Raw genomic sequence first — 66,299 nt, 5'->3', positions numbered from 1 at the left:
TGACTTGTTTCTTAACCAAAGAAATGAAAATTTTGATTCAAAACCAATTTGTAGCTTTATATTTATTGCTTGATTAACTTCCAAAGCATATCAAAATAAGATCAACTCAACATTATACACAAATTGGTACATCATTGAAACTCAAATGGACTGTTTGTTGGGCATTTTTTTATATACTTCTACCACTACTCTACTTACAATTGGAACACTTTTGAACTCTATTAACAATACGCAAAAAACACTGCCAAACAAAAAACAAATAAAAGAAAAGAAAACTCTTTATTATAGCTAGTCATAAAATATATTAAATTTGTGATATTATTTATGTTTCTGTCATCAAAACAAATTGATAATAATGATTGTAATTGATAAAGAAATTATTTACTTCTATTATTTGTAATTCGCTTTTTAAATTTAATTGATACTAGTCAATAGAATATATTTTTAAAAATTAAAATTTTGTATTTCGTATTCACCCATGATTATATTTCATTATTTTGAATCAAGTCAGTTAATATGAAAATAAAAATAGTAATATTCACAAATTCAATAGTAAAATAAAAATAATTAGTTAAAGCTCCTTATTTTGGAGAAGTTCCATTTAATAAAAGATTAACAATATAACTCAATAAGAGTACAATATGAAAATATGCTCCAATAAGGATATGAATGTTTTCTTGCAATTGGAATAAACACTTGAGAGATTCTCACTATTTTATATTTAATCATAAGTTATATTTTATTAGAATTCTGAAAATGATACGCATCCTTTATATTATGGAAAAAATTAAAAATAATTATCTAATATTAATACTCAAATAAATCAGTTATTCGGAAGCGACTTAATTTAAATTTTTCAACAATACTTTTAATTTATTAAAATTGAGGATATTTATTCTATATTATATTTATTTTTCTAAGTTTGGATTAGTATTTACGTGTTACTCATACGCTATTCATTTTAAATTTTATTGTGACCTCTAGTATATTATGATAAAAATCAAAAGTACGTGAATTAAAGTACAATCTCAAAATAAATTTTTACTTTTCATATTAAAAAAAAAATCAAGGAAAAACCGTATTTTTGGTCCATATGTTAGAGACTTTTTCAATATAGTCTCATTTGTTATGATCTTCTAAGAAAATTGCATCTCATAAATCGAAAAATTTCTCAATGTTAGTTCTCACGTACATTTGAGGGTTTTTCTACTTTTTTTTTTCCGGCCAAAATTTTAAATTTACCCGGAACTTGCCAACGTGTAAATTAGTTGGTCCAATTTTCGGCCAATTAACCACGTGTCATGCGACATGGAAGAGTACGTGGCTTGTATGCTGACTGGGCAAACCCTTCTCTCTACAAAACTAAATTCATTTAAAAAATCTAAAAAAATTAAAAAAAAATTGATTAGGAAAAAAAATGAGTTTATTACCTTGTAATCTTGACAGGAATGGAACCTCTTTCCTGGATTTTGATTATTCCAAGAGGTCCGAACCATTGTTTTCTTTCTAAAAAGTGGCCCTTCCATGGAAGAAGACATTGGAGCCGAGAGATAAGGGAGAAAAATGGGTTCGTGCAAAGCTTGGAGAGAAGAAAATATATTTTGTTGGTTAGAAAAAGTATTTTTTAGGGAAAAGTCACCTTTCCTCCCTCCAAAAGATGGTCAACTTGTCTTCCACCTCATGATTTTAGCCACATAGGATTATAAATCAACAAAAACGCATCTTGGTGTCCAGCCATGTCACTTTTTCAACGCAAATTATAAATCTAATCCATCGGAGGACTAAATGTAATCAATTGTACAAGTTACTGGAGTTAATAAAAAATGGGCATACTTATAGGAATAAAACTAAAATTGGGCATACTTAAAGAGCTAAAAAAATATTTTTTCCAGTAATAACATCTTCATCGTCCTCATTGTCGAGTATTTTGGGATGATTTTATAATTGATTGATGTTGAAAAAGTACTTAACAATAAATGAATAAAATAAAATAATATTTTGTTAATGGTCAAACTTTAGCGCATTGTAATTTGGGGAAATGAAGACAAACTAATAAGTGAAGAAAAGTTTTAAAAAAAATAAATATCTATATATATGTATATATATATATATATATTACCGAGGTGGGTCCTTTAGGATTTAGGACTCACTATGGACCTGGACAGATCCTAATTTTAAGACCCACTACTTGTTCCGTTCTCCATTTTTTGAACTTGAACCCGCCTGAGTTCTATCGAGTTTCAGTTCAATTGCCACCGCCTAAACATCACGTACCATTTTGAAAATGTGAGTGAAAAAGCATGGGTCTGAGGATAAATTGTGTATGAGAAGACAAACTTATAAATGAAGAATATATATATATATATATATCACCAGAGTGGGTTCTAAGGATTGGGACCTGCATGGATCCATGCGGATCCTAATTTTAAAAATCCACCCTTAGTTCCATTTTTTATTTTTTTAAATTCGAACCAGCTCCAAATTTTATCGGGTTCTGGTCCAATTATCACCCGGAAACATCCCGTACCAATTATGTAATATGAAAAGCTATAACCAAAGAAAAAATATGTGAAAAAGAATTTTGGTTAATTGGGTCTCATGGTTAAGTTTAGGCCTACAGAAGGAAAGTTAGAAAATAGAAGGAAACAAAAAAAGGACAATGATTCCTATGTTGGGCCTTACATTGTGTTACAGTGAGATTTAGAAAAAAAATATATCTGTTGGTTGGGCCTTATAACTTGTTTTCAATAAACACAATTAAATCATTGGACTCTTTCAGCGAGGTTCAAGAAAGGAATATGACCGTTGGGCCCAATTATATTATAAAAGTAAATCACAATGGATGAAACAGATTTAGCGTTTAATAAGTTGGGAGCGTGGAGGATGCGGCTTCATATAGGTGTTCCGACAGGATTGATCATGGTGGCGACGCAACACTCAATTGTTGTCTTTTGAGTGATGGAGGATGATCGAAGCGGAGGCACTGAAGTTTATGATATAATTGAAGTTATTGCGAGATGGTAGTGAACTTTATTCGTTTGTGTTTGTTTTTTCTTGAAGTGCATGTAGCGTTGCTTAATGATTTATTGAAATCTTGTTGTTTTCTTGAAATCTTGAATTGATCATCTGTGGTTAATCCATTTCAAGATTTGATGAGTTCTTTAACTAACCATCCGCTTAATTATAGCACCAGATGATTAGACACAAGGAATGAAATCAACAAATAAATTATGAGACCCTTCTTCCTTTTGTAGCCGTTGGTGTAAATACAGCTGGGATTCTGTTGCAGCTATCATAAGAGGAGCTCCAATATGGTTATGACATTAATATTGGGTTTTTGTATGCTTTATATTTGAGTTAAAAATATAAATAAATTCTCAAGTACAAACGATTTTTTTTTTAACAAAACAATCTAAACAATTCAAAATAATTATACATTGGCAATAACATCTTCATCATCCTCATTGTCGAGTATTTTGGGATGATTTTATAATTGATTGATGTTGAACAAATACTTAACAATAAATAAATAAAATAAAATAATATAATATTTTGTTAATGGTTAAACTTTAGCGCATTGTAATTTGGGGAAGTGAAGACAAACTAATAAGTGAAGAAAAGTTTTCAAAAAATTATATATATATTACCTGGGTGGGTCCTTAAGGATCTAGGAGTCACAATGGACCTAGACATATCCTAATTTTAAGAACCCGCTACTTGTTCTATTTTTAATATTTTGAACCTGAACCTGTCTGAGTTCTATCGAGTTCCGGTTCAATTGCCACCCCCTAAACATCACGTACGATTTTGAAAATGTGAGTGAAAAAGCACGGGCCTGAGGGTAAATTAGGTCTGAGAAGACAAACTTATAAATGAAGAAAAATTAATATGTATATATATATATATATATATTTCACCCAAGCGAGTTCTTAAGGATTGGGACCTGTATGAACCCATGCTGATCCTAATTTTAAAAACCCACCATTAGTTCCATTTTTTATTTTTTTGAATTCGAACCAGCTCCGAATTTTATCGGGTTCTGGTCCAATTACCACCCAAAAACATCCCGTACCAATTCTGTAATATGAAAAGCTATAACCAAAGAAGGTTCTGGTCCAATTACCACCCAAAAACATCCCGTACCAATTCTGTAATATGAAAAGCTATAACCAAAGAAAAAAGATGTGAAAAAGAATTTTGGTCAATTGGGTCTCAGGGTTAAATTTGGGCCTACAGAAGGAAAGTTTGAAAACATAAGGAAACAAAAAAGGGACAATGATCCTAGGGGTGGTAAATGAGTCGAGCCGGCTCCCCCCCCCCCCGCGCCGAGCTCAGAGGAGGTTGTCCAGCTCGCGAGCTGGTGAATATATATATATACAACATTATTAATTTCATCATTCAATTTCATATAATAATTATTTTTTCGTCAATAGCTTTCCCATTCAATTTTCTTCCACATCAATTATGATTGGGAAAGGGCAAAAGTATTGGTGAAATTTTTACGATATTTTTCTCACTTTGTGCATTTTTTATGTCTTGTATATACATCTAACCTTGTATTTCGTGAAATATGTGGAGTTGACTTGCTTGTCAGACATTGATTAAGTAGTAATGATGTTGAACTAAATGAGATGGCAATAAAAATTAAAGAAAAGTATGACAAATATTGGGGATCAATTGAAAAGATGAATATGATTTTATATTATGCTGTGATTCTTGATCCACGTCATAAATTGGAGTTCATTGAATTTACCTTTGATAAATTGTATGGTGGTACTGAAAAAAGCAATATGATGGCAGAACAAGTGATAGATGGACTTTATGAGTTGTTTAATGATTATAAATTGAGATATGGTCATACTCTTCAAGGAACGCCAAGAAGCTTGGGATCATCATATAGTTGTGTTTCTTCATCATCATCCTCTTCAGTAAGGACATCTATGCAATATATTGATAATGAGGCGACCCGTACATTTACCATAGAACAAGACTTCAATATGTACAAAATAGGTAGAAAAGCGGATCGTGTAAAATCAGAATTAGAAATATCTTGGTGAGGATGTTGAAATGCATAGAGACAAATTTGACAAACTAAATTGGTGGAAAGTAAACACTCAAAGGTTTCCCATTCTTTCAAAAATGGCTAGAGATGTATTGGTAGTTTCGGTCAACTGTTGCCTTAGAATCCGCATTTAGTACTATTGGTCGAGTTCTTGACGCTTTTAGGAGCTCTTTGTCTCCTAAAATAGTGCAAGCACTTATTTGTACTCAAGATTGGCTTTGAAACGACTCCAAACCAATTAGCATTGAGGAGGATTTGAGGGAATTTGAAGTAGTTAAAAAAGGTACTTATTTTTCTTTCTTTTCTTGTATTTTTTGATTATTATTTAATTCCATGTACTCTACTTATATATTCTACTTGTCTAACTATTTTCTATTTTATTATAGAGTTGACTAAGTTGGCGGTTGATTCAATAATTATTGACATTTAATGGTGCTAATTGCTACTTGTAAATTTTTAACAAGGTACTACAACCTCATTGTATAATGTTACATTTATAATTTGTTTGATTTTCTCTAATTGCTCTTCCACTTAGTATGTTTAATGCTTGTGACATGTTGAGGATGAAAATGTGATACAAGCTGGTTGCTTCCAGTCTGTAAGCATTAGGATTTAGGAAGCCCTTGGTTTTATTCTTATTGAAATGATTTACAGGACCTTCTGATAATTTATAGATATGATTGAACCCATTTTTTGGGTATTTATGTAAAGCCTTGAGTGTTTGTATTCATAAGTTACATGAATTTACTTTACTGAATGACTTTAATTTTGGGTATTGAAATTTCATGGACGTTTGCCTCTGCCCACCTCTTTCACGCAGTAAATTGCAACATTGGCAGGTACCCAAACCTAAATGTCGAGTACCCGATTAGTCGGGTATCCGATCTACTCAGGTTAGGATTCGGGTTCTTTTTTCACTACCCAACTTGAAAAACCTGAACCCGATGCCCACGCTTAGACATACACCTCCATGGATACTCCAATCAGCTCCTTGAACATTTTGTTCACCAGCCTTTGGTAGGTGGCACCTGCATTTTTTAAACCAAAAGGTATCAAATTGTAACAATAAATTCAATTCTCAGTTATAAAAGAGGTCTTATCTCTGTCTTCTTCGGCCATGAATATTTGATGGTATCCCTGATATGCATCCATCATAGTGAAAAACTCACATCTTGTTATGGAATCAATGAGATAGTCAATGCGAGGTAAGGGGCAGAGATCTTTCAGGCACGCCTTATTGAGCTTAGTGAAGTATGTGCACATACACCATTTTCCTGATGCCTTTAGAATGACCACCACATTTGATAGCCACTCTATATACTGGACCTCAGATCCGCATCCTGCCTAGAGAAGCTTACTCACCTCTCCTTTAATGATGCGATTGCGTTCTGCGTCAAATGACCTCCTTTTTTGCTTCCCTTGTCTTGCCATCGGGTCTACGTTTAACATGTGCACGATCACCTCGAGGTTAATTCCCTTGGAGTCAAAGGGGCTCCACGTGAACAAATCCACATTTTCTCTTAAGAATTCGATGATCATACTTTCTAGCAAAGCATTCATGCGTGACCCAATTCTCGTCATTTTATTAGGGTCTTCGAGCACCAATTCTATTGATTTGTGCTCTTTCGTTGGCTCGATTCGATCCATCTTACTCAACTTTTGATCCTCTAGATTAACATCCCTTTCCTCGATCATTTTCCTTTCTTCTTGATTGCCCTTTTTCAGGAATAGATTGTAGCACCTCCGAGCCTCTTTTTGACTGCACAAAACTTGTCCCACTCCATTTCTTGTTGGGAATTTCTTCTTCAAATGGTAAATGGACACTATCGCTTTGAACAAATTCAGTCCTAGTCGTCTTAATATAACATTGTAAGCAAAAGGAGTGTCTACCACCAAGAATTTGGCCATCATTGTTTTTCTTATTGGCTCCTCCCCTATTCACATCGGGAGTTCGATAGTCCCTAGGGAGGTCACTTCGCTACCCCCAAACCCTACTAAGGGAGTTTCTACTGGTTTAAGTTCACCACATCAAACCCCATTTTTCTCAACACATCCCTGAATATGATATCAGCTGAACTACCATTATCAACCAACACCTTGTGTATAGTGAAATTAGTTGTGTCCAGCCTTATCACCATGGGGTCATTCTGCGATCTCATCTCTATACTCAAGTCCTTACTTTCAACTGTTATCTCCGTTTCAAGCTCTATATTCAACACCAATTCTTTTATCGCCCTTGGCCTGGATTGTCGCTCGTATTTTTTCCTCATTCTTTTTTAATCTCCTCCGGTAGGTCCTCCCGCTATCGTGTGTATTACACCTCTCACAGGCGCATTCTCCCTAGTTCCAGTATCTCTTGTTGTTTCCTCCTTCCTATGTGTAAACCTCTCCCTACTTCTTAAACGATTTTTCATTGTTTTGATGGTTGCTCCTTCTCTTTCCCCTTTCTGGCCTCAAGCATGTATTCCCTGAAATAGACATATCTTACTAACTTCTCGATTTTGTCCTTTAACTGGTAATAGTCTTCAATATCATGCCCTCCTTCTCTATGGAACTTATAATATTTTCTAGAGTACTTCTTAGATAGCATAAACCTGGTGTGCTTGGGCCACTGAAACAAATTAGATTTCTCCACCATCATTAATGCTCTAGCCCTTGTGGTGTTAAGTGGGGTGTACTTGTGAAATTTCGGTTGATATGGCGGCTCTCGTTCCCTCTCGATCCGACCACGCTTGTCCTTATCCACCTCAATACTTTCTTGACCTCAATCACTTACCACTCTCCATCTTTCATAGTATTCATTTCCTCCTCATCAATATACTTTTGTGCCATTCTCATCAACTGCTCTATACTAACGGTGGATCGCGCGCTAGAGCTGATGGCAGGGATCCCTTTTTTAATCCATGAACCAAAATGCTCACCATCATATCGATCCTAAGATCTTGAACCTCAAGGATTTCATTGTTAAATCTTCCCAAAAAGCTCTTAAGTGATTCATCTACCCTCTACCTTATCGTAAATAAGTAGGTAGCTGACTGTTTTTGCTTTCTCTTGCTTGCAAAGTGAAAAGCAAATTTTTGCAGCAATTGCTCGTACGACTCTATGCTGCCACTAAGTAAGTTGGTAAATCATTCATGTGTCTTTCCTGCAATAGTAACAGACGATTTAGCTTAAATAGGTCCAGATTGTCAATATAGATTCATTACCAACTCGAAAGTCACCACGTGTTCTTGCAGGTCTTGGGTTCCGTCATATTTTGGTAAATTCGGCATCCTAAAACCTAGGTCCACCACCTCTCTTAATATCTTATTAGTGAGTTTCTACTCTGCGCCACCAATTCTCCTTGTCTCTTTAACTCATCGATTTGTTTGCCCAGCTGTTCTATTTTCTTTCCCACATTATCTACATCCACTCGCTCTTCCCCTGCCACTAGATCCTATTTCAGAGAATTTGGGCCCGCGGCCTTTTGCAGGCTCGTCTCTGCTTGCTTCTACTGAACGTTCTGTTTCCTTTTCCTTGAACAGTTGTAGTTTAGTTGTCTATTTGACAAATGAGAGTAGTTGTTATTCTCTCATAAGCCACCAATGCATTCCTACCCGCTTCCTTCATCAGTCTTTGCAGTTCTCCTTTAGTCAGCTGCACCATTGGTTCCACTTACCTAGGCTTATCTCCAATCCCATGCATATCTCCCCTCGACGTTCCTTCCATTGTCTCTTAATTACCGATCCTTAGTTTTTCCACAGACGACGCCAAATGATCTGACTCGAAATATGCAACCTCCTCACGAGAAAGCTGGCTCGCTATATCTCAGTCCAAATATTGAAGATGGGTCCCGAGGATGAAACAAAAACGTTAGTCTGGTCGGGTTCGTACCCTATTAAGACCCTCTGATGCTCAAGTTAGTTATGTTCAAGGTCGAAATATACGATCGGGAAATGTAATCAAGATAGAATGCACAAAGAAGTCACGCTTTGAATGCTTTAGATTGGAGGTATTTATAGAGCCCACCTGTACGAGTGGACTTGGCCACGTGACGTCATCTTAGGGTACTTTAGTCAGGATCGTGTGGTGGGGAGCTAGTTCACTTGCGTGGATGTGGATATCGGATATTGGAGGGGTTAGGGCCTTATGGACCCAACCAAAGCCTGACCCATGCGGGTTAATGCAATATTTGGGTATTTTTTACCCCAAATAAGGGTTTTTTTGTCCTTGTTATGAGAAAACGCACCAATACCCTTATCAATATTTATACCCGTATTACTTGTACACATCATAATTAAGCACAATCAATTTTATTTGTTATTTTTTTTTAAAGAAGAATAAATCCACATATAAATTAACTAGGGTAAAATATAAGTCAAAAAATTTAGATCCGAATGCATTTCATCCATCACTCAAGAAGAGTCATTGTTGAAGACATGAAACTCTTGACTTGACACAAGCATGAAAAGTTGTGAACGCATGTTATGGTCTGATGCATGAAGAAAACGAAGTGTCTACCAAATGCGCAGCTGAGAGATCACTAGTTTCGTGAAATGATGTGTGGCGCAATGGCAACATTCGAGGTGAATGGCTAAAGTGGTTGTGAGATGGGGAACACGATTAGGTTGTTTTCCTCATTTTCTATTTTTGTGTTTTAAAAATTAAAAAAAAATAAAAATTGGGCCAACCATTTTTATGGACATCATTTCCCCACCCTAATAGGTGGAGACTTCGTCCCTGAGTTTGAAAGCTAGTTGGGAATGTTTGGCCCTTTGGGTATTTCATTAGAATTGTAGCTAAAGCTGCAAGAGAGTGTGCACTTACTAGAGTAGGTGTCTTCATTTGCAGAGGCATGGAGCCATTTCTTTCTTTCTTTTTTTTTTTTTTTTCCTTTCTCTTTCCTATAAAAAAATGTTAGTAGTATAAAAGTATGCTTAGAAGGTGCATCTCTGCGCCGATTAGGGCATCTCTGAAGGTGCATGCTCAAAGCAGAGCTTATTCCAGTAACACCATAATGATCGCAAAATCTTTAGAAAAATTCTAAGATAAAGAAAGGATTAGCCTGCAAAATAGGGGTTAGCATTTTTATATTTAAGTTAATACTCTATTTTTAGAAAAATTATCAATACTATCTAATGTTTATAGCCGTCTAACAATAAAGTGAATTCATGAACTTCCGTTAGATTTTCATCTATTTTTTTTTTATAATAAACTGAAGAAAATACTCTCGTGGATTGAAAATTATAATTTAATTTATTTTTAATAGTTAAATCTTCTATACTTAAAACATTTATTGTCCAAATTAAATAAATTTGTTGAAATGCGTATGAATTAAGGCATTGGAGGGAGGAAAGGATGTGTCTAGTCTCGTACGCTAAATAGACCTCCACAATAATAATTTAAGATACAAAATAAATGTTGTGCAGCAAACAACTCAGAATGCATTTTTAATAAAATAGAGAAAAAAAAAAAACACAATATATTTAAAAATAAATTTTCATTAATTTGTAATTCCCAAAAACCCAATCCTAGTACTCACATTTGATTTATCATTAATTTTTGAAAATTTAATAATCTAAACTAAAGTCGCGTTTTGGAAGAAAGGGTTGTTGATTGAACTTTATAGTGTTTTCCATTCAAACACTGAAATGAAAATACAAGCAAGAAGAAGATGGGAAGAGGAATGGAAAATCTGATTGGGATCACCATTTTGCTGCTTCTACTCATTGTAATCCCATTCCCATCATCCTCATCGGCAATCTCTTCTTCTGGTAATAGCAGTAAGAGAGAAGTGATTGAGGTGGGGGGTGGTCCAGATGATCTGGTGTGGGTGGTGCAGCTCTCTGATCTTCATTTCAGCGTGCATCATCCTGAGAGGGCCCGGGAATTTCAGGAGATTGTGGGTTTCGCTCTCTCCTTCATCAAGCCTTCTTTAGTCTTACTCACCGGTGATCTCACTGGTTAGTAGTTGTCTACAGTTACTTACTCGATATTATTTCTTGATGCTGTGCCTCTCTCTCTCTGTTTTTCGTGGAATAACATTGTTTATGATATTTTAGGTTGTTTAAGTGATAAAGATCCTATCTTTTTGGTTTTGGGTTTCTGGTTTTCAGGTTTATTTCTTATTAACTCGCTGTTTTACAAGTTGGTACTAGGATTTACTGTCTTGTTTAGTTTATTACTTCATCCTAGGTTTCTTATTTATGTTTGAATTAGATGAGTATGTGGAAGTGTCCTGTTTCAGAATTCAGATTCTTTTTTTTCTCTTGTCCCAATTTGGGCTTATGTTTTCTAGTAGTTAACAAGTAAAGATGAAGAACGAATTAAATGTCCCTAATACATTTTGGGGTTTTCAATCTTTAAGGAGTTTTAAGGTTTAAAGTTTAGGATAGTTTGTTAGGAAAAGGAGTTAGATATTCCTTCTTGCTGAATTTGTTATAAGTCAAACCTTGATCTTAAAGATATGAATAACATCTTCAAGGAGCTTTTCGTGTTTCAGGTGATAACCATCATAGTGAGTATACCTCGTAGCTCGAATTAATTGATTTATAAGCTATGGTTACTCCATCAATTTGAGAAACCAATTGACATTTTAACATGGTCATACTTGCTTCTATTTTGGATATGGAAGAATAAATGAATTTCACTTGAGAAATAAGAATAAGCCCGTGTCTCTGTCTTGTTGATAACATATAGAACAACTTTTGTAATGGTTATATTCCATGAATGTGTAAATGTAATCATTATCTGATAAGTTTCTTGGGCTTACTTATCTTAAACTGCTCCTTATCTGATGCTCCAGGCTTTATACTGACATTATAGAGAATTTTTGCTTTTCTGTATCTTCAGATGGTAAAAGCAAGGACTTATTGATAATGAAACAAGATGAAGACGAGTGGATCGAATACCAGAAGGTCATGCAGGATGTTGTTCTGAGGAGTGGACTTGACAGGAGCACCTTTTATGATGTTCGAGGAAATCATGATAACTTTGGTGTTCCTGTAGTTGGTGGGTCCTTTGATTTTTATTCAAAGTACAGCATCAATGGGCAGCTAAAAAGAACTGGAAAGGTTAATAGCGTGACCATTCAGGTAGGTCACTTTCTTTAACTTTAGGTTGCCAGGCAAGAGTTATAAATATCCTCCCATGGGAATTGAGATTATTCTTTGGATTTATATTATTGTGGTTCCTTCCTTTCAGTGGATTGACTGTGTTGCACTATGCAGACCAGCAAAAGGAAACTTCTTTTTGTTGGGTTCGACAGCACAATGTCTTCTGGGTTCCGTGGCCCAACCAACCTGTTTGGACATCCAACTGATGAACTGCTAGCAGAAATAAATTCTGAGCTCTCTCAATGGGATTCTCAACCGACTCAATTAGTCACCAAGGTTTCCTTTGGGCATTTTCCCCTTTCATTTTCTGCAGCCTCAAAGTCTGGAAAGACCCTGCAGGATATATTCATCAAACACTCTTTAAATGCTTACTTATGTGGGCATTTGCACACAAAATTTGGAAAGAATTTAAAGCGGCACCATCACTCCAGTCATCATGCTTCATATTCCAAACAATTATTCCAGCTGAATGGTCATCGGACACCTTCAGTCAATGCCTCTAGTTGTTCCAAGGCTGCAACAAGTATTGGTGAGTTCTGGGAATGGGAAATGGGTGATTGGAGGAAGAGTAGAGCCATGCGTATTTTGGCTATTGATGGGGGTCATATTTCATTTATAGATATCAACTTCAAGTTAGGAGCTAAGGAAACTATTATATTGCCAACGTTTCCTTTAGACTCTCGCTTTACCTCAGCATCATCACAAAACTATAAATGTGGTTCAACTGACCCTTCTTCTTACGAGTTCATTAGAGCTCTTGTTTTCTCCGCTTCTCCAATTGCGTCAGTTTTGGCTAAGATATACGACTCCAGCCCTGGAAATCTCATTCTTGTGTTGGAGACACAAATGAAAAAGCTTGCAGGATCCCATGGTAACCTCTATGTTGCTCCATGGAATATTCAAGCTTTTGAGGATCCATCTCCTGACAGATTCCTACTTCAAATAGAGGTATCTGATATTATGGGCAGATCAACTGCTTCTGAACATAGGCCATTCTCAGTAAGTGGTATCCCTGCCAAGGTCCCGTGGGGTTGGAAAGAATTTTTTGTGATGGGTTGTCAATGGGATTCGTTGTACTACCCAATACTCTGGTGTTTTTATCTTTTAGTCCTTTTCATTCTTCTAATACCAAAAGCACTCCTTTCTTTTTCAAGGAGGCAGTATACATATAAAAATTTTAAAGCCGACAAAAGCCTCGTCAATGGACTTTCTTGGATATTTACAGAACTATATAATGTTCCAGTAGCATGGTGCTGTGTGGTAGCTTACTTGTTTTACCTTGTGTTATGCCCTTGGTTTTATGGCCAAGTTTTTACAGAAGGGAGAGAACGAGCATACATGACTTACAGAGGTTGGGTGTCGAGTTTTAATAATTTGGGAAGGCTAGAATTTCTTGGATCTGCGGACATAATGGTGGTGGTTCTTCCACATCTTTTTTTTGTGGTTTTGCCTGCAATAATGACAATTACAGTTTTGGCTGCTGAAAATGGAATGTATCGTGATTATCTTCTTTCTCTTTCAAGTAAGAAGAAAGATGATTATGATGGTCAAAATAAGGAATCTGCATTGCCTGATAGTTCCATCAGTAGAACGTCACAAATTATTTTGTGTGGGCGCTGGCTAAGGAAATTGCTCCTGGTGGTCTCTTTGGCTATCTCCTGGAAACATTGTAAGGTATGCTTCTGCTCATCAGCAAATACTGCTTTTTTTTCTTTTTATTATTTCAATTGGACTTGTGGGTGAATTATTTACTTTTAGAGATTTTGTGTGGTAGTTCACTTTTCCTCATACACACTAGAGCAATTATATATTCTTGAGGCCTCCGCACGATATTCCTGTCTAGTTATGTAAGCAATAAACAGCATCCATATGTATACCAATTCCTCTTTCTTGTGCCAAAGCCACCTTTGGAGATCTTCTCATCAAGAAGCTGAATAAACATCTCCAAAGTTGTTTGGTACACATATCAGTATCACTGTACTATGAGTTTCATTACACTAGAGGTTCATTTCCTGGAGAACTAAATACAACTTAATAGAGTTGGTGAATTTTTTTTTTTTTTGCATACTAATGGGGTATGTGCTGATGCAGAACTGTGTAGCTCTTATGAAAGCATACGAGATGAATCCGATCATTCACTTCCCTTTCTACAGCTTTGCAATTCCTCTAGTGTTGGCTTATACTATCTGGAAAACCGGGAAAAACTTTAAGAAGTAGGCCTTTTTCTCCCTCTTGGAGCTGCTGTCAATGGAATATTATATTTTGGGTGGACTCCATTCTGGATACACAGATGAGGATTTGTCACTTTAGAACCATTTATCTGTCAGCTTTTGCTAACATGTACTTCAAGAGAACCGGTAGGACAGCGCATTCTGTGTCGCTCTAAAAGGAACCATTCTTGGTCATTTCACTTTGGAAATAATAGTGCTTGTAGGTGAATCAGCAATAGGGGTTTTTCATCTTCAATGCATCTGGAAAAGTTAAATACTTTCTTGTACATGTACAGCAGTACTTCATTCATCCTGGATCTCCACAACCCTGTAGGTGACATAAATTGCTTCTGCATGAGCATATACATTTGTCCTATTGAGGAGCTGCATCTTGTATTTCACTTCATGCATACACGTTATGTGTAAAAGTTTCTTATAACGTGCAATATCATTTTATAAGATTTGAATTAAATGCACTCCACAAGATCAGTGAACAATACTTTGGAGCAACATGAGAGTTGTTCAATTGTAGTTGCATTGCTTGGTTTTGTTTCAGTCATAACCAGCGTGTTTTCTCCTATTGATTTGATTCAAAATATAGGTCTGTTGCAATATTTGAACAGAAAGGAGTTACACTTCCAATCAAGGGAAAAACTGCTATCCGGGCCAGCCTTTTGTACTACTTGCGTTGCATAGTGGGTACTGCTCACAGTTTCAGCACTTACCCAACATGAAATTGCAACATAACAAGATTACCCTACCGTCAAAAGAAGAGAGAGAGAGACTAGGGAAAACAATATTTTGCAGTCAAGGGGGGAAATAAATTCAATTATTTTTTCCCCAAGAAAAGAATCCAATATAGAACTCCAAGCTTTAATCAAATAACAGCTAAAAGAGAAAAGAAAATAGGAAAAAAAATGAAAATTAACTTTAACAATTTCTAGTTTTCTATAGTTTGGCAGGTTGGAGGCTTCGTAACATTGTAGGCAAGGTGAAATGGCTAACCAGTACATAGCAGAAGTTACATGTATCCTCCTAGTTTACAGGAAAACATGCGTTGAAATCAGTCACTGTCAACAACAATTAACTGGCCTAAGATGCCCACTTAAGTCGTGATTATCCCCTCCACCTAACAACAGATAGCTGAATAATATACAACATGAAATTATTTGTGGGAATTTCATGCACGTACATAACTGAATGTGTGTAGACAATGGCAACATAGACTTTGTACAAATCATTTCCTGGAGATGGGACTGACTGCTGTTTCGTCCGCACACCTGTTTTCACGTTACACCTTCATTTGTCAAGACTTCCACCAACACCAACTGAGAAGTTCTTCTGACATGCGGAAGGTTTGAGTCACCACAGGGGCCCAAGATGCCTGACTCCATTATCTCAGTCCAAGCAGCAGAAGAGGCTCACCTCCGCTGCTGGCACATCTCGCAAACAGTGGCCGATCTAACATTGGCATAGGTGCAGTATTCACAGGACCAGTGACCTGAATCATCTATGTTGCGCGAGCTGCTTGATCTGGACGTAGTTCCCTTGCCCTTACCACCTCTTCCTCGGCCACTGCCGCCTCCTAGATTTTTTGAGCTACCTGCCTTGCCACATGCATGAGAGTCTACATCTGATAGACCATTTTCTAAAGCCCGTACAAGGTTCTCAAAGTAATTCTTAGTCACACTGCACTCAACAGAATTACACAATTAAAATAGGATAACTAAATGCCTGATTTCAAACATTTAGCCGTAAGAGGAAAAATTGAACATTAAACAGCTGCATTAGTAGACAATGATACTGAAAAAGGCATGTCTTGAGTCAATTAACAAGAGGGCAAGAGTGGAAGCAGAGAAATCGCTACTGAAACTTCATTGTGATGAGGCGTCCCCAAGAAAAAAAAAATGTTTTCGTAAACTGATCATCAATGATGAAGTTAAATTATTTATCGATTGCACAAGAAGCACGAAATCAGAAGAACAACCACATTAAGTACAAGTTATAAATTTTATTCTCTATATATTGAACTTCAACTTATGGTTCGGATTTACCAGCAGCAGCAAATAAAACATTTACCCAGAAGATGCTGTATTAGAATGTAAAGTATGTATAACAGCACCTTCTTTGTGTATTGATACGTCTAGAAGAGCGATTTCATTCTAATTAGAAGTACTTTGCCCTGTAGGAAAACATCACCTTTCCATTATAAACTAACAGTAAAATACATCAAGAGCAGAGGATATAAACTGCACTGCATATTCTTCTTTTTCTGACAGGGTCAATCCAAGATAACACATAGATAATGCGACTCCATGGCAGCAAATATATGATATCATAAAATGCGACATCAATATAAAATTTCAAGGCAAAATGACATAGAAAAACCATCAAATAGAGTAGTTCCATTGAAGAATGTCAATTGGAGTCACCTAGTCAATCCTGCTAACTTTGTTCTGAATTCATTGAACTCTTTCGAAGGCCCTTCAGCATTGAGGTAAACCTGGAATTCCTTTTCTGCACATTGATGAAGCCGTTCCAACCCAGACTCCGCCTCCCCTAAAGAATACAGAAATAAATCAGTAGCAAAGACGGGAAAAGAAAATAATAAAACAGGTTACCTGATTTGAGAATTGCGTACCTTGTAAATACTCAAAGAACTGTTTTTTAGCATGTTCATGCTCAGGTAGATAAAATCCATATGCATATGTCCATTTCAGAACCCGTCTACATTCAACAATCTGCAAAACACCAATTTAAGCAGTAAAGAGAAAATTATACACTCGCCTTACTTGAACAGCTAAGAGAATCAAAATGCCATTACAATCCTAAATGACCACTTCATCAACCTGGTAAGCCTGACCTACCTGTAGGAACAAAAAAGACAGGTTCCTGCAGGCATAAATATATGGAGTGTTCCAGAATGAAACACTAACACATAAAAGTCAGAGAAAAGAATTCACAATGTTTGTTTCCATTCAAAGGTGGAGAAAAGTCACAAGTTTTGCAGTTAAATGGACAAAAGTTCTGATCTCTAATCTTAATTGCTGGGTGCTACAAGTCAAAGGTGCTTGTAGCGCTAATTTCTATGGGAAAATACAGGGTACCACCATATTGCTAGATATATGTGAAATTCACATCTTCAGGACCATTGCTTTTGACCTTTTGGACTTACGGGAAAATACAAGATACCACCATATTGCTAGATATATGTGACATTCACATCTTTCTGACCATAGCTTTTGGCCTTTTGGAATGGAGAAGCAAGTCAAGCATGCTAATTTTGAAAGACACATTATTCGGTATACTGCCTGTGAAACTTTGAAATAATAGCAACTGACCAACCACAAATATACATGAAACAATGCCCGCTAGCCAAAATAAAAATTATTTGAAACTAAAGTTTACCTGTAGCCACGCTTCAACAATGAACTTAAGCTGAGACTCAGGCTGGCATTGTTTATCACTCAGCTTTTCTAGCTGCATAAGAAAGTTTTGATCAATGAACTAATACAGGGGCTCAGAATAATTTAATTCAGATTAAGCATCAGATGCGTGTATAATTACGTATTGTTTCATTTGTATCAACCACAGGATAGAAAGTATATATAATTGTATTGGATTACATATAGAGTTTCCTCTTGTTAATACCTGATGCAATAGATCATACAATGTTGACGAGTTTGCAGGAAAAAAAAAACATAAAATAACTTCCCTTTTTTTGGGATAAAAAGATACATCTAATAATAAAACAAAAATCAGAAAATGAAATCTATTGCCTCGAGCGATGAAGGCATTAAGTGTCCGCATGCCTTAATATGAACATATATTGATTGTTTAGAAAACAACAGACAACAGGATTTTTTCAACTGCAGCAATTTGCTTGTCATACTTCATAGATTATGCATCACAATGATTTCTTAGACACAGATGGTCCAGAAGTCTATATATACCACTAGACAAGGAATTCATCCCCACATCTCTGACCATTGTATGAAAATGTCTCAAAGGAAAAGGAATAAAAATATAATGCACAACATTCATCCATCACCAATGAACATCAGAAAGCATTTCTAGCTTAATTCAGTGAGCTTACTTATTTGCTTTTGGTACAATACAAATTCAGTTTTCAAAGCCAAGCAACTCTTTAAAAAACTCAGCAATATTTGGGCAACCAAGCAACAAATTTCGGAACAATATGCCAAAACAGACCAAGCAGAGCCATTAAAAAACTCACCCAGATAAACAAATTTAGAAAGAAAAGATAAAGAGTAGCATCACTGTGCAAAGGAACCTTGATAATGGACATAATGTCAGTAACCATATCAACCTTAAATTTGAAAACTATCCAGGTGAACTAGGGCACTGCCCATAAGAAGCACAATAAACTACAGCTAAAGGTGATGTAAAGCCAAGGGACCTGAAGCAGTGGTGCTGAAAGTTATTGGATTGATAAAGCCATAAAAATTTTATGACGAGAAAGGCATTAAGCTGATGAGATGATTACTCATCAAACAAAGCTTCCAATGCTTTTTCTTGAAATGATAGATAAAACCATCACAAATGCAAACCAACTTGAACATGGAGGGTTAAAATGGCTGGGAGTCCTTTTTGTAAGTCAGAAAGATATTTGTTCCACAACATAATACTTAATGACAGTACTGGAAAAAGTACCTTATTGCAAGAAAAGAACTTTTTCCTTATTGCAAGAAAAGAAGGTAAGTAAGAGTATATAGCTAACAAAAGGAAAGATGAGTGAGCTTCACAGAATAAAGAAAGTTTCTTACATGTACTGTTTGCATTTGATGAAGATTCTCAATTGCTCGTTGCCTAGACTGCACAAATGTAAAAATTGAATTCAGACTTAACTCATGCTCGAAAGATAGAATAAGAAACACACACATCAGTTTGAGCAGGATCAAAAAAAAGTCAGAAGGTAAGAAGAACTACATACTACGACCAATTGAATAATATATATCAATTAACCACAAAGATGACTTTCTCGGATTTGTTCACAAGTGAAACATAGGCTCACTGAATTCTCTGCTAAAAAAATGTGGCAATACCAGATTCTTAATCAAGCTTCACATAAAGAGGGGAATATTGTTTGCCTCATAACCTTTCTACTGATCTATGAGTATAGCAATGAAAAAAATTCCAAGATTACCTGCCAACTGAAATTTGCTTATTATGTTACCTTTCCTCTTGGTCTTCAGTTTTTATGGTCAATGTGTGCTGCTTGACAGAACAGTTTGCAAGGAAAGAAAGAACTCTATCTTGCGAGCAACTAAGATATGCGTGGGGAAAGCCGATCCAACTCGATAGACACAGATGAATGGACCAAGCATGAAGTAAATGTACTATAATATTCCACAAAAAGTAGCTCTATAGTAAATGTACTATAATATTCCACCAAAAGTAGTTCTGTACAATCCAACTTAAAAGAACTACCATATAATTAAATATGACAACCGCTCAAATTAACATGAAGGCAAATAATCAATACCCACCGACTGGTTTGTAGCCCATCTTTCATAGTAATGTGTATATCTTTCCAAAGAATTTTTAGCCATCTCTCTTCGTTTTTCAGCTTCATCAAACTGTCGACAACAGGTTAAGTTAATCAGATATAGGCTTATGATATCCCATGTACAGGAGAAACCAAATACACTCACCACTCCTTCTTGCTTGGCAGCTTCATAACGGTTGCATGCATAGAATCCACCGGTTCTTTCACCATGTTCTGACCATGCACCAAGGCACAGCCTGCAAGTATATCCAATCAATTATCATACACTGATAAGAATCGCTACCATAAATAATGGATCACAGAGCAGATAGAAACAGAAGATCAATCGTGGTTGTGAATTTTTTATAATTTGAGAAAGCATGAGACTGAGGAGGGCACAAGGACTGCAGGTTGGCAAAACTCTTGAAAAGACATGCATACGTGAGAAAAAGCTAATTTGAAAACAGTAGTAGAGAGAAATCAAGCATACCAGCAAAATTCAAATTTACATGGTGGTGTGCAAGTGATATGCATGCAACCTTGATTCTTCTCAATTGGCCGCTTGCACTTTGGACAAGGTTTGGAATTAGCCAATATCCTGGTATAACATCAAGCACATAATATTAGAATCAGCACTATTGCATAGAAGAATAAACCCTATGAAGAATGTATAGCTAATCTAAATATTAGTTTAGTCAAACATTTAGATCAAGGAAATCATAATGTAGCGAAGGGCTAATAAACAAATAACTAAAAATCATTAGACTTGCAAGAGCGAGATTTTTTCCCTTGAATAAGATAAGTTAATGTACCAATTCATATTTTCAGACTCCGCGCTGTTCTTCATTATCCACTTGGACACAGTTCCACAATCAACTGGGCGATGGGCTTCTTCAACACACTGCAACGGGTTTATCAGTATCTATTTCTTCCCTAGTTAAAGGCATAATAGTGAAATACAAAAACCTAAAAACCTAAGTAAAAGATGGAAGTTCAAATACAGCAGTGAAACTCACATTCCAGCAAAAACTGTGGGCACAACGGCAGGTGACATCATAATTTCCACTGCCAACGATAAAATCCACAGCGTAATCACAGCCTGGTGCTGGACACCATTTTGTCTGTTAAAAAAAGAGATAAGAACGAGATAAAATATCTAGAGTAATAATGATTGAAATAGTCATGATTTTAACTTCATATTGGTACTCAGAATAAGTAGTCCAACAAAGACCATGATATTGATAGTCATTGCAAATTTTTATTTTACAGAAAAAGAAAAAGGAATGTCTTAGTTTTTGGTATGAACTCAGATTCTCATTAATTGAAATCTAACAATAACTAGTCCCCATAGTGCTTTTTGCTATAAATATGTAATTATTATTTCTAGCAGGTCATCTGTATGCACATACTCATGTACCTTCCTATTATCTTCTATAAATGATCTCAAGAAGTAGCGATTATATTTCTCTTTATCATCTTTCGAAGCCAATCTATTCACCATATCCTGGCCAACAGCTGCGCCACAGGATGGATCAGGGCAACGCAACATCAAACATCCAGGTCCATCATTAACGGCTGTGCTAATATATCCTGCGCCACAGAGGTAAAAGAGAAACTTAGGTAAAAAAAACACATCTTGCATGAAGATATAGAAAGAATACAAGTAAAAGGAACATTTGGTTGCATCCCTCTATCCTACATAAGATAATTAAATTATCCAACCAACATCTTCCCAAGAAAAACAATAATAATAATAATAAAGAAATGATAAAATACTAAAAAAAAACTGCCCATATGAAGGAACCTAAATAGAAAAGCTTCCGGGTAGTGTACGGATACAAACCTTGCCAACAAATAACACAAAATGGGTGACCACAGGCAGCAGCACACATCCTATCCAGAGGATATGTTTCAAAGCAAATTCCACAAGTTAGCTGCAAAGAGGGTAGACAAATAAGTTGCACGTAATATAAAAATAAGAAGAATCCCATATCAAAGTATTCAAAACATCCCACAATGTTATGCGTTCCAAATGAAAATCTAATGTAATCCGCACATTTCAAGATACCTCTTTAGCATCAGGAACTGGAATGTGATTCTCCAATAAACCGACAGTCTTGCGGACCTTCTCTTCATCTGCAAACCATTCATCATTCACTTTACTAACACTCCTGTGAGTCACAAACATGTCAAGGAATCCTTCAGCAAGTAACTAAACCAACTTCCATAAATAATTGTCAAACTTTTTGAGGTAGTTAAGAAAGAAAAGAACATCACATATTTTAATTTTAGTTAGCCAACACCACTTTTACTTTATTGACCTTGAATTCATCATCCAAAGCAAAAGATATAAGAATTATTCATATTGATAAAGTGTTAGCATCACACTGACCTACTAAAGATAATAAAAATTCCAATGTAACGGATCAGGTCAGGGACAAGATACCAGTTATAGTGGCGGAGCAAAATGGCAGCAGCAACCCTTGAAATTGAGAGGACTGCAGATATCTTCGTGATATTTTCCTCTTGGTGTTGCCGAATATCATCTTCACTTAAAATGGTATAGTTCTGAGAAAAGAGTAAAATAATTCAACTGCAATTCATAATAACCTTAACAGCGTATGTAAATGAAATAAACATTCACATGAAGATGAAAAGCATATTAAATGCAAGCATTTATAAAAGGCACTGGATATTTTGCATATCAAGAACTCAATCAAGGTTTCTGAAATGAGTAAATGCGTGCTTCGACTTCAGGTTCTGAAAATAATACCGCTGGACCAAAAGACAAATTCACAACATGGGCAGTGTCAACCAAGAAGCACAAAAGAGAACCTAATCGATGTGCCAAGCAATCCATTAACCCTATGGAGCTATCAGGTGACCTCAACTCCCAACTTAATATAAGAGGTAAAAGTGAAAAACAAGAGCAGCATACAAACTTAAATATTTAACCCCACAGAGAAAGAAGATCAAACAACAGGTAGCATCACAAAGCAAAACAACTCCAAATCAAGAGGAATGTAGAAGGGAGAAATATGGAAGAAGACTCTATTTGCTTCTCTAATGTCACCTTCACATAGATTCATAGAAGAAATATTACATTTAAGTTGCTAATACCAATCATCAACGAATTCCAACATGAACTCAAAATGTAATGCTAGCAACAAATCATGAAAGAATTCAGTGAAGATCCCGCATAATTACAGAAATTAAGGACCATGTACCCCACATGTTCCACTTTACTTTTCAACTCAGAAAGCACTAAAATCATCCTGCATAGCCCATAGCATCAAGCTGAATCCTATAACCTCACGTATACTCCACAACAATACTCCCAAACGAAATTATTCACTATTGTTATCATCATTGATATGCTACCTAAACAATTTCACCCTCAAATCCACCAAACCCAAATAATACCAAAATCAGTATAATATCCCTGAAGAATCATTATTAGCATCATCAGGAACACCTGTTTTAACTAATACACTCTAAACATGTGCTACATATCATCCTTAAAATCATCTAAGCAAAATGCTATCAAGCAACACCAACAGTTAATAGCTCAAATTACCCCAACTACCCACCCTTCCACAATCCAGCTCTGAAACAAACACAAGTTTAAATCATAACAACATTTCCCCTAAACCCACCAGAGGAATCACAAAGAGCAGGCGAAATTGCATAACAACGTAGCTTAAGTTTGGACCGCTTTCGAGAAAAGGTATCTCAAAAGAAAACCAAAATCGCGGTAATAAATCGATTGGAATAACCGGAACGACCTGTGATCGATGATGATAGCTGCGGGAGTGAGAGGAGGAGAGATCATCAGAATCGTCTGAGTCGTGGTCCATGAACCCATCGTAGTCCATAACGACGTCATCCGGGTCGGAATCATCGTTACCATCTCCGCCGCCGCCACCATAGAATTCTTCATCCTCAGAATCTTCCATCATCGTCGCCGCCATCTCGTCCTCCGATTCCATTTCTCTTTTCTACCCCTCTAAAATATAACTAAAGATATTAAAAATAATGATAATCAAAGAAAATAAACTGAAAATGTCTCTCTATATATATATGAAGATACGTGTGTGTGTGTGTGTATATATATATATATATATATATATAGAGAGAGAGAGAGAGAGAGAGAGAGAGACGAAAAGGAACTGAGATGGCGAATGGTGGTGGTCATTCCTCTCATATGAATTGAAGGGGAGAAAAGGAGAAGGTACGACTGTCGGTGCGTAAGGTACAATACGTTAAGGCTACGCTTTTCGGTTTCATATAAGGTCCTGTTTGGACATTTCTGATTGTGCTCGCCACTCAATTCAATTTTCCGGATTAATAATTAAATAGGCAGGACCAACTTTCTCAACATTTTTTTATGTCAACACCAATTACTTTTCTTGATTAATAATTAAATAGGCAGGACCAACTTTCTCAACATTTTTTTATGTCAACACCAATTACTTAAATAACAATTAAACGTTTACTTATGACTTTTAAATATCAGTCTTAACAAAATTAGATTGTGCCAAACATGCTTTAATTATATTATAAATTTTAATTAATAATTAATATATGCTAATTATAAATATTAAATATATATAACTATTCAACAATTATTGTTAAAGTAGACCAACAACTATTATTAAATTAAAATAATAATTATTATTAAAGTAAACGTTGATCCACATATTGGTGGAACTCGGATAAAGAACTTCAACTTTGCTAATTAAGTTAGGTCTTATTGATGAAATCTAACTCGATCGTAATTATAAAAAATGGGATATCAAAATTATTATTCAATACTTTTTTTAATAATTTAAATTTTTAATGTAAGATAGTTACTTTTTCAAATGGTTAAATGCAATTTATCCGTTGTGATATGTTAAATGAGCAGTATTGTAAATAGTGTGTGGTGTTTGGTTTTAATTATGTTTCAGAATAATTTTATCAGGTATAAAATACCATAATATAATTTATCACAGTGCATGTAATATATTACCACAGTGTAGAAAGCGATAAAACAAGATAAACAAAGTTTGAAGTTAGAAAAGTTGTACCGATAGACAATCACGATATTTGTAGGTGTCTTAAAGTCATGATTGTTTTCCTACATATCCGGGTTAACTACCAACCATAATTTTAAGATAAAACCATATTAGTTCACAGTCCCATATTAATGTCTCATCTTATATGCACAATCACGATAAGACTGAGAGCTAATCCTTTGTCGTGTTGTCAAAACTCTCAAACACTTGTGGAGATGTAAGAAGAGTTGTATAACTCATATGAAAAATTCTCTCAAAATAAAATGAAAACATTAATGTATCAAATGAAAAATGTGATGACCCCTCGAATAGTTGAAAATTAGTTGACTGTTATAAAAACTTAAATGAACAATTAAAAAATAATAATCATCATAATAAGTCCAATATTAAATTAGACCACATAAATATTCTTGGAATAAGTGATCAAAAACTAATTAGATTCGGTTTTGAGAACCATTCAAGAAATCTTTATTTAAACAATATTGTCCCGACGAATATGGTAAGTATTCGTCTTTGGCACATGTATCTGTTGTACTTATCAAATTATGTCAAGTACTGCTTTGACGTCACAATAGATGCCCAAAACCACTTTAACAACCGTGCAACAATTGGACTGCGCATTGAATGGCGATCATGAAATCAACTGCTAAGGGTTGGGTCTGAAATGTCTAAGTCGAGGACCTCGATAATGGGCATCGAGTGTTCTATGAAGACTCGCATTAAGAGTCGCGTTCATTTAATGAGTGTCGTATTTTATCGGCAACAGACGTGGGACATCTGTGCGATCTTAGTGGGTTGATTGACTAGGTGTCAAATCGACTGAACTGACTCACGGGGATCGTCATATGGAAGTCTTGGAGGTTTGTTCGGTATGACTCAAGTCCCCGACTCCAATAGTACAAGAGTAGTCCTCAAACTTAAGGAATCATGGCAGTCACGTGCATACGATGACTATATTTTAGGTCTGTGCAAGATGTGTCACAAACACGATCATCATAAGCCTTATCCAGTGCAGTCGGAATATGTAGCGAGGACGTTATGTTCCAAGAAGAGAATTCATCCCCTGTCAAAACGTGAGAGAGGTATCTCCTATGCACTTAGATGTGTGTTTACGCTCTATAAACTTGTGGCCACAGTCCCGAATAGGAAAAGAGGTTCCTATGTCGAGCAATTTGGCGTAATGTGATCTCAAGTATTAAGCATAGACGTCTAGTCTAAGATGGGAGCCGACACACAATTCCATGTCCTCGACTAAGACCGAGAGACGGTAGATGGAAGGACCGTACCCGTATGGACTCGAGAGCCTAAAAGTTTCCATTTATATTCGCCTAGTCTCTAGTGTCATGGATCATTGTTAGACGGCCACCTATTGTAATGGGTTTTCTTTAAAATCACAAATAAACTTTTATTTAAAATTTGGAGTAAAAAAAGATAAATGATGTAGTTTGAGATTCGATTGGTTCCACATTTTTAACTTTTTATTCGATTGATTCGATATGGAGTAAAAAAAGATAAATAATGTCCGTTTTAACTTTTTATGAGCCTCACGATTTTATTCTAAAAAAAAGTCTCACTATGAAGATGATGCATTAGGGGTTATAAGTCACTTAAACTCATCATTTGTAACCATATGAGACACTTGCCTACGTTAGTAAATTATTAGATGTATGTAACAAATACTACAAGACAAATAATAATATGAAGAGAAAAAAGATGAAGAAAAAATAAACATTGATACCTAAGTGACTCGGGTCATAGGCTGTTAGTCACCTCACGAGTTCTTGAAATAGTATTGGGACCTAAGAAAAGAGCAGATTGTTAGGCTTGTTGGAAGGTACAAAGCTAAGACCTTCCAATGTCTAAGTTACTATTGAGGTTGAGATAAGAAAGCGATCTCAAAGTATTTAATGCGGGTTTATGTGTAAAATAATGTCTTACCAAAAATGCGATCGAATTAGGGTATTTATAGGGCTAAATGGAGTTCAAGTGGCATCATTTCAATACGAGTTGTCAGATGATCTATGGTCTAGATGTCGAGTCATCAGAGAGGGTCGGGTTGATATAGAAAAACGCGATCCGACAGAGATAGAAAGACGCGACCCCACCCAAGATAGGTGCGGATCTTTGGGCTGCAGTGGCATTTTAGTATTGTTGGAGGATTATTTATGTCCTTTTCCAAGTGGGTATTATATACTCCTATCATAAGTCCTCCACTTCTTTAAGTGTATCCAAAAGAGCATTTGAAAAATTAGAAAGAAGCTTGAAGTAGAATGCAAACTCTTGACCTCTTGGTGTGAGATGCTTGGGCTATTTTTTTTTATTTTTTTTTTGAGATAGAATATTTTCCAGATTTAAGGTGATCATTTCAGATCAAGGCTAACCTTTTTCTGATCATGGTGGTCTTTTAAGATCAAATTTTTTCTTCAGATACTAGCACGACCTCCACGAAGATAATCTTTTTTCAAAAATTTTAGCTAGTCTTTTTCGAACTATAATGCGATCTCAACCTGGGTGCGTGACCTCCATGAATCTTTCAGATACTAATGCAACCTCGACCTCAGCACGCAACCTCCATAAAGAATCTGTTTTAGATATTAGCGCGACTACGATTTCAATTCACGATCTCTAGGATAATATTTTTCAAATACTAGTGTGACCTCATTAGAGGTGTGCGATCTTCATGAAGATAAATCTTTTTTAGATTTTTCAACTAGTCTTTTTCAGACAAGTAACACGATCTCATGGAAGGTGCGCGACCTCCATGAATATCTTTTTCAGATACTAGTGCAATCTCGGTTTGCGACTTTCATGACGATAATCCTTTTTAGATTTTTCAACTAGTCTTTTTCAGACAAATAACGCGATCTCATGAGAGGTGCGCGACCTCCATGAATATGATATTTTTCAGATACTCGCGCGACCTCCAGTGTGCACCTCCCGAACAATAATCTTTTTCATATACTAGCGCGACCTCCATGTAGAATCTTTTTAAAAATTTTCAACAAGTCTCCCAAAACCTTGTAATATGCAACCTCCATGGATCAATTTTAACTTGGCAAAAATTCTTTCAAAATTATATTATATGCAACCTCAATGGGCCATATGTACTTGAATTGTTTTTTGCAGAATTTTATTATATGCTATATCAATGGATCTTCTGTACTTGGAATTTTTTTTATTTTTAATTTTTGCAAAGTGTGTAATATACAACCTCGATGAGTCTTAAAACATGAAAAAAAGAATTACAGAATTTTATTCCACCCAACCTCGATGGGTCTTTTTAACTTAGAAGAAATTCTTTTTCAGAGTTTTATTGCATGCGGCCTCAATGGGTCTTGAAAACTTGAAGAAAATTCTTTTTCAAAATTTTATTCCACGCAACCTCAATGGGTCCTTTGAACTTTTTCAGAATTTTTATTATATGCGATCACAATGGGTCGTCTACACTTGAAAAAACTATTTTACACAATTTTATTACATGCGACCTCAATAGGTTGTCTATACTTTCAAAAAATTCTTTTTCAAAATTTTATTACATGCAACCTCAATAGGTCATCTATATTAGAAAAAAATTCTTTATAGAATTTTATTACATGCGACCTAAATAGGTCGTCTATACTTAGGAAGACCTTTTTCAGGTTTTGCAATTATTTGATCTGCACGTGGGATGTAGCTAGAATCAAAGTTTTAAAGTAGTATTTACTTGGATCTTTTTCAGATCTGTACAAAAGTGTCTTTTCCTAAGCCCCCTATCTTTGGTACTTAGGTTGATATGGCGCTTCCCGATCTTTTTCAGATCTGTTCCTCCTATCTCAACCTCTATCTCGGCCCCCTGGGTTTGATCACTGTTCATCCTTCATTACGTTCATTGTTTTCCTCTTCTATGTATTTTTGGGTCCATTGCATCAATCATTCACCGTCTTTCGGGGGGCCTAGCTAAAGCTGAAGCGAAGGGCCCTTCTTTTAGACCATGTATTAAGATATTTACCATAAGGTCTATTCTCAAGTCTTGCACCTCCAAAGTTTTATTATTGAACCTTCCTATAAACCTTTTAGGGATTCATCTTCTTTTTGTCGAATGGTGAATAGGTAGGTAGCTGATCTTTTTTCTTTCTTTTGCTAGAGAAATGAAAAGTTAATTTCTAGATCAACTGATTATAAGATTATATGGTTCCACTTGGTATACTAGTGAACCGCTTATGTGCTTTTCCTGTCAAAGTAGTCACAAATAATTTTGCATTTATGAAGTCAGTTTGCCCATATAAATTCATTACCAGTTCGAAGGTTGATACGTGCTCTTTGGGATCCTTAGTTCCATCATACTTAGGCAAATCTGGCACCTTGAAACTAGGATCCATACCTCTGTGAGAATTTTATTTGCAAAAGGAGAGCTTCAGTTCATCTATCTGGTGGCCCAACCTCTATCTGCCTTCACATCCTCCACCTCTGCTCGTGAAATTTGTGGCTCTCTTCATCTTCCTCTTTTGTTGGACCCAAAATCTGATATTTCCTTTTCATGACCCTTTCCAGGTGCTTGTCCCTTGTCATGCTCTGTTCTACTCGTCACCTCCTTCGGATCATCCACCATCTCCTTCCCTTTTCCCTTGAACAATTGTATTCTTACAGGTTCTCGAACAGCTGGTGTAACTGTTCTTCTTTCATACTCCATTGTGTCATTTTTGCTTGCAACTTCAATCATGCATTGCAATTTATTACGGGTTAAGTGTACCATTTATTCTTCCTATTTCATGGGGGGTCTGCTCCCCTTGCTCCGGTGGTGTTGGTTCTTCCCTAGGAGTGTGTTCATCTCTGGAGATTCCTTCAATCTCAAATTCAAGTGTTCTTTTAGTTGCAAATCGTTAGTCACCTCACAAGTTCTCAAAATAGTATTGGGACCTGAGAAAAGACCAGATTATTAGGTTTGTTGGAGGATTCCCAACTAAGACCCTCCGATACTTAAGTTAGTATCGGGGTCGAGATAGAAGAAAGCGATCTCAAAGTATTTTAATGCATGTATGCGAGTAAAATAATGTCTTACCAAAAATGCCATCGAATGAGGATATTTATTGGGCTAAACGGGTTCCACATTGTGTCATCTCAAATCATGAGTTGTCAAATGATCTATGGTTTGGGGTCATCAGAGAGGGTCAGGTTGAGATAAAAAGATGCGACCCCACCTGAGATAGGAGCGAATCCTTGGACTCCAGTGGTATTATAGTATTGTTGGAGGGTTGTGTATGTCTTTTTTCAAGTGGGTATGATATACCCCTATCACTAAGTTTTTAAGTAATTACACTGTCTTCCTTTAAAATTTGATATAATTACAAGTAGTTCCTTGATAGTTTAAAAAAAATTATATTTGTTTGTTTCCGTCCAAATCTTTACTCCCAATTAATTTATTTTTGACTTTTTTTTATTATTAATATCAACAAATTTCATAAATTTTAACTAATAATGGAATCTATTTATTGAATGAAACAAATATTAAAGATAATAAATCTATTTTTTTAAACCATAAAAGGTTTACTTATGATTATTCCAAACTTTCAATGAAAACAATATAATTACCTCTATTTATTATGGGGACTCAAGAATTGATGCTGCCCACCTCAATTTATTCTTTGCTTTGCTTAGATTGGTCGAAATACTTTGTCCTCCACTTGAGAAATTCAAGCTTTCTGCATGCAACAACTCAACTGTGAATATGAAAAGCCAAAAAAAAAAACATAATAATAATAATAATTAATATTATTATTATTACTTTCTTTTTTCACATGAAGAACCACATAACACAAAAATTAAAAAAAAAAAAAAAGAGAAAAAAGAAAAACAATAGTATTGGAGTTTTACACCAATTTCATAAGTCAAAAGTTTGGGAGATGCTAAATAATCAATGTAGGATATGAGAATTATCTATCATATATCTCTTATCACAATTTTTTTTTTCTTTGGAAAAAGTCATTGTAGTATATTTAATTGTCATATTATGAATATATTTACTTATCAATTTAAAAAAAGCATAACACAATACAAATATATATTAATATATAATATAAATTTTATATATACTATATTAAATAATAATTTTAATTATAATTTACTAAGTTGTTGATTAAATTTATTTTGTATAAAGATTAAATATATAAATAAAAGTACCATAATTTATTACTGTCCAAAATAAAATATATGATATTGATTAATAATTATAATATGTGGTTAATTTTGAAATAAAATTGATAAATTATTGAATATGAAATTAAATATATATAAAAATTTTATAAATGAAAATATATAAAAAAAAATAAAAAAAGCCCTTGATTAGAGAGAATTGATCTCGAGCTCAAAATCTAGCCGATTCGCGAAGCTGGACTCGTCTGCCCCTACTTTTGATGTTTCACAACTTTTTTATCTGTTATTTTATTTTTTATAATTTTCTACTCTCCCACTTTTGTAAACCACCATCTCATTTTTGTGTATATGTTTCAAGAGCATATTTTATAACAAAATATAGGATAAATTACAGCTACATCTCCTGAAGTTTGGCATAATTATGACTCGTTTGTTGTTTAAAAATTTATATATATATCCCTCAAATAAAAAATAATTATATAGCTTCTAGACAGTAAAATAAATATTACTATTTTATCCTTACCGATTCTTTTATAAAATAAAAAATATATATTTGAAAAAATGTCAATTTTTTTCAAGATGGGTAAAATAAATAATCAATAACGAATATTAGTTCATAAAAATATTTTAAAAAATATATATAATTTTAATTGATGACTTAAAAAGGACAATTTGATCAGTTCACAACAAGAACTTAGATCGAAATCTAATGAAAACTAACTGAATGAGCTCGTTATTAAACGGATGTTAAAATCAATGGGCTATTTGTAATTTTCAAACAACAAACGGTATTTGTAGTTACGTCAAACCTCATAAAAGGTGGTTGTAATTTACCCTAACATTTAAAATCCTGTAAAATTAAAAAATGTCTTACAAAATACATGCGAATTTATAAGATTCTTTAATTCAGTTTAATTAAATATATATAAATGCATTGATGTGTAAATACAAAATTAATGATGTACTTATTATATTTTAATATGATATGTACTTTTTTGTATATTTTTATTATGAAAATTTAGATATATTTTTTTAATTTTTTAATAAAGTAAGATAAAAAAGCACTTCATTTTCCTATTATTATTAATCTCGAAACTAAAAATCGTACAGTGTGCTTCACTTGTTGTACCTGACCGTATTTATAATACCACGTGTAATTGAATAATTTTTCCCTCACAAAAATGCACGGGATAAATGTATTTTTAATCATTAAATATAACCACTAATTTGATTTTAGTTATCAAATAATTTAAAATTATATTTTTGGTTTTCAAACTTAAATTTTTTTGCACTTTTGGTCCTTTCATTAACTTTTTCGTTAAACTAATATTTTTTTAGTTGTAACCAATACATTTATTTTTCTTATTGTTCTTCAAATTTTAAAGAGAATAAACCAAAAAAATAAATTTAAACAATAATTTTTTTAAATAATCTTAAAAAAATGTCAATAATAGAAAACTTATTAATAAAATTTAAAAAATTTATTGCTTAAATTTATATATTTATTCGTTTTTTAAGTTTGAAAAAAATAAAAAAATAAATATATTTATTACAATATGAAAAATACTATAAAATAGAAGAAAAATAATAATTTTTTTTATTTTAAATGAAATTTCATTTAAATTTAACAAAAAAATTAAGAAAAGGATCAAAAGTGACAAAAAAAAAAATTAAAATTTGAGGAGCAAATGCATTTATCCCGCACGCTCTCGCACTTACTGACGCTCACTCCAAATCGATCTATCAGCAACATCACACCGATCCGTCAGCCCCACCGTCGCCGGCGAAGCCAAGTACCTCATTATACTCTTCACACCACCAACATGCTAAACCCGTCGTCATGTTCTCCCTCCAGTTCAACCCGCATCCATGGATCCGAATTCGATATGGCACTGCCGAACGAGTTACTGACTCGGAATGTGCTAATCAACCGCCGCTGTCGACGAGTTCAGCGTCTTCCCCGAATTTGCCGCAAGTTCTGTTGGGCTCTGGTGAAGGAGCTCAAATTAAAGTATAGAGGATATTACTGGGAGCAGGGGAAAAGCCTGTTCTACGAAGCTGAGTAGAACAAAAAATCAATTCGAAATTCGGGGATTGCGGAAGATGTTAGTAATAGGAATTATGAGGCCAATTCTGGGAATAATAATACTAGCAATGTTGCGAATAGATGTGGGTCCATGGTTGCAAGTTCACGCATGGCGTTGACGAGGTTCTGCCACATGCATACAGTCTGGTACAAGTAGAACTCTATAAGGCTTGCCGTTTCTCCATTAAAAGTTTCTTATAGTTTTCTTCTTTTCGACATTTCTTTAAACAGTTACGTATATATGTTTCTGAGTTACGATTTTTCGATTATAGAATTTCACTGTATTTCATGGGGTTTTCGGGTATCAATTATCCAACCCAAGAAACCGAACCCGTGGTGTGATCATCCTGAATACTTCTGGTAGATGTAAGCTTTTCTCTAAATTACTATGTCCATAAAGTGAATGTGTGTCTTAATTTTAAGATGCTGGGTTTGTGATTGCTTGTCTCATCTCGTCTCATTTCATCCTAGTGTGAAAAAATGAGATGGGATAAGTGCAGATGAGTTGGAATTATTTTGCATGTGGGTTGGGACGTGAGATAGAAAGTGTACTGATAATAGTTTGCGTGATATGTAAAAGTTGTTGGGTATGATACCGTAGTTGATGAGATGTAGTTTTTTCTTAAAGCAGTGAAATGTGATTGTGATATGTTTTTAAAGCAGTGAAATGTGTTTGAGATTTATTTTGAAAAATTTCTTATAAAGAAACACATATCTACATGTAAAATTTTGGCTAGACGAGATGAGATTTATATCACAAGCTATCCTTCGTGATTATCTCTATTTGAAAGCATCATAATTCAAAATTTGAAATTGTTGATATAAGATACATAAAACTTTAGTTTCTGAATTATAATACTGATACTATTTTTAGAAAGGATCTTTTGCACAGAGATTATAGTTGGAAGATAAATAAGTTTGAAAAATATATTTCAATTAACAATAATCAGGTACAAACTGTACAATGTAGGCTTAATGACATAAGAAATGTTTCAAATCTTTCAGATATGCATGTCTAATGTGAAGAATGCACCCGATAAAAGTTAAAGAGAGAAGAGAGCTTGGACTATATATAATTTTCGGGAGGGCAAGACTCAGCTGTGATGCTTTATATAATTGACAGATTGCTTCAATGGTCTAATGTGCAAATCCCACATGTTACTTTTTACTTGCACCCAATTAAAGGAAGATGACAGCTCAGGCACTTGGGGTACTTTGTAGTGCGCGAGTGTGATCATTTACTCCGTATCTAACAGTTAGTTGCTTCTGTTTGTGCGATGAATTACGTTACTGGATGCAAACTCAACCAACTAAGCACTCTTGCCAGTGTTAGAGATTCCTTTTGGTGAATTTATCATCTCATAATTTGAGTTTTGCAGTGGCCTCACTCTGATGGTGGATCCTGTCAACTTTATTTTAGCATTTGCATGTATATGTTGCTAATGCTTTTCCAACGCTATTGCTATATTGTAACTATTGAATGTAGTTACCAGCGGAATGGTCTGCCATTTATAAACAGGCGTTGCTGTTGCCCGATGGCAATTATTTGGTCATCATCACTAGAGGAGTGCATTGGTGAATACTCACCATCTCCGACCAGTCTTTGTTCAGATAAGAACCTTACATGATGGCAAGGATTTACGCCGTTGAGCCTGCCGAAGTGCTTCTGGATGATTGTTTTTTAAACAAATGGTATAGTTCCGTGATTGTTTAACTGACTATATATATTTGTACCTTTCTATGGTTAGGATATTGTGCAAATAATGGATTTGAGCCTTGACTATTTTGCCTTGCTATGTGGTGTGGCTTCCTTTCATGTCTCTACAAATAAAAATCTCCCAAAGTCCACCGCAAGAAATCTCTTAAATATATTCTCTTTTGCTCTTGCATAATAGAAAATATCCTATGCGATAAGTGGTAATTCTCTTGTCATTGTCACCAGTTCTGGGACCTGTCAACATCAACCTAAGGAACATGCTTTGAGTACTCAGCTTATTGCCATCCTGCCCCTCAGTTGTTCGCTTCTGGAAGATGGTGAGGTTTAGTTTGTTGATTCTGATGCTTTAGATGTGAAACAGAACTCCACACCTTGAAAAATCTATCCTTGTTTTAACCCACTTAGATTTTTCAATGTCTTGTGTGATGCTTGCTGTAGTCCACATTATCTCCCAAAGTGATAAAAGATAATAAAATTTTGCCTGAAAAACAGCTCATATAGAAGCAATGTCTTTTTCTTTTCTGACGCCTCTGCCAGTTCTACTACAGGACCCATCTGTGTGGAAACTAACACTGAAATCATCTGTTCTTTCTTATTGCCCTCTTCTCTTTCGCAAGGCCGAAAAGCATATGGTCTTTGCTCTAAAGAAGGCTGGTCACAAAATCTTCTCTGCAAGTAAGCTCACCCCTAAGTTCCACGTCATAGTTGCAGCCTGCAGGTATGTTCACCAAATTCAGATCAAGAGGATGGCTGCAAGAAAACCAAATCTGGAAATTGCTCGAGTAAGGGAACACAAAATTTGTTGAAGCTCTTGGACATGGAAATATATAATGTTGTAGCTTGTAATTTGATCCCAGTTGGTGAAGCTGCAAAAGTAAATAAAGAAACAACTGATACATGTGGGCTCGTCTTGTGACGCGTGCCTTCACGGAATCTTATGAATTCTGCAGGTATGGTTCATAGATTATCTGCATAATCCCCTAAACTGCATACTGGTTGCTTTTTGCTCTTTGATGTATGTGAAGTGTGGGAAAAGTTTATAGAATGTCAATTCAAACATAGACAATAAATTCAACTTAGAGTTTTCTTTTACAAAGGTTCAATTGAAATTCTTTAAAAAAGTTTCCCAAATTTTCCCAAAAATTTCCTGAATTTTCAAATACTATTAATAAATGTTTATATTTTAATCAATATTAATGAAATAATACTTACAGTTACTAACTTAATAATGAAATAATAATAATAATACACAATATATTATTCTTCTTTTTTTACATATATACTTACAACTAAATTAAGTATGGTAATGCTGCAAAGAAAGATAATTATGTTCTATTTCATGGGTTGTATTATCATCATCTGCCCAATCATTTATTGTTCCATGGCTTGAGTATTTTCATTGTCAAACAAATAATTTATAGTTTCAGCATAAAACTGGACATAGTAGTCATGGCAATTCTCCTAAAGAATCTTGTGGTTCTGAATGAAGAATCTTATTTGTACCTGTGTTTTTTTGTAAGATTTGGCTAGCACTTTTCACCAAAACCCTTGTTAATTTTCTTATTCTTAAAACTTTTTCACGACAAATTTTAATCATTCATTTAACATATTTCTACCTAGCATATACCAAGCTTTTGATCTAACAGACCTTACTACCTAATATGTTCCAATACTTTTGAATGCAAAAGATGCTAATTCTGTTAACTGAAAATATTTCATCTGCACTTTCTCCTTATTTCTATAAATTTTCATTTTCTAAACAAAAAAAATGAAATCACAAATTTGGAGATCCTCAAAATTTCAATTGAAATTTCTGCAACATTATAACATCAGCATATGCATTGTTACCAACATTTAATCTCTTGCCTTGATGTGAGCCCAAAAAGGCTACACTAATCCTGCCTTCATCCCATTTTTGTGAATCCAGTTTGACCCAACATCGAGTTTTAGATGAAAATTGAAACCCTTTTAAAAGATGGAGCTTTATTTTGGCCTGGGTTTCAAAGAAAATAGAAGTATTTTTTCTTTATATTTATTTATTTATTATTTTTTTTTGGGGGGGTATTATTTATCCACGAGAACAATTGCTATCTATACATTACGATACACACTTATATATGTATTCCTATTTGTATGTGTCAACTATGGGAAGTTATACAATTCAGAATCAGTATTCAGTAGAAGCTGACACAGAATAGGCTCCTAATGATGAGTGCCACAGGAAAAGCACTGCATAAGTATATCTAAATAGTCCATCTCTAATCAGTACAGGGGACTCTCATTATGTAATAAGCTGCATTTCTGTTATATGCAATAGATATTATTTCTAGTTTATAGTCTTTGAGTTTAACTGCATTTCAGATAAATAATCACAAGAAACACATCCTAAGTGTTTGATGGAAAACAAGTCCTATGTGATGGTTAAAGATATTAAAAGATCTCACTACTAAAACTCTAGGGGAAGTTTTCATGCTAGCAAAATGATTATGCAGGATGCTGATAATTGCCACTTGTTCCAGGCTATAAATTTTTTATTCGAGTACTCTTAGTTGAGTTGGAAGTTAGTTCACACTTTTGCATTTGATTAATGAGATTGGCTCACAATGCACACAGTAGTGACAAGGGTTGACGTCCACATGAATTGGTTTTACATCGATTTCTTAGGAGAAAAATGGGGGTTCTGTTGTAACTCTAAAATTAACAAAGTAAATTGATAAAATTAAATTATGTTTTCTACTTTTATCCGCTTAGGTACTTAGATATTTGTGTTGTTCTCTATGCTTTTATTACAATAATATGATTTTTGAATGATTGGCACAGTTATTCATTATCAAGAATATTTACCAAGCTAATTAGACGATCAAATCCGTAATTGTTTGATTAGTGACAACACAACATAGTTCATTATGTCTTAGGAGTCGATCATGTTGTGGGTAATGCACAATTTAATTGAGATGTATTCTCATAGAAATTTGCTGGTTGGAGATTTGTTGTTTTCTAGTTTCTAATGCTATTAGTAAATTAAATCGCAATAACATTCCCAACATTGTTATTGATAATGGAATTAGCCAAAGGAAGTTTTTTGGCTAATGAAAAGGTAATGTAACGTAGGCCATACCAATGACCATAACGATATTTTCTATATAAATGTAACATTTGGATTCTATCCTTGACTGAAAACTATAACTTCTTTATCTCCTTTAATTTTACTGAATTTATTTGTTAATTTCAGTTACAACACAACCCCCCTTCCCCTTTTCTCCTCATTGAAGGAATTGATCTAAGACCAATCCCTATAAAATCAACCCTGCTTGCTACAGTTTGCAAGTTTTTGAGTAGGATTCCTCATAAAAAAAAAATTAATAATAATAATGATGGTTAATGTGTGATTAATTTACACCATTTATGACTTGCATGCCTAAATATGTTGGAACTGATTTATGTGAATCAATTTATTCGTAGTTGAATTAATTTATAGAATTCACCATAATAATTTATATAGTCTCTCATCCAGTATCGTTCTCTTGCATATAGAACTACTTCTATAGTATTAGAATTTTAATTGTCATATAGCTTTGTCAATGTTGGTGATCCATCTAAGTTGCACTATTACTGAAAACAGGTTTCCACGTCTAAAAGTTAATTCCCACTAAACAAGAGTTCTTCATGCTTTGATCCTATGTGTGGATATGTTTCATAATGCTCACCTTCCTATCTAAGTGGCAGAACTTCCTGTAGGTAGGGTATGGAAATCTCATGAGGCCGTTTGCATAAGATAAACCTGTGATGGCAGGGAACTTTATACCAGAGTCTACACTAAACATCTATTTCATCTTGCTGTTTGTCTGCGTGTGCTTGAGATATGTAATATTTATATTGTGATCTATTCATGCCTAATCAATAAATGATAAATCTGGTAAACGGAGAAAAAACAATGGCAAATTTCCCTTTAACTTTGCGACCATATATTTGGGCTCTTGTCCTTTATTGTAGATGAAACCAATTGCATAACACAGTGATCACTGTTTATAGTTGTCCCCCAGTAGACCTGTCATGTTCTGTGTGTCTGGTTCATAGTTGGAGACTTGGAGTACTCAATGCTGTCGGTGCCATCAGGTGTGGGTAATGAGTTTCCTCACCCACCAAGCTGTAGTTAATTGCATTGCATTGACAATCAGTTGCTTGCAGTGGGGATGTTGAAGGGATGGGATTTCAAGACACCAAAGAGCATCTCCTATGCAGCTGTACCAGTATGGTTATATTCATCCACAACTAGTAATCGAATGGGTCTCCACCTCAAGTAATTTCCCGTTTCTAATCCTTCGCTTCCTTTTCCCCTCTCCACAAGGACTTGATGTGTTTGTTATATTTTGGGATGCTTATGTGTTTTCATTTTTGAGAAACAAAACATGTTGCGGATTTACTGGATCTGTACAAGCTTTCATGCAATAATCGATCAATCATGTAGAATCCTAGGCTTTTAGAGGTGATTCGTTTCAGGGGAACATTCTATGGCTACATAAGTATACTTTCTACAGGAGGGGTCTCTCTTTTTCTTTTCCCTGCGTGCAGAGCAGGAGTACTCGGGCTACAGCTCACCATATGTCACCATTGTTATGAACTGGTTATTAAGTTGGGTTTAGGATAGAAATGAATAGAAGTTGGGCCATTGTACACATAATTGACAGACCTAACCCAAATAAGGGATTACAGCCTTAATTTTGGGGACTGGAGTGTGGGTGAATTTTGTCTCTGCATTACTAGTCACAAATCTTACAACTAACCGATTATCTGTCCGTGCATGCATGTGGATTCGCTGAGAGGTCACATCATGTGGATCAAAATTAAATTTGAGCACATGACTGGGAGTAGAATGGTTCTTGATTACATTGACTTTGTTGGAGGATGGTTATTTGAAATTGATCTTAGCTATTAATGACAGGTCCTGTTTAAGCCTAAATCGAAAAACAAAATCTGGTTATGTCTCGTTGCCATAAATTGTGACGACGTTTGGAATTTGAGCCCCTCCCCTCCCCTCTTTTACAGAAATTGGTCTACTTCCTGTTAACTTTCTACTGATAGATCATAGATGTGGTGAACTTCTGACTTGAAAACTTTTGGCGGCTATGGATCTTTCTGTGTTCCCCTCCCCAGTCTAAAACAATCACTGATTTGTGGGCCCCCATAAATTTAAACTGCTGTGATTGTCACTGGGGCTTGGCTGAAAATTCTTGGTGGATGTGGGTCCCACGCCTTGATTGTCACAGGATTAGTGATACCCCAAGACTCTCTTTTTTGTAGAATATGAAATCCAGAGAGTTGTTATGTAGGATTACCACGTTGCAAAATCATGTGGTGGCGACTGCCCCCACAATAAATGGTACAATTATAGACAAGCACGGACGTATAAAGTGGGAACAAAGCGCTAATAATAGGTGGAGGTGTTAAATGTTAATACAAAGCTAAACCAAAGACTCTTTAGTACAATAATCTGAGACTGAGAGTGGTTCCAACTATAGAGTCTAAATGGAGAATTGGGCAATCTCCTTTCTCTGGCTAATTGTCTCTGTGTCCAAATGCTGACCACAAAATCCAGGCAATATTATATTATGTATGTTATTCATATGACCAAATATGTCTGGTAACATGATAAAATTTGTACATATTTTGCATTCCAGTAGTTTGTTGGCCCTTTGGTTGGGCGATCCTGCTTTCTGATGCTGCTCATACTTACTATAGTTGACCACAAGTTTCTGGCAACAAGAGTGCTTATTTTTACTAACTTTTTCCCTCCAAGTTCTACAAAAGATGTTTAAACAGAGTAGTTTTACATGACTGTGGTGTGAAATATCCAACAGTTTAAATCATGCAATATTAGAGCAAGAACCATATTTTGTCGATCGACATGATTTATGCTATTTTGTGTTCTTCACACTTAGAAAACCCCTACTAAACAATGCACCTGAAACCCATTTCTTATGGGATTTGGATTTTGATCTCAGCCGATGCAAAAGAATTAGATGGTTGTATCGTTTGTGAGTATTCAGAATCTAAAGTTTTAAGATGAATTACTCTACATATATGAAAAACAAAAATCTTGTGAAGTCAACAAGATGTGAAAAGGATTGATAGGGGATTTTAAGAATGTTGAGGAGGGAAATTAAGAAGGTTACCTAATTTGAAGGCAGGATTAATAGCATGATAAAGAAAAGCTGTGGAGAAAAACATCATCACTTGGCAGAAAATAGACAACCCAATGCATCCACCAACTTGTCCACCACTTAAGTACAAAGCCCTTTTCAATTCCGCAGCCTCTCAACCACTTAATAATAAATCCAATTCGGAAACTGGGCGGAGAAAGATATGACCAATTCTTGTTAGTGAACGGCAACTCAAAAGAAATAATAAATATATGTACTGAAATGTAGTCAATATTGTTCTTGGAAGCCAATTAGCACTTTGTGTGTATATGTTACATCTACTTTCTCTGCTGTTTTACTGACACTAGTACGAATGCTGAACCAACATCCGCTTCTGCCCCCCCCCCCCCCCCCCCCCCACCAGTTGACTAATCAAGTTTTTTTTTTAAATTATATAAGTCCCGTTTACTTGGAGTTATTTGAATTACGTCAAAAAAAAAAAAGTTTTGTATTAATTATATTATGTTTATTTAGATTGTTCGGGGTGAATAACTCAACCCATCTATTTATATGTACTGGGTTTGGTGATAAAAATCGGGGCTCCATAATGCAAATAAACACCTTACAATGGTGTATTGAGCAGCTTATCTAACCTAATAATGGAAAGTAAACATTTCCTTTAAGGTTCGTATAATTATATATAAACTTCTTGTAATTTGAAAATTTACATGTAGTATCCCTGAGGTTTGTTTCTATCTAATAAATTGATTAAATTTCACCAAATTTGTCTATAATAGCAATAAATAAATAAATAAAAATCGTTTTATACCCCCGATTGATTTATTATCAACTTATATATTACAGGTCATATAATTTTTTTTCTAATCAAATTACCATCATGCATATTCACACATTAATGAGAAGGTATATCTTCACCCTTATGAGGGTAGTTTGGTTAAAAAGCATTTATTTGACCTAAAATAAATCAATCGCTTTACCTTTGCTTATATCAACAAATTCGATAAATTTCGATTAAAGAGTAATTTATATTTTTGTTTTAGGAATACTAAATATTATTTTTCAAACTATAGGAGGTTTATATGTAATTATACCAAACTTTAAGGGAATACGATATAATTATCCCTTACAAATAAGCCCCCCCCCCCCCGCCACTATCTCCTCTTACACTAAATTCTTATGTCATGATACTCTTTTCTTTTAGACGTCAATGCGTGAACATATATATATGAAAGTAATTTTGCAATAAATTGGTGGTTAAGGAACTTTGAATTGTGCTTGAAATGAGTAGAAGATGAAACAACATTTAATGCCTAAACATGAATTTTTGAAACAATGTACATCATAGACATAGTTGGTGAGTCACTCTCTCTACTTATGCATAGATGATGTATGATGGATCTCACTCTCTCACTCATACTCATACCACCTCCACCACTTTATATATATATATATTATATATACACACACACACACACACACACTCAAAAACAAGAAATCTTGAACATGGGAACCCTCGACCTTAAACCTGCCATCCAAGACCTTAAGGTGGCAATCCAAGAAACAACCCTAATACACCCCTCCTCCCATGGAACTCTTGAAAACAAGTCCATCTTCTTGTCCAACATAGACCAAGTGCTGAATTTCCATGTCCAAACTGTCCATTTCTTCCCAGCCAATCCTGATTTCCCACCGGAAACTACGGTTGCTAGGCTAAAGAATGCACTGGAGAAAGTGATGGTGGCATATGATTTCTTGGGCGGAAGGTTGAAATTCAACCACCAGACGGGGCGGCTGGAGATCGAGTGCAGCCAATCCGGGGTGGGGTTTGTAGTGGCCACCACCGAGTATTCTCTAGATGAGGTTGGGGATTTGGTATATCCCAATCCAGCATTCATGCAGCTGATTGTCCAGGCTTTGGATAAGTTTGATGATCAGCCACTTTGTGTTCTTCAGGTAAAAAATGCTGTGAATTAACTTTTGAAAAAGAGGTGAATACCATACTTGTATAATGCTGTCTGATTACAATTAATTTTCTAAAATAGAAAGCAAGTATAGTTTATATTTTAAAGTTTTATTATTTGATTATTCAATTCAGTCTTTAAGGTCTTACTTCATTTTTTTTAACTATTACTAATAAATAGAAAGGCATTATTATAAGTAGTTGAAACCTAGTGGTTTTCAGTCTATATTATTTCAAGACAAGCCTCAATTATTCAATTGTTGTCACAGCTAGAATTGACATAGACAGGGGTCACCATGTAATAAGTCCAACTTTCTCTCTCTCTCTCTCTCTCTCTCTCTCTCTCTCTATATATATATATATATATATATATATATATATATATATATATATATATATATATATATATATATATATATATATATATATATATATATATATATATATATATATATATTAATCCGTAATTTTAAGATTTAACGTAGCCCGTAAATTTCAAATAATAATGTTCCTAATGTTTGTCATTAATTTGTAGGTCACATCATTCAAGTGTGGTGGTTTTGCAATGGGCTTGTCCACCAACCATGTCTTGTTTGATGGCCTGAGCTTCAAGATCTTCTTGGAAAACCTAGCTTCCCAAGCTTTTGATGACAAACCCTTACCCCTCTCACCATGCAACGATCGTCGCCTCCTGGCCGCCAGGTCGCCGCCACAGGTCACCTTCCCCCACCCCGAGTTGCTCAAGCTGAAGCCTCCAATAGGGGAAGAAGAACAAAATCCTCCGGTGTTTGATAGCAAACAAGAGGATTTAGACTTCAAGATCTTTAGTCTAAGCCCTAACGACATTAGTTACTTGAAGGAGAAGGCAAAGGCCGGAGAAATCAATACCAACACCAAAATCACTGGCTTCAATGTGGTCACGGCCCACGTCTGGCGGTGCAAGGCGTTGTCGTATGACGTAGGGAATAATAGGGAAGATGGTGCTTTATGCAGTGGACATAAGGTCGAAACTGAAGCCACCACTGCCAGTTTCTTACTGTGGCAACGCGGTGCTGAGTGCTTATGCGTCTGCCAAATGTTCAGAGCTGGAGGACGAGCCATTCTCCAAGCTGGTCGAGATGGTGTCGGCAGGGTCCACACGAATGACCGACGAATACGCAAGGTCGGCGATTGATTGGGGGGAGGTCTACAAAGGGTTTCCCAATGGGGAGTTCTTGATTTCCTCATGGTGGAGATTAGGGTTTGATGAGGTGGTCTACCCATGGGGGAAGCCAAGGTATAGTTGCCCTGTGGTATACCATAGGAAGGATATCATACTATTGTTCCCTGAGATTGGTGGGGCTAGCAGCAATGGGGTGAATGTTTTGGTTGCGTTGCCTCACAAGGAGATGGAGAAATTCCAAGCTCTATTTCATAAGTACATGACATGAAAGTTCATCTCACTTTCTTGAAATTGGATTTGTCTACGCGTGCGTGTGTGTGTGACAGATACATGCATTATATAAATACAATATTGTAATATTAAGTTGCATATATATATATATATATATTTGTATGTATGTGTGTGAATGAAGTATAATGATCAATGTATGTTTTGATTTGTAAAATATAATCCGTTGCGTTATGTGGATTCACTGACCAGTCTAGACCCAACAAAATAGCACACGTATGCAAGTAAAAATTGAATATTATCGATACAAATTACTAGACGTGACAATTTTGTCAATACAACTACAATTTCATCTAGGAGCAAAAAATGTTGATCCCTTTAAGTTATGAAATTAAAATTATAATTTAATTAAGTTAATTATATGTATAAATCACACGCGAATTTCCACTAAATTCACATAAAATGAGGAAAATTGTCAAAATTCTACAATTACGAAAATCTATTTATGCAGAATTAAAAATATTATTCACTAAGTTATAGGACTAATATTATATTTTTTCAGGTACAAAAACACATTATAATATCTTTCAGACAGATGATATATTTCATTTGATTCACTGGACCTACACTTGGAGTTGGAGATGTCTTATCATAGAGATGGACTCTTTCCGTCTCTGTGTCCAAATTTATAAGCGCAATAAATAATCTTTTTTAATTTTTGATGGGAAAGCGAATCAACATACTATCGTACCCTTTTATTTAAATTAGTTCTTGTTACACGTTGTTCTTGTAAATATATATATAAAAAAAATCATAGTGTGAAATAAAAAGAAATTATTAAAATTAAGTAAGATTGAAAACTATGGGGTGCGGTGAGAAAGAAATAATAAATTGTGAGAATTTATTAAAAATGTGAAAGTTTGTGAGTAGAAAAAACATGGAGAAGATGAAAGAGAAAAAATAAATTATCATTATAGGTTTCTTAAAAATATTGAATTTTGTGAAGAGAAAAAAAAAATGGACACCAAAGCTGGTTTGGTTGTGTTTTTAATTAAATTATTTTCACTTTTCACTATTTAGGTAGTTAGGATTTTGTTTGGTCAAGCCATTTTTATTGAGAATGCATTCATATTTTAATTTTAAATTTTTTAAAATTATAGGTCACATAGGTTGGTTACACTTGTCTTATCTTGTTTCAAATCAAATAAAACTGCTTTCTCTCCCAACCATTTTGGTCAACCCTTATAATTAATTTCTGTCACATCAGAAATACATATACCTATATTCTTAATTCTCACACCTATATACCTATATTTGGAAATAACTAATCCAAACATATTTTCAATTTTCGCACAGAAACCAATAAAGCATTTTTTACACAAATACAATTATTGAAAACTGAAAATGAAAATACAACCAAAGGGGCTGAATCTTGCATGTGAGAAATTGTGAATCTCATTGTGAAATATGGAGTTCATAAAGTTGTAATACGTGGGGAGCTCGTGAATTAATTAATAGTTGGTACTTATAGTCTCTATTGTATAGTGTTTCTTGGAATTTTTTAGAGACTTATAAAATTAATTTTATTGATTTATTTGGTACACTTATGTTTTTTTGTGATTTTAAAATATATATTTTGAGATTACAAATTTTATGTATTTAGAATAATTGAATTTTAATACTTATTTGATTGAACAAGTGATTGACTTTATATTAAAAACCGTAAAAACAACTCCAACCCAATTAGACTGCAAAATTGGGTTTTAATTATTGTCGGGTAGACTTGGGCTAAGCTTTTCAATAATTATAAATATTGAGTTGGACCAAAATAAAACCTAAATTGGTGAATTTGTCATCTTAAAAGTTTGTAGAGCCCAAATTAGTCATGAATTTGTAACCCAATTATCAATTACTTGTTTGGGCTTTCAATTTATAACTTATTTCAAAATGTTGATGCAAAACAATCACATACTGTTTGAATTTGTGGTTTCATTGTTTTGTTTTGTGTTTTGGAGATAGAAAAAGAAAAATAGAGAAAAATAAGTGTGTATTGAAAATAGATGATATGTTTTATTTTGTATTTTGAGATAATTTAAAATAAGTGGTGTAGGTTTGATATTGGGATTTGGGAGATAAAAACACTGTTTATTGTCAAATCATATCTTTTTTATATATAAATATTGTATGAAGATAAAAATTATTGTTTATTGTCAAATCATATTTCTTTTATATTATATATGTGTGTATATATATTATATATAAAAAGTTGAAATACAAAAAAACACACAGATAAGGTATAAAAACACAAAATAAATATTAAGTGCGTTTTATCTTGTATTGGGAAATGCGAAAATATAAAACCAAACATAGTCAATTTTTTAACTCACTTTGACATACAAAATCTCCAATTTTATAACATGGGATAATGTTTATTTCCATTGTTTTTATTTTTTTTAAAATTATAATAACTCATCTTATGTTTTAAATTACAATAACTTATTTTGATGTAACTGACAATATTTTAATTCAATTAATATATGATATGACGACTAATTATAAATAAATAATAACAATTCATATAAAACTGTTTATATAAAATGAGACAAATTTAAATTATTATGTCAATTCAAAATAAATATTTTTATTTATATACAATAATTTATACAAAATTGAAAACTGAAAATAAAAATATAAACAAAGAGGCTGGTCCTAACTAATTTTTACAACAATAAATGGTTAGATTCAAATTAAATGTATATATCTTTGTAATATTTTTGATTTTTTGGATGTTGAGAATTAGTAATAATTGTTTTTTAGAGGAAATTTGTAGTTTAATGAAAAAAATGATGAATTGGTGTAGCGGCAAAAATGGCGGGCAGCAAATTGAAGGCAATTTAGGCGCCAAACAGTATCTATTACTGGCGGGAGTCCATAGATTGTTTTCACCGGAGAATTGGAAGGCCTGAAACAAATTCTTCTGAAGAAGAAACCAGTAGGAAAGATTCTTACTCAGAAATCAGTAAGATAGCTCTGGATTCTCGAGAAGCCCTTTCCCTTTCATTTTCAGTTTGTTCTGGAATTTCAGCATATTTGTGAAGCATAGTTAGCTAAGCATCGCCGAATTTCGGAAGGAAATCGCATCGTTTCATCTTCTATAGTTTATTTTCTTTTAGCGCGACAAAATTTGATCTGGGCACTTTTCTTTTTCTGTATTTTTGCTCAACCATTTCTGGAAAAGTTAAAACAAATTCATTCTCATCTGGGTCGTGAAAATGACGGAAGTTGAGCCGATGAAGATTGACATTGGAGATGAAACGAAGCCGAAAATCAGTGATCCAGATCAGAAGAAGCAACCCCTGAAGAGAAAAAGATTGGGGCCGAGTTTATGCAAAGCAAGCCCTGAAGAAAAACAGGCGAAAATCGATTCACTCCGTAATGAAATCAGTAGTCTTGTTAGATTTTGTAAAGAATTAGTCTTAGAAAACAGAAGGGCATTGCTGGAAAATGTGGAGAAAGTTGGGAACTCTTCTGCTTCTTTGAATTGTATGATTGCATGTTTAATGGAAGAGAGTGATCTTCCTTTGTTCAAGCTTGTGGATGAGATTTTCGAGAAAGTTAAGGGTAGAACTGGCAATGGTGAGAGTGTTACCAAGGCTAGCGTGAAGAGTACTGTGCTTATGATTGGGCAAAGATTATGTTATGGTGTAGCTAGTGCAGAAGCTGATCTTTTGGAGGATGAGGCTGAGTGTGCTCTTTGGTGTTGGGAGGTATAAATTTCACTATTTTTCTGTTTTACTGTATACTACAGTATGGGGCCTTTTTATGGTATTTGTTCTTTCCTGTTGTTTGCATTGTATTAGCTTGTCTATTATGCCATTTCTTCATTTGGTGCTAATATGGTAGATGTCTGTGGAATGAATTGAATTTTGGCTTCAGTGTTGTAGTAAGACTTGTTTGATAACGGTAGGTTTGTCGTACGCACACACACACACACACACCACATATTTAGGACTTAAGGGGTGAAAAATTGAAATGCAATGCTTTACTTAAATTTGAAAAGCTCAAGTTAATGGAATTCAGATCCAATGTTTTCTTGAATTAATTGCATAAATAATAAGTGTGCTGATATCCATATTTTTGTCTTTCTTCTATGTCTACATGTTTGTATAGGTTGCGCAGTATGTTGGATTTACTTGTAGTTATTGTTCGTTTTTTATACCATGTTCAAGTAAAGGTAGCTTTCCATACTTTTAGGCAACGACTGATTTTCAGTTGTGAAGGTTTTGTTTATTTGCACATGCGTTCATGTTATGAGTCCATACTTTCTACTGTTTTCTTAACTATGTACTTATAACGTTGTTCTCCTATCTTGCTCTTGGAGTTGTGTTTCGTCTTTGGTTTTGGATAAATGTAGCCTTCTCATACTAAGTATTTTTCTCATTGTAGGTTAGGGATTTGAAATTGATGCCAAAATTAGTGCGTGGACCTTTGAAAGTCCGCCGTACTTGCCGTAAAAAGATCCAGGAGAGGATCAAAGCTGTTCTAGGCAAGTTTTTATTGCTCTACTTTGTTCAGTTTGTAGGTTAAATGATTCATGTTGACAATTCATATCCAGTTTGATGATCTCTGCCAAGCTTTTCAATTTTGTTTCTGTTACCCACATTTTGAGATGAAAAACGCCAGAACGCTACTGTTCCACTTTTCTTATTTGATTTCTCTTGTGTGCAAGTTGCAAAGAGACAGATGGCATTAAGTTAAAGTTAGAGATGTATGTTTCTTCAGTCGGATGAAAGCCTTCCTCTAGAAGCAAAAGTGATGCTCTCCTTATCAACCTGCCATGTAGTACCTTCAGTTAGGTTAAAACAGTTTATACTTAAATAAAACTCTGAAGTGGGTAGATTTGTTATAAGTTGACAAATGATATCAGAAGTGAGGTCCGCAGAGATGGAAGTTTTGTTTGATATATGGTACAAAGGAAAAGTCTCCTCAACTTTGCCTGTCTTCCCTTTCCTCTCTCTGTTATACAAGTAAAACTGTTGCTCTCATAAAATGGGATCAAATTCAGGAACTTCAATAAGATAGGCCCAAAAGGTTTCTTTAGTATTTATTCTTGATGTCCATGCATATAAGTTGTCATCTCCATGCATGTGACATCTGTGCTAAAGGCAGCTGTTAGATGGGGAGACGTTGTTGGGAAACATCAACTCAGCTAGTCATTATGTGTAGCTGAGAACTAAAACCACATTACAAAAATTGGAAGAACCAAATAATTAACACATGGTCTGTTTTAGATTATTGATTGGATGGTTAAACTAGTTTCTGGGAACATGTCCATTTGCTTGGTCAAGTAATTGTAAGATCTCACCATGCTTTTGGAGGTAAAAGTATGGCAAATAATATGAGGCCTGATTCTCACAAGGAAAAAGAAAAAGAATAATATTGACTAGTCCAGGGAAATCTAATTTGGATCATAGTATAATGTGTCACCCAAAAGAAGAAAAGTAAGATCTCTTTCAGCCAACTATGGATTTACCACTAAATTCTCGCATTACGTTCTAAGTTAGCAACTTTGTATCATTTAGTACAGTACTCCTTAATATTTGGATGCCTGTGCTTCTTTGCAGTCATTTTTTCTGCAGTTTGGCATTTCTTGACAATTTTCCTGTTCTCTCTTTGGCTGAAATTGCATAGCTGATAGTTTATTCTTTGTTGTTTGTGAACAAGTTTTCTCTGTGAGCTTTTAAGCGTTGTTGAATCAGACAGTTTTAGCATGGTCCTTTTGTGTTTAGTATGTTACAATATTCTCAATAAATTTGGTCTATGTCAGCAATGATAAATGCACTTGAAAAGTTGGAGGACCATCAAACTGGATTGCAAGAAGTGAGAAAAGCTTCGGCAAAGCTTGACAAAGTTCTAAATGAGGCCAATATCAGGTTGTTAATGGAGAACATGTCATGGAATAATGGTGCTGAAATGTATGTATTCCTGGTTAAGTTTTCGTGTATATTCTTTCCAATCATGGGCTTATCAGTATTTTGGTGAAGGGATGGGAAGGAAGTCAAGAAAGAAGAAAAACTATTAATCAAGGAAATGGAGAAAAACAAACGAGAACTGGAGAAAGAGAGGAAGAAGATGGATCGGGAGCTTCAGAAGGAAAAGTTGCAAAGTGTATGTCCAATTGCAACCTTCTATCTGCATTTGATCCTTTTCAATTGCTTCTATCTTCTATTTGAAATTGATTGTTGATTAACTATACATAGATTCTAGTGATGATAGCATGAAATAATATGTACAATGTGTTGCACATCTGGAGTCTCTAGATATACTAGAAATGCTAGGACGGTTTCTTTATGTCTTTACTTGCCTGGGGTTTGACCTTTTTTCTTTTGGTTTTCAATTTACATCTGGTGATATCTGTTGCATGTGTTTTATCTGAATTAGCCAAGCATTGCAGGAAAGAGAACTGAAGAGGTTGCATAGTGAGGTGGAAAGGGAGGAGAGGCGCCGTGAGAAAGAAGAATATGAAATGCAGAAACAGCTGAAAAGACAGCAAGAGGAAGCAGAGAAAGATCTAAAACGCAAAGAGAAGGAGGAAGCTGAGTTAAAGGAGCAACTTGCTCTCCAGAAACAAGCATCACTGATGGAGCGGTTCCTGAAAAAGAACAAAACCACTACATTTCCGCATGACAATTTTTTGAACAAAGCCCCCGCATTTGTGTCCTACTCCAACATGGTTGAAAGGAAGTCAGAATCAGTTACCATAGAGATGGATACTGTTTTGGCCCAAAATGTTGGAGTCGAGGCTGAAGATATTTGGAAGTCTGGTTCCCATACCTTTCCCTTTTTGCACTGATATCACCTTCTTAGTGTATCAAAGTGTAAAATTTTATGTGTTGTCTTTTCCAGATCACACTTAACTTCGTGGCGCCGCATTGGAAATTCAATCCGTTCAAACAGGAAAGTACATTGGGGCACTCGTCAGAAGCCTAAGACTGAACTGGTCAAGGAACTTAAGCTTACTGCTAATAGAGAGCCAACTTTTGATGATGAGTTGGTTGTGGAGAAGCTTGTGGATGGATGGGTTGACAATAATGTTGACGGAAGATTGTCTGGGGTGAAAGTGGATAGGCCTCTTTCCAATTGCCAGGAACAACCACGAATTAAGCAGCTCTTGCAGTTTGATAAGAGTTATAGGCCTGCTTTTTATGGTGTTTGGCCCAGGAAAAGGTGAGTTCTTCTCTTGAATTTTGTCTTTGCATTAAGCCAATGTTTCTGGAAGAATATTTCCCGACTTAAAGAATCTACTAGTGTTTACAAAAGACAACTATGGCATGCTTTTATATCAAAATTTGGAATATACTACATATTGTCTCAGCTGAGTGCTACATATTGTATTCATAATAAATCTGGGACAGGACCTATAGGCTCTCTATCTTCTTTGCCTCTTCTTTCTGGCAGTTAATGATAGGGCTGAGGGTATGTGACTCTCACTAAATTGAATTGCTTGGCTGTAGCGTCACAAAGTTGTCAATAGAAATTCTTATTGTTGACCCAATTATCATTTGTTTCTTTGATAGGTTTCATTCTTTTCTAATGTGCTTCTAGAGAGCTGGCCCGCTGTTCTTCATCCTTCCTTTCTTTTTCTCTTAGTTTTCTTTTGGTTGGGGGCTGGAGGTGCAGTTAACCTGCAATCCATAATCTAGCTGTTTTTGGGCATGAGAGGCTTATGAATGAAGTTGACTCATTATGCTCCATGCTATGTGGTTCTTGCTTCTTCTGTCCCTACCCTGTTGGCCAATGTCATTCATGTATGTTCTTTTCCATTGAGAAAGTATTGTTTTTCACATGGTTGTTTAAGTACAAACCAAAGGTGCTGAGGTGACGCACATCACCTGCTTGCTATGAGTATTCCCTCTCTAATTGCATGTATTTTGATTTATCCAGTCAAGTTGTTAAAGCGCGTCACCCATTTGCAAAGGATCCAAATATAGACTATGAGATAGATAGCGATGAGGAGTGGGAAGAGGTATGCTAGACATTGTATAGTCTAATTACTCTCATATGGCATCCACACCTGAGAATTTTTGTTGCACAGGATGAACCTGGTGAAAGCCTATCAGATTGTGATAAGGATGATGAGGATGGAATTACAGAAGGACATTTAAAGGGTGATGATGAAGATGAAAGTGAAGATGGATTTTTCGTTCCTGATGGATATCTCTCAGAGAATGAGGTGATCTTCTCTATCTATGTCTCTCTGTTTTCTAATTGTATTTTCAATATACTCATGAATATTCCTAAAATGGGTGGTTTTCAAGTTGATATACGAACATCATGCCATTCTTTGTGTACCTCTGTGAACATTGAGATGCTTGTATGTGCCCATATGATCTGGTAAATTGATATTGGTGTGACATCACTATATCTAATGAACCTTTTAGACATTAGTTGTTGGGTGGAAATTTATACTTGTGTGGCATGTAGGGAGTGCAGGCTGATGAAATGGAATCTGACGAATTGGTTGAGGAAGTAAGAAATCTGCCAGATTCTCAAAAGCAAATACCCTCTGAAGAATTCTGTACCCTGCTCCGGCAACAGAAGTATCTCAATAGTTTAACTGAGCATGCCCTTAAAAAGAACCAACCCTTGATCATTTCAAATCTTATGCATGAAAAGACCACATTGTCACCCGCTGAAGAGCTCACTGGTACAGAGAAGCTTGAAAGATTGTGCTTGCAAACTCTCTCTATTTGTCCTTTGCCTGATATTCCGAGCATAGAAATATCAGTTAAAAATGATGTGATCGACGATGATGTAGAATCTTCATCTAACAAGTCCAGCCCGACACTTCTTGCAACTGCTGCTGCTATGCTTGACTGCAACTTACCTCAGATTGTAAGTTATTTATTTTCTTGCGGACTAAGTATCATAAATTCCTTTGACTTCCTGTTAGAATATGCTGAAGCCATTAATTTGCCGAAATGACTTATTTAATCTTCTTATCTAATTCGAATAGAACTATTAAGACTTTGAAAACCATTGAGACATCCATTAAGAAAGTGACATGTTTTCTTAAACTAATTTTGCAGATATCTGTCATTCGGTCGTGCCCACATAGTATTGGAAAAATAGTAGAGACTCTGCATAATAAGTTTCCGGCTATCTCAAAGTCCCAATTAAGGAGTAAAGTCCGAGAAATATCAGATTTCTCAGAAAGTGGTTGGCAGGTCATTAAGCTTGTCTTCCTCTAACTTCTCTTATAACAATAGATTCTGATGGCTTTCACTTTTGCCGCCTGTTTGCTGAGACTATGCCTTACATTGCTAACATTTATACATGCATGATTCAGGTTAAGAAGGGAATTCTGAGCAAGCTTGGTCTCTCCATATCACCAGGTATCGATTCCTTTCCATGGTCGCTTAGCCTACCTGCTGACTTGAATGCTTGTTATTTCCTCCACTGCAGTAGATTTACTTAGTTCATGAAAAACTCTATCCTTTGTGCATTTGCAGAAAAGAAGTGTACAAAGGCAAAGAGCATTATTACATTCTTCTCTAAACGTTGCCTGCCTCCATCTGGGAAGACTGTGGACTTGAGCGATACATCCCCGCAGCCCTCCCGCAAACATGCATCAATCGTCCATCCACAGCAGGACTGCACGCAGGAGCACTGATGAGTGAGTTGTTCTTGTATTTATTGCCTGTTGCATATGCAATTAGTGGTCATTCTTTTAACTGCTGGTAGTTGTTGCAAGTCTTGACAGATCACTTTGGTGGTATATTTAAGGAGAGTAGAAGTTTACTTAAGACATATTGTAGAGCATGTCTCCACAGAGGTATAAATTGAGTGAAGTTGAATAAGTTTTTCTTCAAGTTTGGTTTGAACATTTGGTGGAGCTTGATAGAGGTGTCTTAATTTGTTTTTATTGTTAAATAAGTGAATAAGTTTTTCTTTAAGTTTGGTTTGAATATTTGGTAGATGTGTCTGAATTTGTTTTTATTGTTAAATAAGTTAATTTTGAGGGTGATTTTATCACGACCACATGCGGGTCGAAGTTGATTAGCTTGGTGTTTTATATAAGTTACAATGCATAAAATTACTATGTGTTTTAAAACGTCGGTTAAAAATTCACGTTCGTTTTAGAAATAGACTAAATTCACTGTCATTTAAACGGGCTTTTAGCAATTAATTTCGAGCTAAAATTTTATACATGAATAAAATAATAAATTGCTTCTAGCTTGAGGAGCTGAAATATTAATAAGAATCTATAACCTCATCATTAAGTTTCACTAAAAACATATGGTTTTAGCGATTGATTTCGAGCTGAAATGTGTACAAAAAATAGCAAGCTAATAGGGTTGACTTTCATGAGAATAATCAAATTGATAAATTTAAAATTATATTTTAAATTTAAAAAACGTTGGTAATCTTCATTTCCTTTAAAATATGAAAAAAAAATTCAAATTTATCAATCCAAATGCAGATTAATAGCATTAGGGCATAGTTTGGTTTACTAGGTGAATTGAAACTGAAGTTTTAAGTCCGGTATTGGTTTTTTGGTACTAACATATCGTATGAATTAAATATTAAATTTTTAAAAAATAAATCAGATATAACTATAATAAATAATTATTACAAAATTAGTTATAAGCAAAATTAAATTTTATCATTTGAATAAATTAAGCCCTACCCCCTAAACTAAATATAATCTTTATAGTTCATTCTTCATTCAGAGCATGTTAAATTATCAAATATTTATAATTAATTTATTAATCATGAATTAATACCATTTTTGCATCAGTGATCAACAATGAAAATATTAATTTAAAAAAATCAATCCATACAGATTCGACCCTATTTATGATTTTCACCAAATATTTTTATTAAATACAACACTTATTAATGGCGTAACGAAATTTCAACCAGATAAAATTATATTATAACATTTGATGATTGCATTTGCATTTGCATGACCTAACCTCTACTCTTAATGTCATAGCAGGACATATGCCCAACCTTTCATGTGCTATTTTCTGCCAAATTATTAATATAATAAATTCTTGTTTTTTTATTTTCTTTGATATTGTAAATACATGATAAAATAATTATCTATTTATTTATTTATATCCATAATGTAAAAATATTTAACTACATGAGTGAAACAAATACTTTACAACATCAATTATATTTAGGATAATTATATCTACATCCCTAATTTGTAGTTTATTTATACATACCACTCTTATATTTTGGATAATTATATACACGCCCACTAAAAATTTCAGCATTATTTACATAAATTATCGTTGCTTTTTGAAAAGCTACACATATATCCTAAAAATATTAATATTATTACACACTCCACTCTTATTTTTATTGTTACGAGTAGTTTTTGTAGTTATACAAGTGATAGAGACAATTTGTGTAATTAGACTATAAATTAGGGGGTGTAATATAATTATCCCTTATATTTATTATATAATTATTAATTAAGGTATGGCATGAAAAAGATATAATGCTTAAGAGGAGTTTGCAATGCTTTTTTTATTTTTATGGTGCCAATAAATTATAAGTTTGTATTAAAAGTTGGAGAAGTGACAAAAAAAAAAAAAGGTTTAAGTTTGAGTATTTAAAAAAAATAACTTAATATTTATAATTTTATTAATTAATAATTATAAAAAAATTCATAACTTTTGATTTAAATCAACTTAAATTAAAAAAATTATGAATTAAAAACATTGTTTTCAACTTATGTTTCACATCGTACAACGTGAAACATAAGTTGATTAAACTTACGTGTAATAATACTCGCTTCGTTTTTAATTTACGAGACTATTTTTTAAGTCAATGCAAAATTTCATATAAAAATTGAAAAAAAAAATACGAATTTGGTACATTTATATATTATCGTATTTAGAAAGAGAAATTAAAATTAGAGTTGTTATTTATGAAAAAAAACTTTTATTTTAGAATGTTTAAAAAATAAATTCTCCTAAATGAGTATTATTATTATTATTTATATTCTTTTATAATTGAAATAAAAAAAAAAGTCAATTGATTTCCGATTCATTGATGTGACTATTGTATTATTTTTATTTTTAATTTTTCTCTTATTTATATTGCCATTCTCACTCTTTATTTTTTATTTTTTAATTTTCTTCTACCTTCTTATTTAATATAATTAAAAAAAAATAGATACATATATCGCAAGTAACTCTACCATAAGTTAATATCATATATTATATATATTTAAAAAAAGGTAAGCAAAATTCACTAAGCCGGTTTTTATTTTTTAGCATTATAATGACTCTCAATTAAATTAATATATCAATATGACTGTAAATAAATAACAGTATTTTATATGTGAAATAAATAATTTCACATCTGATAGAACTTGAATCCATATCCTCAAACGTATTTGGCCTTCGTCTCAAGCACTATACTAAAACATTATTGATATTAAGTCTCTCTATCAACACCTTTTGAAAATTGAAAAGGGTCTTTTTTATTTTTTGATCAAATTAAATTAACTTATGTTGCTATTCAAAATTATATTTTTATAGAGTGAATTATACTCAAACCCCCTCTATAAATGCTAAATTATCCTTTTTTTAAAAAGAGTTTTAAAATTATATTTATATCTTTTTCAAAAAAGTTTAATTTACATCTAAGCCCATTTTTTTAGGTTTGGATGAAAAATATTGACGTACGTAAAAAAAAAATTATATAAATTTTCAATTTTGCTCCTCATTGAATATTTCTATATATATTTTTGTACCTATAAAAGAATGAATAATATATATATATATATATATATATATATATATATGAAGTGGTGTTAACATCATTCTATGTTTTCTTTTATAAGTGTAAAATTATTATACAAAACGTTAAATGAGGGATAAACTTAAAATTTTATCTAATTTTTTTGCTAACGTTGATATTTTTTATCTAAATCCTAATAAAAGGAGTCAGGTGTAAATAGTAAATTATTGGGAATATAAGTATAATCTCGATTTTTTTTTTAAAACTAATAGAATTTAATATTTTTAGAGGGGTGAATAATTAACCCTATTTATATACCATAAATCAAATAATTTCATGAACTAAACATATTTTTATTATGATTTTTAATATTTATATATTTAAAAATTATGCACACACATAAAAATGTGTAAAATGGGAATAGAGTGTAGAAAAGTACAACACCTACAGCATAGATCCCACACGCGCTTCATGGTGTTGTACTAATTAAAATTTTCTTCCAACTTTCTTATTTAATAATAAATACAAAATAGTGTCCATAATTTAATATTTTATATTATAGTTATAGTTAAAAAAGGTGAGCAAACTTCACTAAGTCTGTCTATGTACACCTTTTGAAAAATTGAATTTTTTATCAAATTAAATTAACTTATTTTGTTATTTAAAATTATATTTTATATACCATAAATTAAATAATCTATATTTAAAAATTATGTACACCTAAGATATATAAAATAAAATTTTATGAACAAGTTTAAAGTCATGCATTCGATTTTATTTATATGTGCGGATATTTATTCACTTTATATTAGTTATTGTAATTTATTTATTATTAATAATAATTAAAAAAAAAAAAGGAGAGAGAAGAAAGTACAACAGGCACAGCATAGGACCCCCACACGCACTTGAGGGTGGTGTAGGTTGATGGAAGTGAGGAGCCCAAATTAGCGAAAAACCATTCATAAGAATTATCGCCCTCCTGAAAATGGTCAGTGGCCGCAAAATTAAAACTATGGGCATCTTTTAATTCGGACCCAAAACGCTTTTTCCATTTGGATTTTTGGCCTTGTCTTCCCTTATTTTAGTGCTTCTGCTCCTTTTCACATTCACTTCACTCTGCTCTTCCTCTGTTTCTTGCTGCTGCTCTCATTGTTCAAAGCTCTCAAGCTTTTGGGGTTTTGTGAAAAGAATCAGAGTTTGTGCTCTTGTTTTTTCAAGAAATATAGAGAAAATGGCACTCAAACTCTCTGTTGCTGCCCACAAGATGCCTTCTTTTGCTGGTTATAACCTCAGATCTCATAGAGTTTCTATGGCTTCTACTCTTCATTCTACTTCCATGTAAGCTTCTCTTGTTTTTTGTGCAATATCTCTCTGGGTTTTGCTTTTGCTGTGTTGAATGGTTTAATGGGCATGGAAGATCAAAAGTTGGCCTTTTCATTTGGTCTTCGGAAAGGGGTCTTTTTGGGTTGAAATGGGCATGTCCAAGATTTGAGCTTTGCATCTTGTTGGTTCTGTATTGATCTGGATTTGTCCTACTTTAGACTCAACAAGTTGCATGGTGCTAATCAATTGGCATTTCTGGGTTTCAAGTCCTCTTTTTGTTGTTTTGAAGGAAAAGATTGCTCATTTTTGTGGAGTAGTCATTTCTTATGTTCTCTGTTGTGTGGAAATGTTTTCTCCCATTTGTTTTCATAAGAATGTATCCACGTGATTAAAATTGGTCACAGCTTTTTCATTTGCTTCCTGTGATTAAAATTGATACATGCAGACTGTTCCACACAATGATTCCTCAGACTCTGTTTAGCTTATTTCTTTGAATTCTCCCTGATTTACAAGATCATTCATGTACTTCTTTCTTCATAAATGTTTTCTTGTCTTTGTTTTTTACTTTATTTTATTTGGAGCGGTGGTGATATTTTGTTTGGTGGGGTTGGGCGCAGGCCGTGGTGGGATATGGAACTTGATTTATGTTTTGCACGCGTGAGTGGTTGTCTTTTTTTGACTTGCCAGCAAATGATATGATCCTGATTAGATCTTAAGCACGAGTCGCTTGCTTTTATAATAATAACACATGAGATTTTCATGAACCATGTTCAATGATTTGAAAATTGGCTACCACTGTTTCTTGGCTTTTATAAGTTGTCCGAATTGCCTGTAATCCTATTTTATCATTCATACGTGTGTTTTTCTCTGATTATATGTATATGCCATGGTGGTACAGCATGAATACGTCGGCAGTGTGGTTTGCTGTAATTCAACTTCTTCCAAACAATATTGTCAAATTTAGGGGGATTGGTGGTGGTGGTGTAAGCATTTAGTTTCTAGTGATTGGTTTTTCTCACACTGTATATGAAATTTACATTTTTTTCGTTTTCGGTTCTTTAAAGTGATAAAAAATAGGTGGAATAGGTGATGAAAGAGGTGCCTAAGTATCTTTCTTCTGGACTTAAATGTGTTTGGTTGGAAGCATTGTATCTAATGACTCTACAGTCATCCTGGCTTTAACACTACTTTTACCTATATTCTTGACTTTTTTTTTGGCTGCACCACAGAGTGGTGAACCTGGTGGTTGGTGTAGCTTTGTCCTCTTTTTTCCTTGACTTGAAGGCTAGTTTGATTCCTTTGTCATCTTCCCACCAATATTACTTTTGCTATGTTCATAGTTTGTCCTATCCTTGAACCTCCCTCCTCACTACCGAAAAAGATTGGAGAAAGAAGAGAATGACGATTAACTCTAGTTCAAAAACTTAGATGATTCTTTATTTATCATTTGAACTTTATGAATTTTGGTTAATCATTTTGTTCAGACGGTTTAGATGAAGTATAAGTGGTGGTTCTGAGTAATATACTATGGGAAGTGACCTTTTTTGCTTGTATATGGTGCTGTTTCGAGAAGATGATCGTATATGATACAGACGCATACCAGCAGACATGTGAATTTAATATGTATGGACATGTTGATTGGATTGTCTGTAAGGAAGTGTCAACTATTTTTAATTCACTGTGTAGAGTAGGTCGGTGTTCTCAAGCTTTAACACGAAAAATTAAAGAGAAGGCATTAGAGCTTTCTACTACTAAAACTTGCAACATGTGGCCTCAAATTCTTGCTGCACTTCCCATATGGGGATGTCGAACAAAATTTGTTTTTAACCTGATTTTTATTTTTAAGATCTTGCTGTTGCTTTCTGTGGGTTTAAGGAAAAAAAGAAAAAAATGAACTAGACAGAAACACCCTAACTTGACAAATGTCACTCAGGTTTCCACATGGTTCTCTTCCTTTTTCCTTAACCTTGATCAATCTGTACATCTGTGGGCTAATTATATTTGGATTCCATTTCACATTTGCGATTCACGGAATGGGTTTCAGTTACCATGGCTCTTGTTTTACATTCCGCTGCATGTCTGAGAGTCTTCATCTTCTTGATGCAGAGAGAATGGAAAAGTGAAAAAGCCCTTCACTCCCCCTCGGGAAGTTCATGGTCAAGTAACCCATCCCATGCCGCCAGAAAAGCGTGAGATCTTTCATTCGCTGAACAGCTGGGCTGAAGACAACATCCTGGTGCTCCTAAAGCCTGTTGAGAAGTGTTGGCAGCCAAATGACTTTCTTCCCGACTCCTCTTCTGAAGGCTTTGATGAACAGGTCAAGGAGCTTAGGGAACGAACCAAGGAAATCCCCGATGACTATTTCGTTGTGCTTGTTGGAGATATGATTACAGAGGAAGCTCTTCCAACTTATCAGACTATGCTGAACACCCTTGACGCCGTCCGAGACGAGACAGGTGCAAGCCTCACTCCTTGGGCTATTTGGACGAGGGCATGGACAGCTGAAGAGAATCGGCATGGTGACCTTCTCAACAAGTATCTTTATCTTTCAGGACGTGTTGACATGAAGCAAATTGAGAAAACGATACAATACCTGATCGGTTCTGGGATGGTACGCCTGTAGTGGCCATGTGCCCTCAGCATCTGGCTATCACTATTAATTTTTGAGAATCTATAATCAACAGAAAGCTCACTTTTTGTGTTCTTCTTCAGCTTTATTTCACATTTTAACTTTTATGTGTTTCTAACTGACAGGATCCACGCACAGATAAGAACCCATACCTCGGGTTTATCTACACCTCATTTCAGGAGAGAGCTACTTTCATTTCCCACGGGAACACAGCTCGGCTTGCCAAGGAACACGGCGACCTGAAACTGGCCCAGATTTGCGGCATCATTGCTGCGGACGAGAAACGCCACGAAACAGCCTACACCAAGATTGTGGAGAAGCTCTTCGAGATCGACCCTGATGGTACAGTACTGGCTCTTGCTGACATGATGAGGAAGAAAGTCTCGATGCCAGCCCACCTGATGTATGATGGCAGAGATGAAAATCTCTTTGACCACTTCTCTGCTGTAGCTCAGCGTCTTGGAGTCTACACAGCCAAGGACTATGCCGACATCCTGGAGTTTCTAGTGGCAAGATGGGAGGTGGAGAAGCTGACGGGCCTCTCAGGCGAGGGCCGCAAAGCTCAGGACTATGTGTGTGGTTTGCCTCCGAGGATTAGGAGACTGGAGGAACGAGCACATGCACGGGCAAAGCAAGCATCGCCCGTTCCGTTCAGTTGGATTTACGGTAGAGAAGTCAAGCTTTGAACAACCTTCTTGCAACTAGGTCAGTTACCGTCCACCTAGAGAAGTTATGTAGTAGGTATCATCATCGCCCGCGTCTCTTTTCCACCATGGAGTCAAAGAAGAAGTCCATTGTTATGTTTACTTTCCTGTTTGTGCTTGGTAAAGTTGTTCTATGTGTTGAATGTAGATATAGAAAGACTTGTGATGATTTTGTTCCTCTCTTTCTTCTTGCAGCATTCCTCTTTATCTTTATTTTATAGTATTTGTCTGCTTATCTACTTATATTAACTGCATTCCTTGTTCCAGGCTGTTTGATGATCTTATGGAAATATTGGAAAATACTTGGTAGGACTTTAAAATCAGAGTTTATAATCTCCTCAAACTAATAAGTTACTACCAAATTTCTTTAAACTATTACGAGGATTGATATAATTATAAATATTTATTTCTTGTTTAGAAAATTACTAATTTCTGATATTAAATGTCGTCTAACAATTATCCAATCTGTAGTCCTCATTAGGTTTTTATTCGTTTTTATATTCAATTGACAAAATGGTCAAAATGTCTTTGTGTGTTTTGGAATCTTTAATTTGAAATGAATGAATCCCTTAAAAGAGTGATTTGAATGAGTAGGAATTGCGTGGTGCAGAGAATGGGATTGTCAGAAATTTGATTGGTAGACGTAGACAAGATAATCTTATTCTACTTTTGAATTGCAGCGATAAACCTCCATCGCTAATTACATTACCAACACAAATTCAAAATTAATCAAATAATTTCAAGAATACCAAAACTAAAAATTACAATTAGACCTGAAAAGGCCATGGCCAGCTCTTCAGATCCTCCTCATCTTGAACTTTTCCACTTTTCACCCCATAATTTATGTTATTTCCATTTACGCCCCTCCTCTCCACATACGCGTAGTAGTTGAGGAAGAAGGCCAATGTGAGCACCACCCACTCCAGGCAGAATATCAGAATGCACAGTCCTCCGGCAAGCTTCAGGATCACCACGCCGTCCTCCTCCCTCACGTACGATTTCAGGTGGCCGAGGAAATCCGACGGCCGCGTGTAGATCAGCACAGAAACCGAGCCCTGGAAGATGGCGGTCAGCACCGTCGCTACCATGTGCGCGCCGTAGAATTTACCGGCGGAGGTGGCGGCTCGTGATGCTGCAGCGCAACCTGAGACGGCGCCGACGATGGTGATGATTTGGAGGAGGATGAAGAGGAAGCCGATGAGAGAGGGGAAGAGGCGGAGGGAGAGGGTTAGGAAGATGCAGCTGGAGGCGGCGCCGAGGAGGATGTAGTTGGTCAGGAGGAAGACCTTGTGGGTGTGGGGGTGGGAGTGTTCACCGGCGGAGGTGGTGTCTATCGACAACCCCATTCTGATTTTGTCGAACAAACAATTAATCTTTGAGTGAAATGAGAGAGAGAGAGAGAGAGAGAGAGAGAGAGAGAGAGAGAGAGAGAGAGAGAGATGGTGATCTGAGAGAGGGTTGGAGATGTGTATATATATATATACATATACATACACATACACATGCACGGTGCGGGGGCAACGGTCATGTTGTGGAGGAGAAATATGACCGTTGGGAGGAGAGGAAGAAATTGAATAAGTGGAAAGTGTAACGGATACCTGGAAGAATCATTTCTGCCTTTTTCCTTTTCTTTTTTTCCTACCCTCCACAATTTTCAACTTATTATTATTATTATTATCAATTTGATACTGAAATTTAAATTGAAAATCCACTTTGTTTTCCTTTTTAAGAAATTAATTTAATCACTTTTTGATTGTGCTATCAATGTTTTATTTATTTTTCTTAAGTGTAAATATAAAACAAAATGAATGCTTATTAGCATCAAACCCAGATAATATCATCAAACTGTATAGAGATATTTAGTTAAGATTGTCTTGAGATATACCGATCAAAATTTAGTGATTCTTTCTTCTATGAAAACCTTGGGGTTTGTACTAAAACTTTGTAGTTTTGAGCAAGAGCTGAATTCATTGTTGTAATAGATAAAAATAAGAAAACATTCTATTGCTCTATTTCTACGGGTAATTTGATAAAGTATATTTAAAACCTTGTAACTAGAGTTATACTGGTTCAATTCACATGATTATTCCTTAAAATGAAACAATATACATATGGGATTACACTTATTGTGAAACCAATATTGAAACATGTCATTTGAATTATTGTATGTTTTATAAATTTTGGATTGTACTAATCGATAACGACTACAACTTTTACCACAATAATATATGCGTGATATAAGAGTTGATGTTTAAGGGGGTCAACATTCCATTAATGTACTTAGTATGGTTCCATTTTTAGCTGAAATGAGATCGGGTGTAGATGGAGAATTTTTGAAAGGGATGTAAGTATAATTTTAATTTTTTAATTTTATATTTTTAGAGGGGGTTAAATGCAATTAAGCCAAGTAGAGAAAAATGAAAGCATATACACTGTACATTACATACGAATTCATGGCCCATGAGATGTTGGTGGCCCAAATGGAAGTGGCAATTGATGAGCCGAATGGAAAAGCCCACTAATGTAAATGGGCCCAATGATAAAAGCCCAATTAACTACTCCACGAATAAGCCCACAAGAGTTTCCCTATTTTCTACCCACAAATCCACCCGTGCGGTATTACGTTGCGGAGCGAGGAGGAGAAGAAACTACCAGAAGAAACGTGAAACGATGTCGTCTGAACCACAAGTCCCTGGTCCGTGCATGATTTCTTTGATGATTTCATTTGTTTCAAGCTCATTGTTATCTGCTCCGATGCTTCTGTGTTTGGAATACCCAATTTTGCTCTAATTTAATGATAAATGAAGGGCCTTTTTTGGTCGACTCATTTTTTGTTCAAATTTGACAATAAGGTAAAACCGCATTTTAGTCGACTAGTTTTTGTTGATATTTGATGGAAATCAAGGTTTTTTTTTTTTCCTTACGACATTTTTTTTCTTGACTTCTTGTTTGAATTTAGTAGTTGAGGCTAACAATTTTGATGAATTCAGAAATGGTTACTGGAGCGGGTTGGTATATTCTTGGCCAGGACCAACAGCTAATAGGCCCTTACACTGTCTCTGAGTTGCAAGGTGAGTCTTTTCATTTCCTAGTTGTTATCATGTTGAGGAATCTTTGCTGTATTCTTGGATGCTTATTATGTTATGTGTTCGCCTTCTAGGTTTCATAGGCCGGCCATTTTAGTTTGTGATGTTTCTTCGTCGATTAGCTTCTGGGTTCTTGAATGCTTTTCTTTTCTTGTTCGTTTTTGCTGGATTCCAGTTTCTACAAGTAAGCAATAGACTTGGTATCGGGACAATCAGTTCATCTGTATGATGTTTGAATGGTCTTTCGTGATGTTGAAATGGTGTGCTTAAGCTTGTCTATTTCGCCTGGGCAGAGCATTATTCGAGTGGGTACTTTTCCCAGAGTACACTTGTGTGGTCTGAAGGGTACAGCGATTGGCAGCCTCTGTCATCAGTTCCTGGGTTGTTGACTGATGCTCCACCGCAAAATGCTCTAGGTTCAGGTGGCTATATGTTTTCTGGAATTATTTTGTTTCTGATCGACGAGTCTTAAGGTTTGTTACTGAGATTTTGTAATTTAAATTGTTTTTTAGTTCCTGTCACATCTAACGAAGAAGACGAGTTTGAAAAGTGGCAAAGGGAGGTTAGGGAGGCAGAGGCAGAAGCTGAGGTTAACAAAAATGATGATCAAGACAGACCTACAACACCACCAGAGGGTGAGGAAGAATTCACAGATGATGATGGAACTACATATAAGTGGGACCGGACTCTTAGAGCTTGGGTACCTCAGGTTGATGACCACATAATATGTTGTGCATTTTTGATTTGTTTGTGCTCATGGACTTGTTTTCAGAAGTTTTCTTTTTCTTTTTTACCTTGTGAATCATACCAGTGGATTTTTGAAGCAGAGCACAGATTTCCAAAAATAATTTTATATTTGTACCATTAGAAGCTTTACCAAAATCAGCAATGTTTAAGATTAGGTATTTAGTTTTTAAGCCAAAAGTTTAAGAAAATAGCAATTTTAACCAGAATTTTAGCAAGAAAATAAAAAATTTACTTAACAATTACAGCAAGAATTAAGAATTGATTTATTTAGCATATTATTTTATAGCGTAAGCTTGAGTTATGATATTAAAAATTACATCATAATAAAATAATCATGAATTTAACAAAGTTTCAGCAAGAAGAAACAAGAAAAAGGATCAATACGAGGTGGAAAAATAGACTAGCTCAGATCAAGGGTTGTCTTCTTAATCTTTTTCCCTAGCAACAAGCCCACCCTGTGCTGGCTTCAGCCAGGCAATCCACACTTCAACTGGGGTGCACACCAGGCAAAAGCCCAGCGCCTGGGCTCTCCCTATGCCATGTGCCATGCCACGTGCCATGTGCCATGGGGCACCATTTACAACTATGCACAAGATTAAATCTTTCAAACTTTTTTTTGCTTATCTGGTGGAGATATTTATTCGTCTGTAGTTTATAAGGCTATTCACTG

The 66,299-nt window shown here is 34.8% G+C and overlaps 8 protein-coding genes across 16 annotated transcripts in view; 6 read left to right on the top strand and 2 right to left on the bottom strand.

Annotated features, from left to right (window-relative positions):
- On the top strand, positions 10,631–14,838 carry LOC105161203 (putative metallophosphoesterase At3g03305). 2 transcript variants are annotated; one of them, XM_020693090.1, is made up of 4 exons: positions 10,631–11,004; positions 11,894–12,135; positions 12,271–13,825; positions 14,248–14,838. In XM_020693090.1, coding segments are annotated over exons 1-4 (2,088 nt in total). In that variant the 5' UTR covers positions 10,631–10,715; the 3' UTR covers positions 14,250–14,838. The 2 variants fall into 2 exon arrangements, with proteins under 2 accessions (XP_020548749.1, XP_011077124.1); XM_011078822.2 differs by having other exon boundaries at positions 10,637–11,004; positions 12,271–13,830.
- On the bottom strand, positions 15,273–23,962 carry LOC105161204 (probable E3 ubiquitin-protein ligase ARI8). Its single transcript, XM_011078823.2, has 15 exons — positions 23,661–23,962; positions 22,322–22,443; positions 21,944–22,046; positions 21,719–21,809; positions 21,293–21,465; positions 20,892–20,996; positions 20,688–20,776; positions 20,366–20,473; positions 20,042–20,132; positions 19,877–19,966; positions 19,154–19,201; positions 17,775–17,846; positions 17,008–17,107; positions 16,799–16,925; positions 15,273–16,055 (listed from the first exon to the last, which is right to left on the bottom strand). The coding sequence occupies exons 1-15, from the start codon at positions 23,862–23,864 to the stop codon at positions 15,788–15,790; spliced, it is 1,791 nt and encodes a 596-aa protein (XP_011077125.1). The 5' UTR covers positions 23,865–23,962; the 3' UTR covers positions 15,273–15,787.
- On the top strand, positions 33,993–35,940 carry LOC105161202. The gene is made up of 3 exons (XM_020693204.1): positions 33,993–34,839; positions 35,090–35,181; positions 35,402–35,940. The coding sequence occupies exons 1-3, from the start codon at positions 34,772–34,774 to the stop codon at positions 35,668–35,670; spliced, it is 429 nt and encodes a 142-aa protein (XP_020548863.1). The 5' UTR covers positions 33,993–34,771; the 3' UTR covers positions 35,671–35,940.
- Positions 42,416–44,417, top strand: LOC105161201 (omega-hydroxypalmitate O-feruloyl transferase). Its single transcript, XM_011078819.2, is given in 3 exon segments — positions 42,416–42,978; positions 43,521–43,960; positions 43,962–44,417. Coding segments are annotated over 3 exon segments (1,455 nt in total). The 5' UTR covers positions 42,416–42,417; the 3' UTR covers positions 44,416–44,417.
- Positions 47,232–54,408, top strand: LOC105161199 (chromatin assembly factor 1 subunit FAS1). Of its 3 annotated transcripts, none has more exons than XM_011078818.2 (12): positions 47,232–48,142; positions 48,822–48,921; positions 50,203–50,308; positions 50,420–50,543; positions 50,830–51,194; positions 51,282–51,602; positions 52,320–52,401; positions 52,471–52,608; positions 52,860–53,270; positions 53,465–53,602; positions 53,725–53,770; positions 53,888–54,408. In XM_011078818.2, the coding sequence occupies exons 1-12, from the start codon at positions 47,648–47,650 to the stop codon at positions 54,046–54,048; spliced, it is 2,487 nt and encodes an 828-aa protein (XP_011077120.1). In that variant the 5' UTR covers positions 47,232–47,647; the 3' UTR covers positions 54,049–54,408. The 3 variants fall into 3 exon arrangements, with proteins under 3 accessions (XP_011077120.1, XP_011077119.1, XP_011077117.1); XM_011078817.2 differs by having other exon boundaries at positions 50,203–50,350; positions 52,869–53,270; XM_011078815.2 differs by having other exon boundaries at positions 50,203–50,350.
- LOC105161198 (stearoyl-[acyl-carrier-protein] 9-desaturase, chloroplastic) lies at positions 58,179–62,009 on the top strand. Its single transcript, XM_011078814.2, has 3 exons — positions 58,179–58,478; positions 60,570–61,074; positions 61,218–62,009. The coding sequence occupies exons 1-3, from the start codon at positions 58,372–58,374 to the stop codon at positions 61,776–61,778; spliced, it is 1,173 nt and encodes a 390-aa protein (XP_011077116.1). The 5' UTR covers positions 58,179–58,371; the 3' UTR covers positions 61,779–62,009.
- LOC105161197 lies at positions 62,431–63,245 on the bottom strand. The gene has a single exon (XM_011078813.2). The coding sequence runs from the start codon at positions 63,140–63,142 to the stop codon at positions 62,564–62,566; it is 579 nt and encodes a 192-aa protein (XP_011077115.1). The 5' UTR covers positions 63,143–63,245; the 3' UTR covers positions 62,431–62,563.
- LOC105161196 (splicing factor U2AF-associated protein 2) overlaps positions 64,389–66,299 on the top strand; it is a 6,541-nt gene continuing 4,630 nt past the window's right edge. Inside the window, exons 1-5 of one of the 6 annotated variants that reach the window (XM_020693526.1) lie at positions 64,389–64,491; positions 64,787–64,867; positions 65,058–65,066; positions 65,176–65,298; positions 65,395–65,591. In XM_020693526.1, the coding sequence (XP_020549185.1) occupies positions 64,467–64,491; positions 64,787–64,867; positions 65,058–65,066; positions 65,176–65,298; positions 65,395–65,591 (435 nt within the window). In that variant the 5' untranslated portion in view covers positions 64,389–64,466. The other 5 variants (XM_020693525.1, XM_020693527.1, XM_011078811.2 and 2 more) reach the window with 5 other exon arrangements.

Source organism: Sesamum indicum, linkage group LG4 (genome assembly GCF_000512975.1).
Source record: "Sesamum indicum cultivar Zhongzhi No. 13 linkage group LG4, S_indicum_v1.0, whole genome shotgun sequence".
Lineage (NCBI taxonomy): Eukaryota > Viridiplantae > Streptophyta > Magnoliopsida > Lamiales > Pedaliaceae > Sesamum > Sesamum indicum.
This window is presented reverse-complemented; position numbering and strand designations above follow the sequence as displayed.

What these genes read in the sequence shown, in the direction of transcription:
- LOC105161199 (XM_011078815.2), top strand. Translation starts at nt 47,648, where the DNA reads ATGACGGAAGTTGAGCCGATGAAGATTGACATTGGAGATGAAACGAAG. An exon ending in AGAAGGAAAAGTTGCAAAGT is followed by an intron (nt 50,544 to 50,829) that starts GTATGTCCAATT and finishes CAAGCATTGCAG; the next exon opens with GAAAGAGAACTGAAGAGGTT. An exon ending in GCGATGAGGAGTGGGAAGAG is followed by an intron (nt 52,402 to 52,470) that starts GTATGCTAGACA and finishes TTTGTTGCACAG; the next exon opens with GATGAACCTGGTGAAAGCCT.
- LOC105161204 (XM_011078823.2), bottom strand. Translation starts at nt 23,864, where the DNA reads ATGGAATCGGAGGACGAGATGGCGGCGACGATGATGGAAGATTCTGAG. An exon ending in GATGGGCTACAAACCAGTCG is followed by an intron (nt 19,202 to 19,876) that starts GTGGGTATTGAT and finishes ACATTTGTGCAG; the next exon opens with TCTAGGCAACGAGCAATTGA. An exon ending in ATCAAATGCAAACAGTACAT is followed by an intron (nt 17,847 to 19,153) that starts GTAAGAAACTTT and finishes TTTCTTATGCAG; the next exon opens with CTAGAAAAGCTGAGTGATAA.
- LOC105161203 (XM_011078822.2), top strand. Translation starts at nt 10,716, where the DNA reads ATGGGAAGAGGAATGGAAAATCTGATTGGGATCACCATTTTGCTGCTT. An exon ending in ACTCACCGGTGATCTCACTG is followed by an intron (nt 11,005 to 11,893) that starts GTTAGTAGTTGT and finishes CTGTATCTTCAG; the next exon opens with ATGGTAAAAGCAAGGACTTA. An exon ending in TCTCCTGGAAACATTGTAAG is followed by an intron (nt 13,831 to 14,247) that starts GTATGCTTCTGC and finishes GTGCTGATGCAG; the next exon opens with AACTGTGTAGCTCTTATGAA.
- LOC105161197 (XM_011078813.2), bottom strand. Translation starts at nt 63,142, where the DNA reads ATGGGGTTGTCGATAGACACCACCTCCGCCGGTGAACACTCCCACCCC.
- LOC105161202 (XM_020693204.1), top strand. Translation starts at nt 34,772, where the DNA reads ATGATGGCAAGGATTTACGCCGTTGAGCCTGCCGAAGTGCTTCTGGAT. An exon ending in GATTGTTTTTTAAACAAATG is followed by an intron (nt 34,840 to 35,089) that starts GTATAGTTCCGT and finishes CATTGTCACCAG; the next exon opens with TTCTGGGACCTGTCAACATC. An exon ending in TTGTTCGCTTCTGGAAGATG is followed by an intron (nt 35,182 to 35,401) that starts GTGAGGTTTAGT and finishes CGCCTCTGCCAG; the next exon opens with TTCTACTACAGGACCCATCT.
- LOC105161198 (XM_011078814.2), top strand. Translation starts at nt 58,372, where the DNA reads ATGGCACTCAAACTCTCTGTTGCTGCCCACAAGATGCCTTCTTTTGCT. An exon ending in ACTCTTCATTCTACTTCCAT is followed by an intron (nt 58,479 to 60,569) that starts GTAAGCTTCTCT and finishes TTCTTGATGCAG; the next exon opens with AGAGAATGGAAAAGTGAAAA. An exon ending in ACCTGATCGGTTCTGGGATG is followed by an intron (nt 61,075 to 61,217) that starts GTACGCCTGTAG and finishes TCTAACTGACAG; the next exon opens with GATCCACGCACAGATAAGAA.